This window comes from Enoplosus armatus, chromosome 8 (genome assembly GCF_043641665.1).
Source record: "Enoplosus armatus isolate fEnoArm2 chromosome 8, fEnoArm2.hap1, whole genome shotgun sequence".
In the NCBI taxonomy this organism is placed as follows: domain Eukaryota; kingdom Metazoa; phylum Chordata; class Actinopteri; order Centrarchiformes; family Enoplosidae; genus Enoplosus; species Enoplosus armatus.
In genome coordinates this window covers 18,473,084-18,530,764 of record NC_092187.1, presented here as the reverse complement: position 1 = coordinate 18,530,764, position 57,681 = coordinate 18,473,084, and the positions used below count along the sequence as shown (strand labels likewise).

At 42.5% G+C, this 57,681-nt stretch overlaps 5 protein-coding genes across 5 annotated transcripts in view; 3 read left to right on the top strand and 2 right to left on the bottom strand.

Moving 5' to 3' along the window:
* The first annotated feature begins 1,298 nt into the window (after positions 1-1,298).
* On the top strand, positions 1,299-17,377 carry baz2a (bromodomain adjacent to zinc finger domain, 2A). Its single transcript, XM_070910221.1, has 31 exons — positions 1,299-1,346; positions 2,601-2,724; positions 2,924-3,814; positions 4,815-5,721; positions 5,797-6,926; positions 7,211-7,486; positions 7,575-7,940; positions 8,059-8,119; positions 8,358-8,466; positions 8,601-8,702; positions 8,812-9,034; positions 9,209-9,270; positions 9,356-9,421; positions 9,522-9,899; positions 9,997-10,251; positions 10,360-10,574; positions 10,682-10,756; positions 10,875-11,049; positions 11,136-11,198; positions 11,284-11,428; positions 11,530-12,140; positions 12,247-12,562; positions 12,678-12,833; positions 12,961-13,121; positions 13,382-13,447; positions 13,585-13,868; positions 13,959-14,094; positions 14,233-14,379; positions 14,548-14,786; positions 14,927-15,070; positions 15,474-17,377. The coding sequence occupies exons 2-31, from the start codon at positions 2,601-2,603 to the stop codon at positions 15,631-15,633; spliced, it is 8,043 nt and encodes a 2,680-aa protein (XP_070766322.1). The 5' UTR covers positions 1,299-1,346; the 3' UTR covers positions 15,634-17,377.
* A 4,079-nt stretch (positions 17,378-21,456) lies between these two features.
* On the top strand, positions 21,457-25,741 carry LOC139289472 (aquaporin AQPAe.a). Its single transcript, XM_070911083.1, has 6 exons — positions 21,457-21,471; positions 22,377-22,571; positions 23,357-23,518; positions 23,622-23,786; positions 24,591-24,671; positions 25,526-25,741. Exons 1-6 carry the CDS (start codon positions 21,457-21,459, stop codon positions 25,739-25,741), a joined length of 834 nt encoding a protein of 277 aa, XP_070767184.1.
* Positions 25,742-29,828: 4,087 nt separating this feature from the next.
* mipb (major intrinsic protein of lens fiber b) lies at positions 29,829-31,124 on the top strand. Its single transcript, XM_070909666.1, has 4 exons — positions 29,829-30,188; positions 30,511-30,675; positions 30,758-30,838; positions 30,939-31,124. The coding sequence occupies exons 1-4, from the start codon at positions 29,829-29,831 to the stop codon at positions 31,122-31,124; spliced, it is 792 nt and encodes a 263-aa protein (XP_070765767.1).
* Positions 31,125-35,104: 3,980 nt separating this feature from the next.
* rbm38 (RNA binding motif protein 38) lies at positions 35,105-52,074 on the bottom strand. Its single transcript, XM_070910331.1, has 4 exons — positions 51,843-52,074; positions 50,292-50,415; positions 48,413-48,467; positions 35,105-35,589 (listed from the first exon to the last, which is right to left on the bottom strand). Exons 1-4 carry the CDS (start codon positions 52,062-52,064, stop codon positions 35,238-35,240), a joined length of 753 nt encoding a protein of 250 aa, XP_070766432.1. The 5' UTR covers positions 52,065-52,074; the 3' UTR covers positions 35,105-35,237.
* Positions 52,075-56,889: 4,815 nt separating this feature from the next.
* LOC139288782 (nuclear receptor coactivator 3-like) overlaps positions 56,890-57,681 on the bottom strand; it is a 16,201-nt gene continuing 15,409 nt past the window's right edge. Inside the window, exons 20-21 of the mRNA XM_070910189.1 lie at positions 57,668-57,681; positions 56,890-56,989 (exon numbers count right to left, since the gene is read on the bottom strand). The exon at positions 57,668-57,681 is cut by the window's right edge and continues 191 nt beyond it. Coding sequence (XP_070766290.1) covers positions 56,978-56,989; positions 57,668-57,681 — 26 coding nt within the window. The 3' untranslated portion in view covers positions 56,890-56,977. The remainder of the gene's footprint in view (positions 56,990-57,667) is intronic.

Genomic DNA, 57,681 nt, shown 5'->3' with positions numbered 1-57,681 from the left:
GCAGCCTACACTCGTGTTGTAATGTCACTTAATTTTCAACCTTGTCTTGTAATGTTTCACCGTTTAAGGAGAATCACTGGGATAGATTTGGCGTATTCATAATGAAATTGTTTTTAAGATTCTGCCGCTTTTATGTTAAACTCATGTATTTAATAGATGTGATCTTATTTATATTACAGTATTTCTACTTGAGTACGATTTTGTGGTACAGTCTACGCTCACGCCTAATTCGGCGCTAGGACCCGGACACTTCAGGCTCCTCGGCCCAGAAAATTAGCATACTTCCTCTTCAGGCCTGATTTCCTCGCTGTCATTTCCGACAAGGTGACTGTAATATGCGATACTAGTTTCCTGTTTTCACCCTGAAGCACATTAAAATAAAGGCGCAGATTTGACAGATACTTCTATACCTGTAAGATGGCTCTGGCTTGCATTATCACTAGATACTTTACGGTAGCAGTCTGATAGCTTGTAATAAAACCTACTTCCTTAACGACAATCAAAAGTTTGAAAAACATATCCCTCACACATGTGACTAACCGTTCATTTAAAATATATAGAGACTTGAACTTCGTTGACTAGCTATGAACTCACATCAGTATTCAAATAGACCATTAACCACTTTATTTTGGTTATTGTTTAACTGGTGAAAAGTAACTATCAGTACATTTACTCAAGTACTTAAGTACAGTTTTGAGGTATTGTACTTGAGTATTTCTATTTTATGCTACTAAAGTTATTTGACAGTAGTTACTTATGTTGCATATTAAGATAAAAAAAAAAATCATAACATAAGACGATGCATTAGTATAAAGTAAGTTAAACTACCCAATGTAGTTACTTGTTAAACTATATATATATATATATATAGTTTAACAAGTACCCCATTAAAGTGCTGCTTACATATTAATGCTTCAGTAATAAAAATGTAATAGTAGTAATAAAAACTGCCTCTTGCATGAGCCCTTTACTTTAGATATTTTAAGAATATTTTGCTGAGGATACTTTTACTACTAATAGCAAATAGCAATGTAGGGGAATTATTGTTTCTAATAATACAAATACAATAATAGACTACCAAATATTATTGGGGGTTTTCTTGTGAAGTTTCATGAAGACTTTTGACCGGATGTGTACGTTGTTGTCGTCGGGAAGTTTACATTGCTACTGTTCGCTCTGTTCTGTGATCATGGCTGCACTGGACCACACCAGCCATGTTTGCTAATTTAAAACCCAAAGGTTAGGGAATAGTTGTTTATTATTTACCGCTGTGCCATCTTCACCCTAATATCCGTTTACACGAAGGTTTAGAGGCGTCTGCGCCTTCGAAATCCAAGGACTGAAAGGTTGGATAGCTTTAACTGAAATATCAGCGAAACTTTTGATGGTGGTAGTGTGGGAGGAAGATGCTCTGCAAAAAAAATTGTCTGTGTGCGTGCAGCGTAAACAATGTAACTTCATCTGGCTGCTAGCTAACGTTAGCTCGTGAACAAAAGGGAGCACGCCTCCATCTGTTAACAAGCTAGTCTTAGTGAGTTAACGCTGGTTATTATCAACAAGACCGGTTGATATTTATTTTCATCCGCGGCGCTCTCTATTGCTGATGGACACCATGGATCCAAACCAGCGTGGTTGCGGTACCTGCTACCTGGCTATCAGCTAACATCGCAGCTTAAGAATCGTGCTTACTCTGGGTAAACGTTAAGGATGCTATCAGTTAGCTATCTCGCTAGCGTGTGTTAGCTAGGTTCTATTGTGATGATTTAGCTTAATAACCTTGGAACTGGAGCGGGGAATATTTTTGTCCGATGTTTCACGCTAAAGTAAAGTCTGTCCAACCTCTTAACGAGTTGAACTCATATCTTACGTGAAAGGTATCAGTTGTTAGCACAGCTGACTAGCAGCGCTTTAAAGTGAATTGTTCGTTTCAGAACGCAGCTAGCGCGACTTAGCTAACGCTTTCGCAACGGCCTTGTTGAATTAGGAAATCAAGTATCCATAGAGGGCTACTTTTGTATTACGAGTGTATGGAACTGCTAAACAGCGAGTGGTGTGGTAACAGCCTTTCAGGCCTTGGAGTGACTGTAAAATATTCTCGCTAATCCCTCCATTGTTAGTTGGCCGAGGCCGCCGGGTCTTGAGTACTGTTTGTGTGGCTATGTCTGTCTGGGCCGTACATTTATCATGGTAGGTTGAGGAGGATGTGCTCATGTTAGCGGCGCCTCATCAGCGGTAATGATGAGCTTCTATCGTAATATCCCGATTGTCCATTACGGCTCGCTCGGGCCTGGCATCTGCTGTTGTTGGCTGCGACATTTTGACGGTTGTTGTTGGAACGAAATGGTGCTGTCACAAGCTGCAGATGCCAAAAGCATTTCAAATAGGCATTTTCACGAAGGAAATTGTACACATTACATAGCGTCTCTTTAACTGCATAATACAAATGAATGGAAATTAAATAAATAATGAATTTGTGATTCATGTGGTGATTCATATCACGCACATGCATCCTTGCCCCGTTTAATTTTATAGGAGGGGAACGTTTAATATTAGAGTGTACATTTTGTGTATTTATTTTTTCTGTTCTTTTTGTTTTTCAGATGGAGTCAAATAATCATTTCAACTATGGCACCCACTCCTCAGCAAACTCAGGACTGAAACTCTCCTCAGGGGATTCTCTTTATACTAACGGGTCCTCCATGAGTTTTCCTCAGCAGGGGAAGAGTGGGTATTTTCAGCTTTAAGCACTGAAAGTTGATGTCAGTTTATGTACTTTATAGAGCCATACTTTCTCCCTCCATCAGACTGCTTAATTCTTCGATTTGATCGTCTAAACTATCTGTGTTAAAGTCAACAAACACAATGTTTTACTAATGCAAACTGTAAACTTTTTTAACGTGATTAATGTTCTTGTGTCTAACAGATATGAATGGCGAAATGAATGTGAATGGCATCACTACTGTACTCGGGTCCGGTGTGCCTGGTTCCCACCCGCCAACAGCTCCTTACCCACACATGAGCAACCACCACCAGAGCAGCATGGGCTATGACTACTTGTGGGGAGGACACCCTCAGTATGGTCCAGCCATGGGCACCTCTCCTGGGCACGGGATGCACCAGAAACAGCCTACGCCTGGGATGGTGCAGCCTCAGTCACAGCACCACTTCCAGGGGCACGGACAGTACCAACTGAATGGGGGTATTGAAAGCTCCCACCAGCCCCCTGTGGCAGGCCCACCAAATATGCCTCTTACTGGGAGTCAGTACTGGAACAGGAGTAACCCTGGCCCACAGCAGATAAGTTATAATTCCCACAATATGTATGGGACCTATCAGAGTCAGGCACATCCTGGAATTACACCGTCACAGCATCACCAGCAGCAGTCCTTACAACCGCCCCTACATCAACCGTCACAGCAGCACCTCCACTCCCATCGTCACCCACAACAGCACCACCACCAGCAGCACCAGCAACCACAGCATTATGGCATGATGCCTAATGGGATGCCCTACTACCAGCATCAAACCCAGCACCCGTCCCTGCCATCTGCCCAGCAGCAGCCACCACAACAGTCTCAGCCCCAAGGCCAGGCTCAGATGATGCCCCCAGCTGCCCAGAATTATACTCCTCCTCGTGGCAGCCCACAGCACCACAGTTTAGGCAGAGGGGGCACTGGCAGCCCTCTCCCTGTGGGGATGTCCTCTGCACCAGTGATGTCACCGTCAACAGTGCAGGATAGTGGGTCACCCAAGGGCCACAACAGGGAACGGAGCCCCCATGCTAGCAATGTGGGAATATCTACTGCCGTGCAAGGTGACCACTTTACACTTTTTACACTCATTTTATCCTTTCAGTTCTTTTGTGTTTCTCCAGTTTTCATAAAAAGTAGTTACTATTACACTTGTGCCTTGAATTGGTTATTTCTACATTGTGACACTAATGTATTTCTGGTAGTTCTATTTCCTCATAAATTAAATTGTTCTCCTCTACTTAACATTTCCTCCTTTTAATACCACCAGTTGAGTGATACTCAGTCATATGGTCTTCTTCCTCTTCGGCCATACTTGGCATAGTCATCCCAGCTGCTGAACATATTAAAACATGGCACTCCCTGGCTGCATTACAGTTTTACACCATCTGTATAAAATAGTATTGTTGAATACAGTTAGAAATTGTTTAGCTTAAAACAGCTGATTAATAACAATTTTGATAATTAATCATTTTAATAATTTTTCAATTTCAAGTTCCAGATTTTCAAACGGGAAGATTTGCTGGCTTTTAATCAATTCATTAATTTATTTTTTATTTTGTCATTATATTATTTTTTAATTTATTTATTTAGTCTTGCATGATGACTAAACTGAATATCTCATATCTAATAGATATCGCTCTCAGCTCTGGGAAATTGTGATGACAATTTTTCACTGTTTATAGACAATATGATTAATTTTGAAAATAATCTGCAAATTAATTGATAATGAAAGTAATGTTAAGTTGCAGCCGTACTGGTTATTTCTTGCATATGAATGTCTGGTTATAGTTCAGTCTCACTGCCAGTGCTCAGTGGTGGGATTGTGCCAAGATTCAACCAGCAGGTGCCACTGTTTGACTACGTAAAACTGTGTAAACTGTCACTGAGGAGGCTTGTTATAGATAGTTTATGCCTGTTGAACATTCGTATCTGTCCTCATGTCATTTTCCTACACAATTATACTATCAAAATTCAGATGCTTCGATGTATAATATTTTTTTCTACAAATTAGAGGGTTATTTTTTATTGACTATTTTGTTTGTTGATTCTCTTCCCTTTTAGGGAATACAAGAGAAGCTGTCAAGGAGGTAGACTCAAGCTTTAATGGCATGGAAAGAGCCCAGAGGCAACCCAAACCTGTGGGACCCACAAGTGATTATCGTCAGCATTCTGAACAGCCAGCAGCTCAGCGTCCAGAAATGGCTTCCCCTGTCAGAGAGCCAGCCATGAGTACACCTCCCCAGTCTGTGTCATCTCAGCTCTCTGCATCTACATCTCCTGCAGCTATGTCAACATCTCTAACCAAGGCCACAACACCACCTCGGGTCTCTGCAGCTCCTGCTGTCTCTGAGTCTCCAACATCTGCCCCTGGGCCCCCTATAGTATCATCCCCTGACGTAGAATCTACTCCACCACAGATCTCAACACCTCCCAATGTGTCCTCTGTTTCATCTCCAGCTGCTCCTCCCAGACTTTCCTCACCTCCTCTAATGATGCAAGGCCTCAGGCCTCCCACTTCTGCTGCGACTGAGGTATCCCCTGCTGGATCCAAGCATCTTCCAGGGGGGTCCTCTTCCTCCTCCCTGCCTGCATCACCTCCAATGTTGTCTGCACCTCTTGCTTCGGCTGACAGTTTGTCTAGACCTGCAGGAGTTTCTTCAGCCTCTTCTCCTTCGTCAGAGTCTGTGGCTCATCAAACTAAGTCCTCATTGCCTCCTACAGCTTCTGGACCTTGTTCAACTGTCCCCCCTCCTGCCACAGTGTCCATGTCTTCTTACTCAGTGTCTGCACCCATCTCATCTCTTCAACAGATGGTTCAAGGGTCCAAGTCGCCTCTGATGACCTCTTGCTTTCCCGATACATCCGGAGTTCTGCATGAAAAGCGCGGCCCCCCAAAACTAATATCTGCCACTTCATCAGTGGGTGCAAAATCCTCATCTGCTGGTGGTCCTCCACCTCTGATGTCAGAATCAGGACCTTCAACCTCAACACCACCTGGCTCTTGTTTATCAACATCTGTATCACCCATGTCTGTGTCAAAAACATTAGTAGTAGGCAGTAAGCCTTGTGACCCCGCGCCCTCAGCGCAGCGTCAGACATACACTCCTCCGGCTGCTGACTCTGATTTACCTTCCCTAGCAGCCCATGAAAGTCCTACAGTCCGACCTCCGTCTACCCTACCTCTTCTAACCACTCAAGCCTCCAGGACTGCACCTGTGTCCGCCCCTCCTGCCTTGGTGTCTGTGCCTCCTGCAATGGGTACGTCTTCTGGAGTGGTCCAAAGTTCTGACTCTGAGCAGCATCCTCCTAACACCACCCCTCCTCGTGCGTTAAAGCAGTCATCTCCCAAGCCAGAGCACCATGGTCATAGTGAGGATAGGAACTTGTTGGCTAATAAAAGAAACGGAAAACCAGAGGAACACCTCCCTCAGCTTGATTTAGGCATGAATAGGACATCACAGAAGATGGAAGCTACTGAGACTCATAAATCTGAAATTCACTCACCCAAATCCCTCGTTGATCTTCCTGGGAAACCCTTGCAGACCACAGTTGCTCCTGATCAAAAGCCCAAGAATAAACAGACAGAGTCTGAAAGGCACCAGTGTCTGCAAAGCAGTGTCATCTGTGAGGAAGAGGACTCCATGGTGGAGCAGACTCCACTCAGAAAATCCTCACATCTCCACAGCTCGAGGGTAGAACACCTGACCAGTGAAGACAGTTTTGATAACTCTTCACGTGCAGCTTCTCTATTTGATGGCAATTCAACATTTGACACCCCCTCAAGAATAGATGTCAGCTCTGTCTTGGAAAAGACCTCTCTTATAGACGGCTCATGCGGAGATGACTCCACTCACTTTGACAACAGCTTTCACCTGAGAAAGGACACTTCTCGGTTTGACAACACTTCCCATGCTGAAGAGGAGCCATCTACCGTGTTTGACACCACTAGAGATAGCAGCTCGTCTGTGGAAGACTCCAGAAATGACACATTGGACTCCACCAGGGAAGGGGAAACGTCTGAGGCAGAGGAGACCAAGGACAGCTTCCAAATCACAAGGGAATCCATGCTGGAGTCTTCTCTTAACAACACTTCTCAGATGGAAGAGCCCTTTGTTGACTCAAGTGATATGTCGGACTCACGCTCATTTGTGCCATCTCAGCCAGGTCGTCAAGGTACATTATTAAAGTTCATGATCATGGAAACTAATATTTCATGGGATGACAAGCGCTGGTTATTATTATAAATATGTAGAATGCATTAATCTAGTTGGATTTTATATTTCCCACCTTTTAAAAAAAGTAATTTTATGTGGACATTCCTTTCATTGTCACCTAATAGAGATTTTTTAATTTGTATAAAAAATGTATTTCCAATACAGATAACTTGTCTTTCAGTTTTGTGTGTCATTATCCTACAGTTCTGAATTCTGCTAACACTATTTCATGTTTCATCTCAGGGCCTGAAGCAGAGCGGGAGCCCAGAGGACAAGATACACCAGACTCAGCTGGACGGATTAGCATTAAGACCACTGTTAATGAGACAATGACTCCCCCGAGCTTCAAGATGAGAGATGAGAACTTCATCGCCTTCAGTACCCCAGTAGAGGGCCCTGCTGTACACCCCCTCCAACCAGTAACTGATCAGGTTGTGCCAGCTGCTGGAGGACATCTGAAAACCCCAGGGAAACCACGCAAACCTCGAACTCCAAAGGCAATATGGATTAAAACTCCAGGTATTCAACATTCTGATTTCAACTAAATGTTACTAAATTATTATATTTTATTAAAACATTTTTTGTCTTTTTCCTTTTTGATTTTAAGCTCCTGAGGAGGCCCAGCGGAAGCCTCGGGTTCGAACCCCTAAAGTGGAGAAGGCAAAGACTGACGAAGAGGGAGGCAATAAAGAGGAGGTGCCCAAGGGCAGGAAGAGGAAGAAGTCCGTCAAGGTGGATGTTAAAGAAACATCGGATGTATGTGGAGAGGCTGGGCCGCCCACAGATGAGGTCGATCCAATCACAGCCACAATTGAAGCTGTTCTGGCCAACGTTTCAGCTATCAACACTGCAGTCGAGAAACCCAAGAAGGCGAAAAGGGTCAAGAAACAAGACCAAGAAGGAAACGTAGCAAAAACACCTAAACAAGATGCCGAAAATGATGATGAAAATGATGACGACAGCTCCACTGCAGGTAATGAAGAAGACTTTTATGAGAGGCTTTCACATCAAGTTGAGGCATTTTACTGAGACATGATATTACAGTGTAACAGTCTAATGCTAAGCCTGGTTGTGTGCATTTTCTTGAACAGGTGAATCTAACAGACGGAGGGTCGCAACCGAGGAGCAGGTTCAGTTTCCACTGCAGCATGGGTAATGTTCCTCATTTTGTTCATCTTATTATTATTCCATCGTTTGTTTACCTAAAAGCCTCCTCTTTAGATTAAGATCACTATTGGCTAAAGATGCAAAAACCGTTCATCAGTCAGTGTTTTTCTTTAGTTTTGAAAAGTTTTCTGGTGTGTGCAGTGTTTATATATGTTGCTATGCTGCTGTGTCTAAAACGGCTGCTGTACGACAGGAGTGTAATAATGAACTCTCTTCGCTGTAGTTGGAGGAGGGAGATTCGTGTGAAGAAAATGGAGAACCGCATGAAGGGCGAAACCTGGTATTACACACCTTGTGGAAGGAGGATGAAGCAGTTCCCGGAAATAATCAAGGTGAATTTCCCTGCCTAGAAAACAAAACCATAAAGATCTTTTCAGGTATACAACAGATGATGTATTCATAACGTCAAAAACTCTGACCATTATTTTCTTTCTCTCTTGCCTGTTCTTGTAATTGCTTTGCCCAGTACTTGAAGAGACACACAGACAGTGTGGTCACCAGAGAACACTTCAGCTTCAGCCCACGCATGCCTATTGGAGATTTTTATGAAGAAAGAGAAAGTCCTGAGGTCTGTATGTTTGCAGAGTACTGCACAGTTAAACACATGATGTTGTAAACATGTCAGAAATGTGTAAAAGACATTTTGGGGACTCATCCTTCTCTACAATATGTAACAGGGTATGAAGTGGGTCCTCTTGGCTAATGAGGAGGTTCCCTCTATGATCATGGCCATCACTGGCCGCCGAGGTCGACCTCCAAACCCCGATAAAGAGAAACCCCGCAGGGTTCGTGCCCTGAAGGGAGGGCAGGCTCGCCGCCCTGGTCGACCTCCCAAACCCAAGATGATTGACCTCCTTAGCAAAGTTGATGCCAAGCTTTTGAAGCGACTTGAGGCTAAGGGTAAGTGTACGTAGACAGGAGGAAGTGTGAGTGTACAGGGTGTGTACAGCTATGTGTTTATAGCTAGAAATTCAGACTTGGCATACAAGAGTCTTAAGACCAAGTGTCTTGCTTATCAAATAACCTCAAGAAGTTTATACTGTAGCTAACTGTTTGTATTCCCTTTTTATATAGAAGCTCTCACGGAGGAGGAAAAGGAGAAACTTGCAAAAATCAAAAAGAAAATGAAGAGAAAGGTATGTAGTTCAGACTGTTTGTAATGTTGAGCTGTTATGCTGTTGACATCTTGTCCTGATTTTGTTGCTGCTGTTTATTGTTTAGGCAAGAATGAAGAGAAGGGAGGATGCAAAGATTAAGAAGATAAAAGAGGCAAAAAAGAAAGCCAAGGTACAGACAAACACGCAACACAAGATGATATATCAGCATTTTCCTCAGCACCACCTCTTCCTCACCTCCACCTGTCCTTTTTTTCCTTTTGTGGGTTCAGCTTGAGCCAGAGGCCAAGGACCAAGAGGCAAGGGCTGAACCAACCGACCCGACAGCCCCACAGGTCACACAGTCAGCAGAGCCCAAGAAGCCTGGCCGCAGGAGGTCCGTCAAGGTCGAGGCTCCCCCACCAATACAGCAGACAGATGAGGAGAGGATAGCTCAGGGTAAGAGGGTGCTGGGTGCTCGGAGTAAAGCCAAGGCTCTGGCTAAAGCCCAGGCGGAGGCAGAGGCGGCAGCTCAGGCTGCTCTGGCAGCTAAGAGGGCGGCAGAGAGGAGAGCGCAGACCCAGAGACGTCTGGAAGAGCGGAAGAGACAGCAGCTGATCGCAGAAGAACTGAAAAAGCCCACAGAGGACATGTGTCTCACCGACCATAAAGTAAGTTTCTTCTTTCTTTTAGTCTGCTGTATTACTGCTGTGATTGCAGAAGATTTATAAAAGGTGACCATGACCTTTTGCACTTTGTCTCCATCAGCTCCTGCCAGAGCTGTCGCGCATCCCTGGTGTGGTTCTATCTGGCACAGCTTTTGCACACTGCCTAGCTGTAGTTGAGTTTCTACATGGCTATGGAAAGGTGATTGGTCTCAATGTACCCAAGGATATCCCCAGCCTCGCTACCCTGCAGGAGGGCCTGTTAGGCCTGGGTGACAGCCAAGGAGAGGTCCAGGACCTACTGATGAAACTGGTGGAGGCTGCACTCCATGATCCAGGCCTGCCGTCATATTATCAGGTGTGTGATACAGTTTGAGCATTTCTTCCATTAACGCAATTCCTGATAACGAATGATAAACATTTTAATCTACATTTTTCCTCCCCTTCTCCCCATCCCATCCTTCAGTCTATAAAGATCCTCGGGGAAAAGCTGGTTGAGTTAGAGCTGACCCGCAGCACAGTCTCAGAAGTACTTCGCATCTTTTTGGAATCTCATGGTTATGATACAGAAGTGTGCAACACAATGAGGACCAAAACGTTTCATGCCCTGCCTCCTGACACCAAGGCAGCCATCTTGGGCTTTCTGGTGGAAGAGCTCAACAGCAGCAACATTGTGACAAGGTTAGAACGAGCACTCATTATTTATTCTGTAGGTTACTCTTGAATCTAAAAGTTTCTTACTACTACATTTATTTTTACTTCAATAATGTATGCATTTTATATTTCAGTGACATTGACAACACATTAGAAAACATGGCAACTTACAGGAAGAACAAGTGGATCATTGAGGGGAAGTTGCGCAAGTAAGATAATGATTTTCTCTTCAAATACAGAAAATTTCACAGATTGCATAGATCTTTTTTTGTAACTGAAGCACGGAGCCACACGACATGTTGATCCTGATTGTTTTCTCCCTTGCAGACTGAAGGCGGCACTAGCGCGTCGTACAGGACGCTCAGAGGAAGAGCTGTGTTTTGAGGAGAGGAGGCGCAGTGCCAGAGTGGCCGAGGAAGAGAACCTCAGTATGGAGGAGAGTGGCCTAGCCGTGGAGAGAGGCAACCGTCGTGCACGCAAAGAAGAGCCCAAACTCAGTGATGTCCGTATCTGCTGTGGTGTTTTTTTCAGTATTGGAAATGGTTAATTCCTACATTTTATTTTCATCTTTTCTGTTTTCTGTTACAGAGTGAGAGCCCCACCACTGCTAGCATTCCAGAGCTGGAAAGGCAGATAGATAAGCTAACCAAGGTAAGCCTGATGCTACACAGACGCAGCGCTTTATACATTTATGTTGCTTTATATTAAATATTCCTCTGTTTTTGGATCTCGACAGCGCCAAGCATTTTTCCGTAAAAAGCTGCTACAGTCATCTCATTCCATGCGGGCCACATTGCTGGGCCAGGACCGCTACCGGCGCAGATACTTGGCTCTACCTCACCTCGGAGGAATTCTGGTGGAGGGACCAGGAGAGCTGTTGAGTGAGTCTGAGAATACATTTTAAGTGTCCCCCCCATTTTTAGACAAACTTAACAAATTTGTCTATCTTCGTCTAAACTTTCTTTACATTTCTATTGTGCAGCTTCTGGAGATGTCCTTGTAGCTGAGGTTCCTGTCACCTTCCTCAAAATGGAGCCCAAAGTTGAGGAGACCCCCATGCCTACCACTCCCCCTCCTACTCTACCTTCCTCTCCTCCGTCTGCTACCCCCGCCCAGGCCCAGACCTCGTCTCCAGAGGACGACCCCCTCCCTGGCACTGCATCCCTAATGAGCAGGCCAAGAGGACGAGGACGCCCTCGAAAAATCAAACCAGAAGTGGAGCTTCACCTCCGCACGGCAAAGATTCGCCGCCGGCGTCGAAGTAGCGTCAGGTCTGGGGGCGAAGAAGGGCCGGGATCACCGAACAGTGGCACACAAGACCTCACACAGGCTGCTTTCCAGAGCTGGCTCAGCCAATCACAGGAAGGAGTGACCAACGGCGCATGCTCAGCAGCAGGTGACGCTCCAGAGGGTAACCGACCAGAGGAGACTGTGAAGGAGATGGCAGAGAAACAGGGACAGTGGTTTAACCTGCTCCCCAAGCAACCATGTGATGACAACTCTCTAACTGAGCCCCAGATACCCACCTCACCCCCTAAACTCCTCCCTCAGATCCCGAGTGCTCTGCCCCCACTCGCTGCTCCACTCATGCAGGTTTGCCACCACAATCATAACTACGAATACATTTACTTATTCTATAATAACGCTCTTTGAGTCTTCTGTATGGTGTATAAATAAACAATCTCTTCCCGCCCCTCAGCCGGACCCACTCTTGCCTGGCTTGGGTCCTCCTGTTCCCGTGACCCCAGCAACCCCACAGGATATTCCCCCTACTGTTGACGCTACACCAGCACCCCCGCAGCTTCTTCCAGCTCCCATTCCTGCTGCCACTCCTGCCCCGACTACCCCCGCCAGGCCAGGTCGCAGGCGGAGGAGAGGTAGCAGAGGCAGTAGTCCTGCCCGCAGAGGGCCACGAGGAGCTGCAGCCAAACGCCGTGGCCGACCTCCCAACTCTGTGTTCCAAGAGCTCGAACAGCAGTACTTCACACAACTGGTGGTGAAGCCCATACCAGCATGTAAGTAGTATAACAACAACATATATATCACAATCATTTATTGTGGTGTTCTCGATGAAAAATACAAGTAGAGTCATTTTGAATGTGTCGTATAATGCATATGTTTCTTTTCCAGCAATGGTACGTGGCTGGTGGTGGATCAAGAGTCCAGAGGAACTGTATAGCACCTTACAGGCCCTCCATCCAAGGGGCATCAGGGAGAAGGTGCTCCATAAGCATTTGGCCAAACATATGGAGAGCTTAGCTGAGATTTGCACCAAACCTATCGATGGTGAGTGTTGTTGATAAATCTCATGTGTGCAATGGAATTTGACTCTGAGCATTTTAACTCTTTCCATTTACTGTTTTGACTTGACGTCATCGTGCTTCATCCTTTTTTCTTACTCCTTTCCTGCTAGACCCCATGTTTGAGTTGAAGGTAGAGGAGAAGGATGTGCTACTGGAGGCTCTGCAGCAGCCCTGGCAAGTGCAGGAGAGGGCAATGGAGACTGACATCAGCGCCCTACAGTGGGTGGAGGACCTGGAGCAGCGGGTCATTGCCGCTGACCTCCATCTCAAGGTGAGTCACTTCTTATCTGCCAAGTTGAGTTAACAACATGTGATGATTTTTTAAATCTACAATAACAAGATAAATGATGATCTTTTTAATGTGATTCTAAGAGACGAGAGCAGCACAGAAAATATTTAGACTTGCATGTAGCACTTGTCATTGAAACAAGTAGGAAATGGTGAGGTCTGTGTGTCCCATTCACAACAATATGAAATGTAGCTAAAAACAGCTAGGAAGTACTAAAAATGAATTATTTGTGTTTCTGAAAGGCACTTCCTCAGATCGCAATGAATGATGCTGAATCTAACACAGAGACACCAATGGCAGAATTTCAGGTAACCATTAAAACACTTGATAAAACAGTTCCTCACAATTCTTTAGTCTTGTAAAAATTCCTGCGTAACTTCTGTTTAGTCATCTCCTTCTCCGATACTTAAACTCTCCCTGTCTCGACTCTGTCCCCTTTTTTAAGCCCTACACAATCCCGGATCCGGACTCCACACGTGATGACCTCCAATACTACGAACATGACGCTGACCCACAAGATGACTGGATTGTGCGAACTAAGAAGGAGTGGTCTGGCCTGCCACGTATCGCCACGCACCCGGTGGACTTGGCTGTGCTGCGGTTGGCCAATCTTGAGCGAAACATTGAGAGACGCTACCTGAAGGAGCCGCTCTGGAACCCAGCCGAAGTGATGCGCCTCGCTCCTCTCACCCCCTCCCCAGGAGAAGAGCATCCCATGGATGTCATCAGGTGAGAAGAACGGGCTTTCTTTGGAGTGCAGAGGATGAGTTTTGTTTTTATATTTTGTCCTAATTTTCTTATAATTTTCTTCTGTTCCAGTCTGGAAAGTGAGATCACGTCTCGACTACGAACATGGCGACAGGCTCTGGATCGCTGTCGCAGCGCTCCCCAGGTCTGTCTGTGTTTACTTCAGCTGGAGAAGGCCATTGCTTGGGAGAGATCTGTGACTAAAGTGGTAAGTAACTTTATCTCGCAAGATTGTTCTTGGACACTGGTGTCCCTAACTTTTTGGGACCATGCTGCCACACACACAAAAAATAAGGGATTCAATAAGGACAATAAGGATTTCTTCTCTGTGATTGCTTTTTGTTAGACTTGCCAGGTTTGCAGGAAGGGAGACAATGATGATTGCCTGTTGCTGTGTGATGGATGTGATCGTGGTTGCCACATGTACTGCCTGAGGCCCAAAATCACCCAGGTGCCAGAGGGAGACTGGTTTTGTCCTACCTGTGTTGCCCAGGTCAGAACCCGTCCTGTGATTTTTGACTAACTTCAAACTGAACAAAAATTAGAGCCATTTTAAATCTAAGAGCGTTTTGCAGCAATTCTTTCCTTCCAAGTAATTAGTTCTCCGCTACATTCATTCCTCATCAGCACAATCTGCTTCCTTATTCGCTCTGTCTCTCAGGAGGAAAGTGAGTCACCGCGTTCGTGCAAAAAGAGGACCAGGGTGAAAAAGAGAAGATATGAAGACGACAGCTCTGAAGATGAGATGACGACAACGCGACGTAGTGGCGGCATGGCAACGCGGTTCAAGGAGACCGTGGCACCGTCCTCATCTTCCCGTAACTCTGGAGAAGGAGGTGCCGCTGCCGCTAAGCGACGTCGCATGACCACCCGCAACCAGCCTGACCTCACCTTCTGCGAGTGAGTCCTGCCTTCATCGCTGTTGAGCTATTTACATACAGAATCATTTCATCAATGTTACAGGAAGTCAACAGGGTGACATTTGCTTTTGTTATGTTGTGATGGATTTGTGTTAATTATTTCATTTTATTTCCTACCAGGATCATTCTAATGGAGATGGAAGCGCATGCTGATGCCTGGCCGTTCCTTGAACCCGTCAACCCCCGACTGGTGCCAGGCTACCGCCGCATCATCAAGAACCCCATGGACTTCCTCACCATGAGAGAAAGACTGCTACAGGGAGGGTAAGGGCGGGTCGTGCTATATGTTTCATTACTTCTTTATTTATTAGCTCTCATGCACAATAGTTCAAGGGTCACTGCGTTACATGTTACTTGATCTTCCTCTCTTTTTTTTTTTAATTTATATTTGTTTTGAAATATAGCATCAGTAACTTTCCCCGGCCCCAGGTGTTTTTGCTCATGGTTTTGTTGCCTGATTGTTCTGTACTTACACATTCATAAAACAAATACACATGAGGGAATATTCGTCTGTCCTGGTGCATCCTATATGACATTCGTTGATATGCAGCAACTTTTCCTAACTCTTATCATCCAGTCCTGAAGAGGAGGCTCTTCAGGCGTTGATATGTCCTTCTCTGGTACTTGTTAATATCAGTCTTTTCTCTCTGCTGTTTCCTTGTTTCAGGTACTGCAGCTGTGAGGAGTTTGCGGCAGACGCTCAGCTCGTCTTCAACAACTGTGTTCTGTTCAATGAGGACACATCGGAGGTGGGAATGGCCGGACACTCCATGAGGCGTTTCTTTGAGAGCCGCTGGGCGGAGTTCTACTCAAATAAGGACAAATAGGAGCCTACGACATTCCCCCTGATGGTGGGGCTGTATACTGTTGGTGCTTTCACCGTCCCAGTCACACTCTCTCCATTACCGCTAAGACTGTCTGGGGGTTCTTCCAGCTATGTGTATTCTCTCATGTATAGGTATATATGTATAGATTTTGGCTATTTGTCTGTTATTGTTTCCTCTACCGGCCTAATCTTTTCCAGGCCCACAGCTGAACTGGCTTCAACTTGTACCCATTCCCCGTCTCAGAGAGCGAGAACATGTCTCTCTTCACTTTTCCTTCCTCCTGTTCGTGTCTCCTCATCTTCACCTCAGCACCTCATCTCCCGTTTGCGTTCTCCTGTCACGTCCTTTCACAAGCCCCATGTCGTAGCGAGGCCATTGTTCAAGCCCTGCTGTGGGGGCGATAACACGGTCTCAGTCCCCAAGTGTTTTGGCTCTCACATTCGTACTGAAGGTCAGGGACTGATCACACTGTTGTAGCCTAACTGCTGCACTCTGGACCTGCTTAGCAACGACAAAATGGATCAAAACTCTTCACAGAGCTTGGGCCGTTTCTTACCTGTTCAATGGAAACGTAATGTAACGTGGTCTTATGCCTAGAAGTAATTTTTTTGCTCAATATATTTTTATTATATATTCTATATATAAATATATATAAAGATTACAATAGCTGGGATTATTTAATAGCAATAGCTTGTAGTGAATGTGTACAGATTACCTTATAGAGATGTCTAGACGATTTATGAAAAGGCCAGTTAAACTAAAAGGAATCTGTTCTTGGACTGTCACGAGTAGACGTTGTATAACCTCCACTTAAAGTCTTGCACGCATACATACACACTTCTCACCAACACACACACAAACATGCACACAATTTCACACACATACCCACCTTCTGCTGCTGTGTGAAAGACACTGGTTTCTGAAACTGGAGGATTATTTTCAGTCAGTCTGGGCTTAGACTCTTAAGATTTCACTGTCCCACTTGTTGAGAGTAAATAATCAACTAGTTACACCTGATCTGTGTCACTGACTGTACACACCTGAAAGGATGCTACTACAACACACAGCTCGCACTGAAATATTGCTCTTGATATACTATAAAATTGCCCCAAGACAAGATGGTGTTTGCAGCTTCAAAACTGCAAAAGAGCAATGACTTGTGCTGAAAATGACACTCATACTTCTGCTTGTCTGTAGCTCGTCTAACCAGGCGAAAACATCTAAAGGTGGTTATGTTCAAGGCGAAAATCCATTTTAAAGACTACAATTGCAAATGAGCTCTGATAATGAGGTACTGGGCACATTCCTGCCCGGTTTTCTGTCTTACATTCCTTTTTATTGATTTTTGTGCTGTACGAGGGCTAATGTACGATGTTTCGCGCTGCATGGTTGGCGTGCTCTGAAGGCGACGGGATGACTCCACACTCTTGGGTTTTATTTAAACATGTTTCTTACACTGAACTCAAATCCGTTGGTAGGAAATAAACTTTGATGTTCCTTATTACACTTAAAGGGACAGACGTTTTTTCAAAAAAGAAAAAAAAAACACATGAAAACCAAACGTGGTGTCAAGTGAATTTTTAATAATGTACAGTTTTGGTGACTTTAAATTTGTTCCTTTATATTTTTAGGACCAATTCATCATTTTTAAGAGGAGGTATTACAAGACTCTGTTGTATTAAGGTGATGTAACACGTGTGCATCTGTAGAATGTACTGTGAGTTGAATAAAAACCACATCTAGTAGAGAGTATTATTTCTCTTTCTCTTATATCTGAGTGTGTTCCCCATGTTTATCTTAAATCTGGGGTTGTTTTGTGTATCTGTGTATGTGTTAGACCTGTGATAGACTGGCGACCTTTTTGGGGTTAACCCAGCCTACTTGCCCAGTGCATTCTGGGATAGACTTCAGAGCCTCCTGACTCTGAACAGGATTAGAGAAATAGATATACTGCACATGCTGATAAACTTTCATCACAAACTGATCTAGTGCCACTAGGAGTTTTGTTACAAATCAATTGTATGAATGAGGTTATTAAAAAAAGAGTACAGTCGTTAAATCAGCAAATTAATACAACTATTGCACTTTCACCATATATTGTACAGATAGAGCTGCAACAATTAGTTGACTAAAAAACTTGAAATCAGCAACTATTTTGATGATCGATTAATTGTTTCAGTCGTTTTAACAAAATTGCTGAACATTAAACGCAGCATCTTTTGGTTTTTGGATTTTTGGTCAGACAAAACAAGCCATTTAAAGACATCACCGTGGGCTCTGAGAAATTGTTTTGAGCATTTTACAGACTAAACAATAAATCAGGAAAACAGGTATGTTCCTCAATAATAACAATAATCCGTAGTTGCAGCCCTAGATATGGATGAGAACTTAAAGCATTATGCACGAATAGATAGACTGACTTGTGGATTCATTGACACCAGACAGTCAACCACATGCCAACATACCATCTAAACAACCTGACTGACCCTCTATATTATACTTCATAGGAATGAATGGTGGAATTTGTGATGTGGATTCCAGTATAATTAAGTAGTTAAAACATCTCTCTCTCCCACATTTCAGTACCATTTACTGATATGATACGAGAGTGCTACATTTACAGTGTGCTGAAGGTTTCTTTAATATTCCTGCTAAGTGTCATGGCCATAAATACAACTACAGCATACCTGAAAAGAAGGTGATGCTTTTAAATCACTTTAGGATTTATTGGCAGATGAACATTTTCCAAATAATCTCACGCGCCCTTTACACGTCGCCTGCTCACCTCATACCTCCACTAAAACTCACTGTGTATCACAAGACAAGCCCACTGCAATGTGTCACATTTAAGAGCGGAAAAAGAGCCCTTAATTATGATGGAAATATGCTGAAGTATTTGGGCGGGGCTCTGCAGCTCCCTGGAGAGTCCTGTCTGAGGCACATGCTGCTGGGAACGTCCTACCATCACTCCCAGCTGCTCTACAGTGGTAGAGACTCAAGTACAACACACTCACACACACTTATATTCTACACTTAAATCTACAAAGCATCTAAAAACTAAAAAATATGGATATAGTCAGAATTAAAACAATAAAAAAAGTGTGTATTGTCTTTTAGTGCATCTCTCCCTTTGCCCTCTACCGCTCCCTCAAATCCCTTAGCTGGCACTTTGTGTGAATGTGTATATATTAGTGTGTGTGTGTGAAATTGTGTCAGTGTCAGCAATCTGAGCGGAGGGGGCTGAAAACTCCCCACGCCAGCGGGTTCCAGTGTGCCCCCCGCCCGTCCCGATCCACACAGTTGGGCTTAGCCCCACAAAAGGGGGGATAACAGTTTAACAGTTGCCGTGGAGAGGAGGGGGTAATCCACGGCATAATAGTGCGCACAACCCCCCCCCCCCTACCCCCTACCCCCCAACCCCTCAAACCAACCAACCAGTTCATTCTGGACTCAGCCTGCCAGATTGAGGGCCCCTGACGCCTGGAGGGTCAGGAGAATCAGTTGGGACTCCAAACATCACCACAGACATCATGTCAGCTGCCTCTACTCTGCTGCTAAAACACACATAAATACATAAATGGAGAAATAACACAATTTTAAAACATCAATATCGAGATGTTGCACAGCTGACATGACGTACTTGTTGCATCGCCAAGGTGAATATTCTCTGTTTTCAGTCAAACAGAGGAATTCTTCACAAGGTGTGCGTTTGTTTGATATCAAAGAGTGAAAATGAAAAGCGTGCACAGATGCAGCATCACAATAGGCTCTATGGCAACAGCATCATGAAAGAGTTTGTCCCCATGGTGATCAGAGCTGCACCTCACAACTAGTTTGTGGAAGGAAAAAAAAAAAGGAGAGTGGGAGGACATCATGTGTTCATCATGTTTGTACCTTTGCCATTGCTTTTATTCAATACTTACTGTATTTCTTCTTCTGTTTAACACGGAAAGCCTGTCCATTTCACTTCAAATCTGGACCTTTTGAAAACCTCATTTCCCTCCAGAAGATAAAGCATCAGCGGACAGAAAGAAGAGTCATATTTATCTCATATCATCTGATGTTGAAATGCAGTGTATGACCCAGCAGATCATTTCAAAGCAGAGGATGTGGTCTGTTCTCGTTGCTCTGGTCCTCTCTGCTCACTAATGGTCCCTTTCTCCTATAATTGATATGAAAATCAGGCTGAGCAGCAGTAATGGGTGCCAGGTGCTCAGGACACGCCAACGCAGTTCAGCCCGACTGGAGGAGACGACAGGACAAGCCAGAAACACCTTAATGTTAATGTGCATATACAGTATTTGTCACATTATCAAAGGAAAGACTGGTGATGAGTTTATGTTTTTGTTGTTGTCATCAAATTCCATGAAGAGACCAAAACCAACTATACTCATTTTAGCGCCTTGTCTATGACCTAAGACTATAAGAGTCTACAGCCACGCTAACAGCTCTGCGAGGTCGTATGTAGGCACAAAACTGTTGAGCTAAATGCTAATGTTAGTATGCTAACATACTCACAATAACAATGTTAACATGTGGACTTTTAGCAGGTATAATGTTTACAATGTTCACCATCTTACTTTAACATCTTAGCATGCTAACGTTTGATAATTAGCACTAACCAGTAGTACAGCACAGTTGCGGCTGATTGGAATGTCAGTTGTAAACAAAAGTAATGGACAAACAAAAATTTTGACCAATAGGAAAAGTCGGGGATCACTTTTCATTATGAATGTGTGAACCCAGTCTGGACCAAAGCGGTGGACCGACCAACTGACAAAACAACGTTGCCATCCAGAGAGCCACGTGGCTAACTTAGCGTAGCAAATAAATCGTTTCATTTAAAAAAAGGCTCAGTAATTTCCTTAAACAGCTGTACAACATATGTGTGTGCTATATTCCCAGCTGTGGATTTATACACATTTGGTGTTCTAGTGAGTATTTACAGCAGCAGGACAGTGTACCAGGGATTAAGTTTTACAGTGCAGAGGAACAAGATATATCAGGCTTTGGCTGCACAGACAATACTTATTAGAGGATCAATTCATTGTTTGGTTTTGGTCTTTTCAAGAAATAAAGAGAATATCACTAGACTTAAGGCCATTCATACTTTGGGGTGTATATCTGGCAGCATTTGGGGAAAATATAGGTAAACTAGTTTAGAGACGAGACGATTCCATTTGATATATTTCTGTAAATACATTTTCTGAAACAAAAAAAAGTATTAATTTACTTACTGACAGACAACCTTTGAAGCTGGCAAATGCCACTAACTGGCGTTCAACTTCAACTTTAAATGACCCACTTTTGTAGCAGCGCTTATGATTATGATCACGTTATTTCAGTCCTTTTCCGTAAGTGGTTAGATCATTTTGTGTCCTCACTGCAATGTTTCAACCAGCTGTGTATTTGATTCATCCAGACTCTGAAGTGGCCACAATCACTTCAGTTTGACGATAAGTGAAAGGCTCCAGGTAGTTTTCTGAAGATGCATTAAATTGCTCAAGGTCGGTAGAATGTGTTGGAGGGAAATTGGTTGAGTGTTATACATACAACCTTGTAGAGACATATTTCAAGGTTCTTGCACTGACTAACGTTTGTGCACAGGAAGCCTCGATAGGGCCTGAGGTGTGGGCTAAGGAGAGAGAGAGAGACTGAGAGGGGGGAGGCTGCTCTCATCAAAGGACCTCTCAGACTCTACAAGTTAATGAGGGATGTAGCAAAGACCCTGAAGCCCTCAGACCCCGACAGCTACACACAGACGGACGAACAGACGGACCCACAGAGCAAACAAAAAAACCTGAGGACAACATTGAGTTGGAAATGACGTGGCGTGAGGTAAGCATCTTATTTTATTGCCTTAGTGTTTAAATCCCTCATGGTTTCCTCTTGTAGGGTCCAGAATCAAAAGAGTAACTCATTTAACTAACATGGCTTTCACCATGGAGATGAATTTTATGGCAGCACTTTGCTAAAGGACAGATGGTTATGAAGTGTTTAATTGGCATTGGGACAATTGATGCATTTTTTATCCATTTCTATCAAAAGTGTTGAAATACAACTTACTGACATGGAGTCATGGACTTGTTTGTGTTAGATATAGTGATAGAATAAACTTTTCTATGTCTCTTTTGGTGTTTTTAAGACCACTCGTGTCATCTTCGACATTTTACAGCAGTAGAAGGTCCTTCTTGAGAATAGTGCTGGGCGATATGGCCAAAAATGTTATCACGATAAATGTTAAGTCATTATTTATTTTGTTTAAAGGCTGATTTATTTTGCTCATTCCGCTCCAACTACAAGCGCCTCAGCCACTGTGTCTGTACTCATATCTCTAAACAACAACAACATGATTGGCTGGTTGTCTTCTTCTTCTGTTTGATGGTGGGTGGCAACTAGCATTTAAGGTGCATTAGCCCCCCCCCAGTGTATGGGTGGTTTGATTATATCGAACATTTAGCGAACATTTGTTATGTTTCTATCGAGGGAAATTATGTCTAGATAATTATCGTATCGCCCAGCTATACTAAGGAAGTAGATTGATAAACATAACTGTCAGCATAAACAGCCTTTGTCAGGCTTTGTGATTATATCAATAAGTTCAATGTTTTTGATCATGGATCCTAGAGCTTATATGGTTTGAGCTAAGATTCCAGTTTTTATTTACCCCCAAAACCAAAAAAAAAGAAGATGTTTGGTGATCTAAATATAGACCGTCTTTGTTTATGTCCCCGTTCTCTGAGGAGCTACGTAGTCGGCAGTTCTGGCGCGCCATGCTGGCAGAGCTGCTCGGCACCCTGGTATTAGTGAGCGCCGTGCTGGGTGCCTCTGTGCCAGGCCCTGGAGAGGCCCCCGGCGGACCCCTGTACCCAGCAGTGGCAGTGGGTGCGGTGATTGTTGCACTGGGACACTGTTTTGGAGAAATAAGTGGGGCACAGGTGAATGTCTCATAGTCACACATTCATTTCAAAATGTTATTTTTTCTTTCTCTGATTTACTTGTTCTTGATGGAGACTCTTTGCTGATGGTAACACAGCAGCTGTCAGTGGTGGAAGAACTACTCCAAGTTCCAAGTACCAATATCACAATGTCAAAATACTCTATTACAAGTAAAAGTCCTGCATTTAAGATCCTACTTCAGTAAAAGTACAGAAGTATTATTAGTTTAATGTCCTTTAAGTATCAAAAATAAACCTATTCATTATGGCCCCTGTGAGTGATATTATCATACATGACATTATTAGGTTGTAAATACTGATGCACCATTGTGTATGTAGCATACTGTTGGTTTTAACTACTTTATATACAGGTATGTAGTTTAGGCCAGTGGTTCCCAACCTAGGGCTCAGACCTCTTCAAAGGGTCACAAGATGAATCTGAGGGGTCGTAAGATGATTAATGGAACCAATCGAACTGTTGTTTAATGAATCTGAGAAGTTTAGAGGGGGAATAACCATTTGCTGGAACTGCTAACAACATCTGCAACATGACAAGGGGCCACGACTAGACACTACTTTTTTAGAAGGAGTCACAAACCAAAACGTTTGGGAACTATTGGTTTGATCTGAATGAAAATAGCTGTTTTAGCTGTTTTTTAAATGTTTAAATTATCTTTAATACACTATATAAATAAACCTACTTACTACTTTTTATGTTATTTAATTGTCTTTCAATATTTGTAACATTTTCTATATGTAAGCATGTGTTTGTGCTCTCTGATCAGGTGAACCCTGCAGTGACTCTGTCTCTGTTGGCCACTCGGAGGCTGGATGTTCTCAGAGCCCTCGTTTATATTGCTGCACAGTGTTTGGGGGCCTCTTTAGGAGCCGGGGCCCTCTACCTGGCCCTGCCGCTGAAAACCACTGCAGAATATTTTGTCAACAGGGTCAGTTCTCAGATTGTTAGTGGGCTACCTTTTAAAGTTTGAGAGACTTAACATATTTTCTGAATATTCCTGTCTTTTCCTGCTCCTCTTTTACCTGACTCAGGTTCCTATAGAGTTGAACGCAGCTCAGGCTCTGGGCGCAGAGGTTCTGTGCACCTTCCAGATGGTCTTCACTGTGTTCTCAGTGGAGGATCAGCGACGGAAGGAAAGCCCAGAACCAGGAAACCTGGCCATTGGATTAGCACACACTGCTGGAGTACTAATAGGGGTAGGAGGAGCTTTCACACAGAATGATGTATTTTTCTGTCAGAAATAATCAACTCAGTGTTAATTTATCAGCTGCTCAGTTTTGTTGTCACAAGTTGATTAACTTGATTTCCAGCTGTATTCATTTTTTACTACTAAAGCTACTACACTGCCCCTGTTTTAACTGTCTTTATGGTTTGCATTGTTTGACTTTTGTGACTCACCTGAGACATGTAACAAACATCCATCATGACAGAGAGCGTTTTAACCCAAATACAAAGCATGTGCCATTAAATGAACAATGTTTCTAAAAAACATTTAGTCAACTCATACTTCGTACACCACTAACTAAGTTAACAGAACTTTCTCACTTTGCAATGAATCATATTTATGCCAAAGAATATAAGTTGGCATTTTTACAGTGTACAATAACATGATTACTAAGTGGTTAACGATTTTGTCTCGCAGAAAGTAGGTCCTTTTTGCAAAAGCTTCTCAAGTCTCTAATGCTTTTCTGTGGAATTAGCATTTACTTTTCATGGGTTTCATCTCAAAATCCATAGACACGCAGGTCAGGTAAATTGTACCATACCAAGTGTGAGACACTGTTTGTAAAGAAGAAACCTTCTGGGTCTAAATAGGAATAAGGAGGCTGCTGTACATTCAGGAAATGTATTCAGTGTCAACCTACCAGCTGAGCGTTAAAGGAAATATTTTTATTTATAGGAAAAGTGGATCATTTACATGAAACAAGACGCTGAACAAATAAACTGTTTAAATATGAAATGGAAAAGCAATGTATACATATGAAATGTGTTTCTGTCAGGCGCGGTTTTCTGGTGCAAGTATGAACCCAGCACGATCTCTTGGTCCAGCCATCATCACTGGCTTCTGGGAAAATCACTGGGTGAGAGAGAGAGCCTCAAAATCCACATGTCTCCATGGAAACTGTACAACTGATTTTTCCAATTTAGTCAACGTTCATATGATAAGAATAATACAAGCAGTAACATTTATTGAATAATCAAATTCAGTGAATATTTGATTTTGATTGAATTAAGTATAATGGTGGAAAGTAACTAAGTACATTTACTCCAGTACTGTAATTAAGTACAATTTGATGTACTTCAGGTATTTTACATTTTGTGTACTTTATACTTCTACTCCACTTCAGTCCCAAAAATGTATAAACATTTGCGTCACAGAAATTGTTTTTTTCGTCTTTCCTACCCCATTAATCATCTCAAGACTCCCCAGATTTATTGTGTGACCCTTTGGAGGGGGACTCATCGTTGGACTTAACTACCAAACATATACAAACACAAGAAATAGTTTAAACTTGCTCCACCTCAACCGGCTACAACAGTAAAATGCTGCTCACACACAAATGCATCAGTGTTTAGTAACTTATAATGTCTTATATAATGATATGCACACAGGTGCAGTTGTTCTGCAGAACGAGTACTTTTGCTTTTGATACTTTAAGTACACGTAGCTGCCAATACTTCTGCACTTTTACTTAAGTAACATTTTGAATGCAAGACTTTCACTTATAATAGAGTACATTTACATTATTGTGTTGGTACTGTAGTGTCCCAAGTGTAAACATTGCCTCAGTTGTAAAACCCAGTTGATATTCAGGTGAATCTAAGTTGTCTATTCGTCTCGGACCATCCAGATAAAGTATTAATAAAGCATTCCTCTGTCTAAACACAGCTCTTAAATATCAGTATAACCAGTTTTTCTGTTGCCCGCCTATAGGTTTATTGGATCGGACCAGTGCTCGGTGCTATACTGGCCGGAGTGTCCCACGAGTTCTTCTTTGCACGCAGTGCCTCTCGCCAGAAGCTGGTGGCGTGTCTGACCTGTAAGGATATCGAGATTGTGGAGACGGCCAGCATGACTGGATCATCGCTGTCCACAGTCACACAGAATGCCATGAGAGCCAAGCAGGCCAACAAACAAGAAAACAACTGAGGACACGTGCATGAAAAGAACACATAGAGACACATACAGTTTGCAATATCACAGTGACTTTTATGAGGATGTACAGTTCATCAGTCGTGTAGATCAGGCTTGACAGTGGTGGGGACCAAAGCAAATGGTAGTAACTGTGCATTAGGTAAACTTCTCACATATGAGCCCTTTTAATATTAATAACATGAGGTGTAAAAAACTAAATGATACAGTAGCTGCCAATGATCCTAGCGAGGAAAAAATGGTTTATTCTATATTCAATATTATTGTTTCGAGTTTTAAAGCTGAAGAAATGAAGAAATACTAAAATGTGAAAGTAGTAACACCTTAAGAGAAAATTCGAGGGTGGCTTAATTAATTGTAAGATTGATTGTTTGATCATCCTGTTGAAGTGTCCTTGAGCAAGCCACTGAACCCCAAAATGCATCCCAACGTGATTAATCTGGGGTTTATTTCTTCAACCAATCGCTTTTTTCTATAAAATGTTTCCCAGAGCCAAAGATGAAGTATTCAAATTTTCTTGTTTTGTCTGACCAACAGTCTAAAACTAAAAGATAATCAGTTAATGATGATAGAAAACAGAAACAAATGAGCAAATCCTCACATTTTAGAACCGGTGAACATTTGGCATATTTGCTTGACAAATGACTCACATGATTTGTCGATTATCAAAATAGCTAAAATGTAGTGTCATGGTAGCATGCGAGTAATAAAGTCTGCAAACTAACTCAGTAATGTCAGTTTCATCAGCAATATCTATCTAATGTATCTACATTAGCTAACATTAGCCACTGTAAGCTCCTGGTCTTACCAGACAAAGAGAGGCTGCAGCAGCAAGACCCCTCAGTGTATTTAGATGAGCGAGGGTGTATTTTATTGCTCATGAATTCAACTTTTTGTTTCAAAGTTACACAATCTAGCTTTTAAATGTTAATGATGTGGCGTGATTCGATTTTCATCATGTGTCTGCAGGTGTCCAACAGTGTTATTCCTTTTAAGAGAACACAGTAAATGTAAAACTCGGGTGACAATAAAAAAGGCTGTGTTCACCCATCACCAGCTCATTCTGGAGGCTCATGATGATCTACTAATTCTGGCTAAAATGCCTGTTGCTTTTTGTTGCACATGTGGAGAGAAATTAAAGTGGAAGCTGCGTTTTAAAGGGGCTGAATGTGACCTTTGAGGTCCTAGTTGCCCTTTCATTAGTGTACGTGAAAGTGTAGCCAATATTGTGAGATTCAGCATTGTTACTTTCACATTTGCACATCATTAGAATATATAATGGAGACTCATTGAAATCCTGCTGAAAAACACCCTCATGTTCGCCATTTTCAGTTGCATCCCGTGTCTGTAGATGCTTTGAAATGCTAAAGAGGTCCTTGCCCTGCTTTGTGGGTTCAATGATGCTCTCAATCAGTCCGACATCTCTCTCATGTCTGTGCCTGTTAGTGTCCATCTCTTCTCCAAGGCCTCCTATTCACAATCAAATGGACCTTCATACCTCTGTAATGGCTCTACAGAAAGAACACCTTCAGTGGAAATAAGCTTTGTAATTTAAAATGGATACAATGAGCGTATATGTGTGTGTGTGTGTGTGTGTGTGTGTATGTGTGTGTGTGTGCGTGTGTGTGTTTACATGCATGTTTGGGTGTGTGAGATACATTTTGCTTTCATGAAACCTTTATTCATATTTGTGTGTTTTTGTACTTAAGTTGTCATGTTCGTCTTGTCTTAAAATATGTTTTGCATGTAATCTAAAGGCTTAATTCACCCAAATTTATACAAACACCCATTATAATAGTATAGTAATAGTATTTAGCCTTGCAGATAGATTTGCTGATTTAATGTAAGTACACTCCATACAATTAATAGTGAGAAAAATCTGTTTTTTATTTGTAATTTGGATGAACTGTCCCTTTAAAATCAATATAATATATACAAAAAACGATATATTCATGATGTAATAATACTGATAATTGAGGTAAAACATGTTCATTGTACACTGTGTTATCTGGAGTCTAAAATAAAACCATGTTAGCAATCAGTATCACTATAGTGGTGTAATTTGAGTACACACATGCACAGTGCACACATACTCAAACATAAACTATTTACACACACACACACACACACACACAACGTGCACAATAGCTATAACTGCCACAGTGCCGCCAGCATTTTGCATTGTGTGTGTTCTTTCTAACATGTATAAAAGGGGGTTAAAACGGCAAGCTCAGCGTTCTGCATTCATCATCACCCCTCCTCCTCCTCCTCCTCTCTCTCCCCCTCACTCTCTCACCCCCCTCACCCCCTCCAACAGTGACGGCTCTCGACTGGTCAGCGAGATGCCCCGGTGCTGCTCAGTAACCCCACCGTCCCCCCCCACATCCCTGCTGCCCTGCTGCACCTCTCCCATTCCCCAGCTCCACACGCACGCAGAACTTTCAGGGCTTTGGTCGTACGTCCTCCTGCAAACACACACTGTCACATAATGCCGACCTCTGCCGAGCACCTCCTGGAAGGCCCTGTCACAACAGAAGACACAATCCGCTGCGTTATGTGAATTATTGTTGGTTCGTTGCTTGTGGATCTGTGTTTTCATTTTCCCTGTTTTTCCCCCCTCTCCCTTGTTGTTTTTCCTCCTTGCACATGTTAGTAAGATGTCTCCACGGCATGGCGTCGGCTGTGGAGCAGTGCCAGTGACGGCTCTGAGCTCTGAGGCAATGTCAAGTTCAGGTTCTAGTGTTCATAATCACAGGCCTCTGCAATGACCGCTGCCACTAGAAAGAGGCTTTTCACCTCCTCAGGACTGCTGATTATCATCGGCTTGGTGGTGCAATTGTCTCCAGTTATATTTCATTACAATTGTCTCCAATAAACAGAAGCAACAATTGTAGCTTTAGCATTTAGCATTGCACATTTGAGACAATGCTTTGTTAGCTGTTACCTCTGTGCTTTAGTTTGATATGTATTTTTGTCTTGTCTCCCTCCATACGTAGCCCACATGCTTGTTACAGACAATGGTTTCACAGGGTCAGGCATTTCAGTGTATGGGTCAGTTCAGCGCTGTTAGCTTTGGGCACTTCCGTCCGGGGCCCCAACTGTATTATCTGCATGTGTGTATATACGTGTATGTGTATGTGTATGTGCGCACGTGCGTGTCTTTGTGCATGCGTGTGTGTCTTCTGTCCTTGTCCATCAGCATTTGCGTCCCCTGATTATGACAGTTATGATATGTCAACAGATGACATACGCCCCCAAGAAAACTTTCTCCTCTCGGCTCCAGCTGCTCTTCGCCGTGGCTGTTCCTCCTAGTCCCCCCCCCCGCATATAAGATACAATGCTTCCTGTTGTCTCTTTATCCAAAATCTTTCTACCTCCCACTAAATGTCTTGTCTCATGGATTTCCACTCATTCTCGCTTTATCTGTTTCTCTTCTTGGATACGATGCCTCTCTTTTGGCCTCGGTCTGTTATTGGGGGGGGCAACAGAGGGGTTAAGTTTGTTTGATTTAGGATGTCCAGCACTGCCGCCCCCCGCCCTTGGCCCTACAGGGGGATTATGGCGTCACCTGGGGCCCCTGGGGGGGTATTATAAAGCCCCTGTCTGGCCCTCTCCCCTCCGTCAGAGAGGCTAAAAGGTCCACCGGACACTCTGTCTATCCCCGTCTCTACTTTAGAAACACCCCTTTAGCATTGATGCCCACCTCCTCTTGACAACTGATCCCACCTGAGATCTCCACCCACACTCCTACGTTATCTCACACCTATGTCTTTGCGACAGGTGGACAGAGGTGGCAAGCGAACGCAGCTGAGTTGACTTTACCGACCCAGTTCACGGCTTGGTAAAGATCCGTTGAGTGGATTCGTCTGTTGACGTTCTGAAATCCTGTTTTGTCTTTGAACTGACTCTTTGAGGGTTTCTGGTCAGCCGAGTTAGCTGACTGCAAAAGGGAGATCCTTTTTTTGTTATTTTTGGCGTTTTGAAGAGGACCGAAAAGGTACACATTTACCTTTTCTAGACTCACCCTGATTTATTTTTAAAGAATCTTCTTCATCTGGTGGAGAGCCTCAAGTGAACAGTCACCATGTGGGAGTTCCGATCCATGAATTTTTGGCGAGCGGTCTTCGCAGAGTTCTTCGGGACCATGTTCTTTGTGTTCTTTGGCATGGGTGCTGCCCTGCGCTGGACCACTGGGCCTCATCATGTCCTTCATGTGGCCCTGTGCTTTGGGCTAGCAGCTGCCACCCTCATCCAGTCCATTGGCCACATCAGCGGCGGCCACATCAACCCTGCCGTCACATTTGCCTACCTTGTTGGCTCTCAAATGTCTCTTTTCCGCGCCATTTTCTACATGGCCGCCCAGTGCCTGGGTGCTGTGGCTGGGGCTGCTGTGTTGTACGGGGTCACACCCGGCAACATGAGAGGCAACATGGCGATGAACACGGTAAGGACCCAATATGGACGTTTCAAGTATCATCACAATGTTGGGAGAGGTGAGGTAGAATATGGGATACATGGCATACATTTCAGAGTTTAGGAATTTGGTAAAGGAGGATTCCACTACTGGTATCAATTCAGGTTCAGCTCAGTAAAGTATGTTTAAGTCCATCCAGGACTATTGAAACCATGGTTTAAAAGACCCGAAGAACCAAATGCCAGTATTTCCAGTAACACATACACTCATTATATATATATATATATATGGTCAATACAGCTCTGATACCACAATTTCTTAAATATTTTTTTGTCCATCTGTGTATCTCCAGCTGCAGCCTGGCATCAGTCTGGGAATGGCCACCACCGTGGAGGTTTTCCTCACCATGCAGCTTGTGGTGTGCATCTTCGCCGTGACCGATGAGAGGAGAAACGGACGCCTGGGATCTGCTGCCCTATCCATCGGCTTCTCCGTCACCATTGGACATCTCATGGGGGTGAGACACATGGAAACATAGATGTTTAAAAACAATTAAATATTTTACAACACAATACAGCAACAAGTGTCTTGTGTTTTAGATGTACTACACCGGTGCTGGAATGAACCCTGCCAGGTCCTTTGCCCCTGCTGTGCTCTTCAGGAACTTCATCAACCACTGGGTAAGACCTGCAGTCACACTGCAGATTTCAACCTCAGCATTAATCATCAATGACTGAACACTGTGTTAACAGATAAATAACTGACGTTTGCTGCATGCAGGTGTACTGGGTCGGGCCTATGATAGGAGGTGCCATGGGCGCCCTCCTGTACGATTTCATGCTGTTCCCACGCATGAGAGGTCTGTCCGAGCGCCTGGCCACACTGAAGGGCAGTCGGCCCCCCGAGAGCGAGACCCAGCAGGACACCCGCGGGGAACCCATCGAGCTCAAGACGCAAGCCCTATAAACCTGCCTCTGCCCCCTTTCACCGACTGGGGCCGAGGGATGAGGGACAAGGCCCTGAGCTACGTCAACCCCACCTCCACTGCCCCCCCCCCCCATGCCTTCACACAAGATCGCACAAGACTAACCCAAATACTCACATCTAGACTAACACATGATAAGATTTATTCCAGTTCCACTGTAAAAACCGACACATAAACAGGTTCACAACCATCAACCTCAACACACAACAAGACTCCTCTACCCCCCGGTCCTCACTCTGTATTCTGAACTGGACATTGTGTTTTTGATAAATGGTGACCAGAGCCTGAACCAGCAGCTGCCTCGTCTCCCTCCGTCTGCCTGCTTCCTCCTCCCAGCCAGGCCTTCATCTGCGACTCCCAAGGAGCGTAAAAACCCCGAAATTGAGCAGAGAGGTTTGGGGAGGCGGGTGTTGGAAAGGTGTGGGGGGGGGCCGAGGGCAGGATGAGGGTGAGGCGGGGATGTGGGTATGATATGAGAAGGGTAAGAGGGCATGGGGCAAGTGAGGGTGGAGTAGAGGGGTAGGGGTTGGGGTTTGGGTAGGTTAGAGAGGGCAACACTCTGGGTTTGTGGTCGTTTCAAGTTGGGTTAGACCAGTGAAGATGGGCATGCTTTTCATTATTCATCTGAATTTATCTCCATTTTAGTTTTTTTTTTAAGGTTCATTTTGTTTTCTGCACTTCAGACACAAGACGTGGATGTATGATACCATTAGATTTTACCAGGGTTTCACTATTTTCAATCACTACATTTTATCTGTGGGTTTGTGTTTGTGTGTGTGTGTGGATACTTCTGCAGTATATGTGTGTGCAAGTGTGTGTGTGAGAGTGAGCGTGTGCATGTGTGTGCGCCTGCCTGTGCGTATGAGTGTGTTTGCAAGTGTGTATATGTGTGTACGTGTGTGATCAAGATTGCAGATACAGTACTTTTTATTTTGTTTTATTTTCATTACCGCTCTCCTGTTTCGTACCATTAACTGTGTTCATTTTGTCATCAATTTTTAAGACATGATCATTTCTCCTCCCCTCACTGTGGTATTTGCTATGATATTCATTTTTACATAAACCATCTGCTTTTTTTGTTCTGAACCAGCGCAATCCAAAGGAAATGTTGTATCCCAGCCTTTGATAGTAGGTCTGTTCACTGCAGATCGGCTGCAAGCTTTACATTGAGTCTCCTTTTATTATTTGATCCTTACTGGGAGCACAAGGCGTTTCAATAAACATTTCAATGATATAAAAACTTGATACAAGCTTTTGGGTCATTTTTGTTCCTTTACATTTTGCATTCTGTGGAGTTGCTGGGCCTGGAAGAAAATATGAGCTGCAATAAATAATTTTGGCCAGAAGAGGGTGAAAAGAGCACACGTCAGACCCTCACATTTAAAATTTGAATTAGTTGAGGGAACCTGAATGATTTTTGGACAAAACTGAATCATAAAAGACAACACAGTTCAGAGTGATGAGTGTGCTTTAAGAGAAACAATGCTGTTATAGGCTACATTAGTTTGAGATGTAGTTAAGGGAGGGGTTGTTTGAATAAGACAGGGTTCACCCAAAGGCGAACTATTGCTGCTGTTTGATAAGAAGATAAGTTTAAAACTGACACACTCATTTATCTTTCACTGTCTTCTGCTCTTGTGCATCACAGCTGATAAGTTGTGACTCCACCTCCAGAGTCCTGACAAAACAAAGACAGTTTAAAAGGATAAGTCTGGTGATATTCTACATTTTTGTTATGGTGAACAAATCCCGCAAAAAGATCAAAACAAGAATGAATTGATTCTGCGATCAAGTCTGTGTGGCCAAAACCTGACAGCTTATTCTTCTGTGCCATAAACCTCCAGTGTTGTATAACTAAAACACATCAATGAGCCACACTGTTGCACTGGGTGACCCTTCATTATTATGAACTAGAAATTAGGAACTGTATTTTATTTTAAGTAGATCCCACTTACACCATCCTGCTACTGGAAATCACAAGATCACCATATGTGTATCCATCCGCAGCTGAAAATAGTCCCAAACAAACACAATATTTACTCCTGTATGAGAATAGTTTTCTAAAAACTACAGCGTCCAGCTGTTTTAGTATATTATTTAAGTTTCATGACAGGTGTGAAAGAGGTATAGCCTACAGTGAGCGACTACAAGCCATAATGTGCAGTATATAAAGCCAAAAACAAAACAAAAAAACATCAGCTTTGTACAAAGTGAATGTCGATTGGACACTGAAAAGAATAGTTTTGGGAAGTACACGTTTTCAGTTTCTTGCTGTTAGTAAATTAAAATGACTAAAATTAGTAAATATAAAGCTACAGTGAGACAGTTAGCTTAGCTTAGCATAAAGACCGGAAACAGGTGGAAACAGTTAGCCTGCCTCTGTACAAATGTAACAAAATCCACCTACCAGCATCTCTGAAGCTCACTGATTAACACATTACTGTATATCTAGTTTGTTTAATCCGTAAAAAAGTGTAAAAATGACAATTTGCTGTTTCACTGTGGCAGACTAATGTTTGGCCAGGAGCACTTGCCAGGTAACCACCTGGCCAAGAAATAGTCTGGCAAATAACCCCTCGCAAAACCCCAACTGGTTTTTCAACTTAACTAATTCTCAGCAAGAAAGAGAATAAGTGTCAAAATGTTGAACCATTCCTTTAACCAATATGGCCTTCACCTCAACTCAACAGTTCACCAGTGTGAAGTATCTCAATGACACAAGAAAATGTCTTATATGACTCATGTGTGACTCTCCAGACTCCCGGTAGCTCCCATGCAGCAGCTGTTTCCCACAGATTTTAACCACAATTACTGTAATTAGACTACACTCAGTCTTATTTAGAAATGTTCATTTTATTTTGCATATTTGTTTTAAATGTGACATATGGCTTGGTTTATGACTACTAAGGTGGTGCCACAGCACCGTGAAACTCCAGTATAATCGCGTCTGTCTGTATTCTGCAGCTGGATGGAAGAAAAAACAAACAAAGAAACAACTCTGAGCAGTACAATGGGCTGGAGAAGGAGCTCGGTCCTGACACTGGCATATACTGCATCGCTCTATTTCTCTCTCACTCACACACACAGAAACAAACACCAAACACACTCACACATATTCAGTAACAACATACATCTTGACACCTACAACACATTTACTTGATATGTATTGACAACTTTGTAATTTCAGTATCATAAAACCAAATCCAGAAAAGTCACAGGTCAAAAATAGTCTAATAAGCGGCTGCAGGAATTTCATGTGATCTCTATTGTGTTTTAAGTGTTAACAAAGTCTCTCTCTGAGGAATGTTCTAGCAGTAGCAATATAAAAACAAAATACCAGTGTTGTCTACCTTATTCATGCTCTTCCTTTATCATCATAATTGCATATTCTGTTAAACTGTGATTATCACCGTGTAATGACTTGCCAGCGGCAGATAAATGGAACAAAAGGGGAGTACAATAAACATTTTGTTCATTTCAGATGAGAGACTAATAAAAATGACAAACATAAACTGAACCAGGTACAGAGAGAGTGAGAGAGAGATCTCTAAGGCCATAGACAGAAAGGTAACCTTGAAGAGGAGGTAATTGGACCTGCGTTTCTGAAAGAGGAACTGGCTCTCAGCTTGGCTTATATCCAGCATTCAGCTCAGTACCTTTGGAGAAACTGCAGCCGCAGCATCATGTCACACAGACGTATTTATCATTGTCTTTACCTATTGTCTCTCCAGCAGTCAGCCTGCGTCCAACCTCAGCGCTGAGGGGTCAGGGGTCAGAGAGAAACATCCAGAAGATTACCAGTCGTCTCATTCCAGTCCCTGATTTCTTCCACTTATGAAAAACATTCAGATCGTATGCTGATGACCGTAGCAACAGAACATTTTCATTAACTATTACAACAATAATATATATATATATATATATATATACATATATGTATATATATAAAAAAACAGGAATGAGAGTGCTTTCTGAAAGCCCTTTTGATTACATCACACTCTCTTCCTGGTTATCCAGTCTCATCTTGATGATGTCACAGGTCAACAGTCACGCTGCTTTGAAATCATCAGCTCGGCAGCTCCACTCAGAGCGGCTCACTGCATGCGGTCGGGCTGGTGCAGAGGGTAGTGGAGGAAGGCCTGCGGGGCAGCAGACATGGTGGTGAGAGCAGCCAGAGGAGGATGGATGGCAGCTGGAGGGGTCGGGGGTGCGGTGAGGGCAGGCGCCGGAGTGCCGGGGGAGAAGCTGTAGCTGAGGTAGCCAGCGGAGGGCGACTGCGAAGGGGTGTAGGGGTACTGCTCCAGTCCTGTGGGGGCATAGTGGCTGTAGGCGGAGCTGTAGTCCAGGTAAGGGGAGGCGAGGGCTGTTGCTGTGGGGCTGAGCTGGGACTGCAGCACCAGGCTGGGCTGGAGGAACGCCTGGGGGTAGACGTACTGCTGGGCGAGCCTGGACGAACAGAGGAACAAGGACTAGATATTAAATAATCAGTCAATTCACTGATTAGTTGAGCAACAGATAATTCATCAACAACAATTCTGACAATAGATTAATAATTTACTGTGTTTTATCATTTTTTCAGCAAAAACACCAAAAATTGTCTTGTTGCGGCTTCTCAAATGTGAATATTTGCTGTTTTACTATGAAGGTAAACTGAACATCTTTCTGGGTTTTGGACTGTTGGTCGGACAAAACAAGCCATTTGTATATTCCAGCTTGGACCATATTTCATTACTTAACGATTAATCGCTTAATCAAGAAAACAGTCATTACCTGCAGCCCTAGTTTTGACTACATGTACACTCATAGATACACAACTCCACATATAAGAGGACAAACCTGGGAAGCAGCATTCTTTGTGTGTTTATATATAAATATATGTTGCTACCACATCATAAAACCAGACTGGATGACAAACTTCAACTTCTTTTTTGTGAAACCAGACCTACCCCTAAGATATCATGGCGCACAGATAAGGGAAGCTGAACGACATGTCATTAAGAGCTCACTATCTTTTCAACATTTTAAAAAGAAATTGTCATTACATTTAAGGAAAGACATATATTTGGTTTTTTTATGTTGTTATTAGACCGTATATTTTAGAATGTATATTTTTGTTATTTCTTAATATTGTTATTTTTATATCTCTAAATGACCTGATTTCATTGCTGAGAGAATGACAATCAAGCTCTCTTGAATATGTATGCATGATCAACATCATTGATGCCTCATATTTTCCTTTTTTAGTTTGTATATATGACGTTTTTTGTAATTTATGTTCTTTGTATTGTATTTTTAGCTGGTAGGCCACAATGTAAGCCTATTGTTTCTTGACTTTTTCTGTCAAATGTATTTTGGAGGATCATTTTGTTTTTGTCTGTTTTTAAGCTTTTTGTACAGTTATATGTGCAAAAAAACCGACAACAGAAGAACATATGGTTAGGAAAGGCAGATAATAGATGTAGCTGATATTCTAATTGAGCCCCAAGAATAAAAGAAGTGTGATACAGGAGAGTTTTTCATAAAAATAGAAAAAGATTACACACACACACACAGGCCTGACCACATTCGTGTCTGTGTCTAAGTATCCGATGACAACTTCAGCAAAATCTGATTAATGTGTGTTCAGAGCTGTCACTCGGTGTACCTCTGTGAGATCTGATCTGATTATTAAGTGTCATATAAACAACAACAGTAACCAGAGACAGACACACACACACACACAGTCAAGAGCCGCATGTTTAACACAAAACAAACGGCCAGCAGTTTCTTCAGCAACTACTCCTTTTCTTTATATCCCAATTTTAAAAAACCTAAAAGTCCTATAAATGCATCCTCCTCCTCCTCCTCCTTTAAGAGCAATTATCAGCACTGTTGCTGTGTCCTTAAAATAGACCGTCTCCCTTGTGTTTAAGTTTAATTAGCACACTGCCTGAGAAATGTTCAAAAAGAAACGCTTTGTTCCAAATGAAATATCACCCAAATTGCTTTTAATCACAATTGCTTGCATTTCGGAAATGAATAATGGATGTATTTTTTTTTTGTTGTTGCTCTGAATTGAATGCCTGTGCACTCACACACACACACAGACACACACACACACACACACACACACACACACACACACACACACACACACACACACACACACACACACACACACACACACACACACACACCTGCCACAACAGATGCTGTGTATGAGACTGTTGATACTCCAAGCCACAGCAATAATGAGAGAGGAAAAAGTGCTCCACTGTCCTCCTGTATTCAGTCATGCCCTTGCCTGAGGCTGCCCACTTAACCTGAACTGCCTCAGTTACATCTGGCAACAGCAACAGCGATCATATCAGAGGAACTAGGTTATGCCGCGCTTCACTAAAAACAACAGAACATGACAGTATTTAACACTTACACTCCCGTGACCAGCGCCTACAGTCAAAGCCATTAACCTGACAGTAACCTTGTCACTGAGTCCGAACAGGTGATCCAGGAGCAGCGAGAGGTGGCCTGCTGCTGCTGCTTACCCCTAAACAGAGCGAGAGCAGGGATCAGGTGTACTTACACAACAAACAAACAGTGGGACTGGGCCTGTTCACACCCACTCTGCTGTATACACAACACACACAGACACACACTAGTATGTACAGTATGTCTGACAATATACTCCAATGGCCACATGTAGATTTTAAACTTATTTAACATTACTTAACTCTTCTGTAGGCTTATTTAACCCTACGGCGTCTGAAAAGTCCCCACAACTCCTGTTAAAGTTCTCCTCGACTAACTCGAAAGTTGGATAAAACATTTTGCCTGAAAACTGCTGCTTGTTTTCATTTAAGCCAAACTAAATCGTACTTAATTTGAGTGAAATGTTCTGTATTTTAACATAAAATGGATGACAGCAGATGTCTTGTGCATCATGTTTTACACATTTCACTGTAATTCTGCCTGACGCAGTCAGTATTTTTGGAAACCTTAGGCTCTTGACTAGAATTTAAAATAAAGGTCTCTTCATCTCACTTAAAGGAACAGTTCATTTTGTTCATTTTGGGAAATGTGTTTCTTCACTTTCTTGCTAAAAGTTAGATGAGAAGACTGATGCCACTCTCATGTCTGTACGCTAAATATGGAGCTACAGACATTTAGCTTTGCTGAAGTGATTAACACGTATCTGGTCTGTTAACTGAAGTGTAAAAAAAGCAATTTGAGGTTTTTTTTGTGTACATACATATTCAACAAGCCAGATGTGTTCATTTGTGAGCTTTTGTGGTGCCGAGGTACAGAGCCAGGCTCGCAGTTTCCCTGCTTCCTGTCTTTATGCTAAGCTAAGCTAACCGGCTGCAGTTATATTTTCTATACAGACACAAGAGTAGTGTCAATCTTCTCATCTAACTCTTGGCAAGAAAGTGAATATGTGTATTTCCCAAAATGTCAAACTATTCTGATAAATCTCTGTAATTCTGTCACATTTGGTATCTTTTGGCAACCTTGAGATCTGGACTAACATTTCCTATAAAGTTCTCAGGGTTCAAACAATACAACATGAGTCTGTAAAGATTGTCTCTTCAGCTCCAACTTTAAACAAAAGTTGGACATTTTGGGAAATATTTGCTTTCTTGCCAAGAGTCAGATGAGAAGATCGATACCACACTCATATGTGAGGTTACAGACAGCAGCCTGTTAGCTTAGCTTAGCAAAAAAAAAAAAAAACGGGGAAACAGCTAGCCTGGCTCTGTCCAAATGTAAAAAAAACAATTCTACCTACCAGTACCTCTAAAACTCACTAATTAACACTTTTACATAAACCAAAGTGTAAAAACAACAACATTTTTTGTCTGGATTAAACAAACGAGACACGGCGTGTTCATTAGTGAGCTTTACAGGTGACGCTGGCTGTAGCTTCATATTTCACAAACAGACATGAGAATTTAATCAATCTTCTCAACTAACTCGCGGCAAAAAAAGCATATAAATGTTTTTCCCAGTGTCATTATTCTTTTCTGGAGGAAAGCAGCTAGATTTGTTGTTTTCTTGTATGCAGTGAGAAAATAACTACTCTGCTGCAGCTTCTCGCTGAGCTTCAACAGTCCAATGGTGAAATTGTTAAGCCTGTCAAAAAGCCCTGATAGATTCTCTTTTTTAAAAACAGGAAGCTCTCTGTGAATTGAGACATGTCTGTATGGTCTACTGGTTCCACATCATCCAGACTTCATCTGTGCCAGAAGCAGAAGTTATGCAAAATGAAGTCAGTTAAAGTAGAAGCAGCGTTTGTGACCCTTTTTATTGGCAGAACAGTATGAGCTTCCCGTTTTTGAAGACAAGATTAATCATGATACTTTGCCGCCTTATTGGACTTCAAAACCAGAGAAATACTGAAGCTGTGTCATGCTCGGTAATGCACACTGGATGTTAGTACGGCCTATAAGCTGAAAACGCAATCTGTTTCCCAATTCCAAAGTTCATACTAATTGTACACAGTATGTTTTATATACTAATCTTTACAGTATAGTGTTTTTGCAGTTAGTAAATTGCTGCATTATTAATGCACTAACCTAATAATCATGTTTGGTTTCATTGATAGAAAACACTTCATGATAAATAATGTTGTATTTCCATTTTTACTACAAAGAGCACTGCCCTTCACTGCATTTTGATTGATGCTCGATACTACATCTTTTTAGGAGACTATTAACTGTACATAAAAACAAATATTAAATACTTTTTTATTTTCACCCAAAAAACCTGCAGAGAAGGTGAAGTACTTTCAGCCCTGAGTCGTGTCTGCAGTCTTCCTCTCAGGCTGAGTACGGCCCCAACAACCTTGAAGAAGGTGGGGCTGACTGTAGCAGCCTGAGAGGTGAAATTCAGGATGGAAAAGCACACAAAGCGCTTATACTGCAAGGGGACTCATTTTTATCATCTCCTCTTTTTTCACATCTCGATTTTGGTAGCTGGATAATCAGAGGACACGGTTCAGAGAGATTTTAGTGAGCAAGTCAAACCAAAAACTATAAAAGTGGGGGGCAATAATAGGATTTTGAAAAATGAGAGGGACAATTTTGACTCAAAATTTGCTTAAAATTGGTATGTAGTCTGAAATAAATGCTTTAAAGCCCCTGAAAACTATGTATTTTTAACTATAAGTATCAGTATTTGCCTATAAAACATTTTCTAAATTTTAAATGTTTATTTGCTTTTTTAGATCATTGTGAGTGTGGTTCAATCAGATTTGATTGACAGTGGCCTGAAAACATGAGCAAACAACCCCACAACTGTCATAACATTTTGATTTAAATGTTGTTAAACTCATAAATATGTTAACATCATCAACATTTTTCCAACTGGGCCTTGTCCCATGTTAAACCAATGACACAAACCGTAACAAAAACAGAAATTCACAAATCTCTGTAGTGAAATAACCAAAGCGGTTTTTACTTTGGCAGAAAACTGCGTGCTCATGTAGGACCCAATCAGTCAGAGTAAGAAGCTGATTGAGAAAATGGGTTTTCAGGGCCTTTAGGGATGTCTGGCTAAGAAAGCAGCACGATGACAAAGATAAAAAAAACTGCAGACTAATGACGTACAACAACTCATAAAGTCAAAACACAGCTGAAGCTAGCATTGACCCCCTCTCCGACCCCCCTGTATCCCATCTCTCCTTGCTTGCGCTCCGTCAGTCTCTCCCAGAGCAGAAGTGCAGTGTCATTCCCACGGCTGTGTGCCGCTGCCTGCCAGCCTGCCTGCCTGTGCACCGGCCTGACTGATCCAATGTGACAGCGGCATCGTACGAGAGGGAGCTGCGCCTCGCCTTTCTCCTCCCAGTGCTTGGCATCATTGCTGGCTGTCAAACACACACTTATATATATATACACACACACACACACACAGGGGGTATGGACACAGACATGCATGCAAACACTCACACACAAACTTAAATTACAAATCGCACATGCAGAAAAAGTGAACACGCAAGTCTGAAGGAAAAACAGTCTAATACACACGTACTTGTGTGTAGTCAGTTAAGCAGCTTAGAAGAAGATGTGTATAAGTGTGTGTGTGTGTGTGTGTGTGTGTGGTGATTGGGGGGATGGGGGGTTCAGGCATAGCAGGGCTAATTGGCGCAGCTGCATGGGTGTACACTCACTAACAGACCCACGAGAGCAGAATAACCTCCACCGACTCCCCTCTCCCTCCCCTCTCTGGGTTTACTCCCTCACAGCCAGCTTCCTCCGCACTCCCCCTCACTGTCCTTCCTCAAAACCAGGCAGCGGGATAAAAAGAGATGTGATGAATAAAATGGGGGAAAAAAAGCCCAAAACATCCGCAGTTTTTCTTTTCCGAGGGTCGAGGTTGGGACTCCTTGGGCGAGGAGTGAGCGGGAGGCAGAGATGCTGAGAGGTGAAGGATCAGCCATCATATCCCTCATGCCTTAGGACAGCCACGCTTTTAATAGTTCAGATCAGGGATGTGAGGAGGGTGAGTCAGTCAAAGAGAACAAACGCACACTCATGGAGACGCACACACATGACCCTCTGTCCTCTCTCTTGATACACACACACACACACACACACACACACACACACACACACACACACACACACACACACACACACACACACACACACACACACACACACACACACACACACACACACACACACACACACACACACACACACACACAGCTTGAGGGAGGGTGAGAGACAGAAAGGCCAACATCAGCGCTGGACACTCAGCTCTAATGTCAGCAAGCAAGAAAGACATTTAAATGAATATATTAATACGAGTAGAGCTGCGTGATGTGGAGGAAATGTGCATTAAGTGATATGTTTGCTGAATATTATCATGGCAGCTAGGTCCTGATATTCTCATTGTGTCTCAGATTGTACGTGCTGAAAATGTAAACCCTCCAAATAAAGAACAACTTAATCGAAATAATTTCCATCGCACTTTCACTTGTTGCACATCGAACAAGCATTTAAAAGACACATCCACTTCTGATCCATCAACAAGAAACTAACCATAAAAAAAAGAGAGCAGATCTTAGATTTAGATCACCTTTTATCAAGTTATGAGTAAGCAGCTGTTTGTTAAACATCATGTGTCTGCAGCTGCTTCACAGTTAATTAAGTTAAGAATAATGTGACTTTAAGAATTTACACTCAGTGTGCACAAGCTTAATAAATGGTTTATAACGCATTATAATGTGGTTGTAAACGGTTACCCGGACATTTATTAATGTTATTATAACAGTATCTGTAACAGTATTTGACAATATAATGTAATGCATTATGTTATATTAATAAATATAATAAATAGATAGGATTGAACATTTATTTATTTATAAATACCCTCCATGACAACAGAGCAAACTCTTTCCACTATCAAAGGCCATGAGATTTGGCTGAAATATCTTGAACACATCTAGTAAGTGCACCTTGAGTTATTTCTGAATGAACCCTGAAGCTCAACATGTCGTCATGAGTTTTGAACACATTTATAAACAGTTTTAATTAACTGTTCATGCACAAGATATAGTTGTTGACAAGTGTGTGTTTATATACTCCATTTAAATGCTAACTTGTGGGGGTTATGGTATCTCCTTGCTCTTGTCACTTTCCTGACAGTTGAAAGGTTTTTACTGTGAAGGACTCGCAGGCTCACAATGTGTACAGAAGTGTTGAGTTAGCCTTAAATGCAAAGTCACTGCTCGTTAAAAGTCGGCCTCAAACTAGATTTGTGTATTTTTATGCACTTTTATTTCATATCAACATCAGTTTATGGCTTCAACAAAGCACTAAAATCGAAGAGCAGGAGCTGACTTTTGTGTTGAAATGCACACCACAAAACAACAGAAGCTAAAAAAAAAAAACTGCACTGAAAAGAAAAAATGCAAATGCAGATCAAAATGTGTCATCTTTTAACAGACAACGGAACAAAAACGGGAGCTTTCTGTGCTATGAAAAGCTTCCAACACGACCTTTTTTTAAAAATGTTTTATTGTTTTTCAAATTAGGTTTTTCATCCGACAGAAGTGCCTCTCCTAATTGGGTCCCCGGGTAAGAGGAATATACACCTGAGGGTTCTCCGTCTACCTAAACCCCTCGACAGACGTGATAGTGATAGCTGAGACAGAGACGGAGAGATCATGGGGGGGGGGGCAGCTAAAGAGGAAACAGAGTAAGAGTGAAAAGAATCAGAGAGAAAACAGTCGAGGATGTGAACCTATTAAAGGAATCGACATGTCGGTGCCCACACAGGCTGTTTCAAGATTCACTGAAGTTTCATTCGACCCTGAATGCATCTCGTACACAAAAACGAGCTCCAGCGTCACGTCTACCACCGGCCCAAAAGCTTCACTGAACCCAGCCACAACTACACCCGGCCACAGGTGTGCTGTTAGTCTGTGTCATCCCCCTCCCCCCATTCTCTGTTCCACTGCTTCAACAGGAAGTACCCACCACCACCCCTCTACCTTTAACAGCCTCACCACACATCCATCTCCTGTCTTTCTCTCAAAAAACAAACACCAGAACGTTTTTGTTTTTTTTAAATTTGAATTTCACTTTCACCAACGTTGGGTGCTAAAGGCAGACACCAGGCAGCCATGGGCGACAGATGTCCCCCCCTCCTCGAATGAGAACATCCCTCTTCTCCTCCCACCCGCCCCCCCATGCCCGACTCAGCTGTACCTCAAAGCCACATTTGGCATCAGCCCGTCCTCTGTCCTCTTAAAACTTAAAGCAAATACACCGAAGATGCAGACAGAGCTGTGCTTTGTTTGAGTTCATCTTTGTTATTTGCTGTTTACTGTCTGACAGGCAGAAGCAGTGCCATGTGTGAGCGTCACACCCTGAAGCCCCCCGGGACCCCCGCAACGGTGCAGATGGAGGGGAAACAGGGGCAACAGAAGACGTGCAGACATACTGTATTTAGGCAGGTTTTATATTTAAAGGAAAAGGTTGACATTTGGGTAAATATTCTTATTAGTTAGAAGAAAAGATTGATGCCACGAATGTGAAGCTACAGCCAGGAGACGGTTAGCTTAGCTTACAAAACAACTGGAGAGCCTGGCTCTGTCAAAAGGAAACAAAATCCACCTACATGAGTGATACCGATTTTCTCATTTAACTCTCAGTAAGTATTTCCCAAAATGTTGAACTATCCCTTTAAGGTTTATATACTACTGGGATCTAACCAGTGATTCTCCACCAGCACTGGTTAGATTATATGAGTGCTAAATAGCATCTGATTTTTCAACCCATAAAACACACTTGACTTTGTGCTATAAATTTTAGTTCAACAGACTCGTATCTGCCATCAGAATCAGAATCAGTTTATATCACAATTAAAACCAACAACTGTTTTAATATATATAGCACATATCTTATGTGAATGCCTTGTATGTATATATAAGTGTGTATCTGATCACAATGTCATGTCACCTTGCATAAAAATGATCCCAATGAGTTCAAAGTAGTATAAAGACTTTAAAGTAGGAAAAAGAAAAGAGAGCGCTGGTGTCAGATAAGTAATCTGTATCGTGAGAGAAGAAATGTGATCAGTACATCCCTAGTAATTTTGTGGATGGATGAACTGAAAAGGCTCCTGTTCTTTATCAGCTGCACAGGCCTGTTTAAAACCTAAGCTATATCTTGAAGTCCTTCCTAAAATGAAAGTCCTTCATTTTGCCAAGAAATGTTTGAAACTGACTGCAGTCATACTGATCACGTCAAACACACATTTGGCCTCAGAGCAGAGAGATGTGCCCTTTGCATGCACTAAAGCTGAAAAATGACTGAAGATTTGACTTCATATTTGGTTTATTTACCCCTTATTTAAACATGTAATTTGTATTTAATTTGTAATCTAGAGGATTTAAACCACTGACGCTTGCCAATTAATTTAAAGAGTCAGTAATACCTCACGTCTCCTTTAGACAAAGAAGACATCTTTATTAGTTAGCTGTTGAATTTCCATGTCGGTGGAGATACAAATAACAATGGTGACAGGGATAGTAATTTAACATAGAGAGAGTTTCCTGTTGATAAAAAAGTGAATCTTGCCATTCCCTCAAAGCAACAACACATCTGGCAGCTGCGCAGCACTGAGATCTCCTGAGGTTAACACTTGGTATCGCTTCTTCTTCTACAACAGATTTTTCCCTAAATGCACCATCAAACGATGAAACTGAGACAGGTTCACAAGACGGATCATAAACAGGCTGTTTGGTTCGATCTCTCCCTCAGAGTGTGTTGTGTTGAGAAGGAGAGCGAACAAAACGATATGTTGATTAAAAGGTCTGCAGCCATTTAGCTTTGCTCCTGCACAAAGAAAGGAAATCAGAGCAGCAGACTTTTAGTTCCCTAGTTTAGGTCAAAATCTAAAAACACTGGATCCAACAGCACACTGGATCTGTTTTCTTTTCTCTCTCTTATATCATTGTAAATTGAATATCTTTGTGTTTTGGACTGTTGTCCGGACAAAACAAGAAGTTATGATGGGTATTTGTTTTACTTTGTTCTGTAAATGATTCTGTAATATCTATCAATCAAAATAGGATTGACAGTTTGATTGATAATAAGACATAATTCTATCTATTCTTATGGTACATCCTCAAAATAAAAGCTTTATAACAATGTCACTGACTTAAAAGGAAATTAAAGACTTTCTAACATTTTAACTGTAAACACTTTATCAATGAAGATCTCTCCACTTTAAAAAAATACAGACATTTGTTTTATTTATGCTTTATAACAGCTTACTCCTGGTCTGTAAAGTACTACATTAATTTTTAAGCACGATAAAATTATTAAGAATTTGTAGCTTTTGGAGAATTGGTGAGAAATGTGAAGTTCAGGTCTTCTGTATCTTTATCAGATTATCACAAAGTCTTGTATTGTCCAACCAACAGTCCAAACCCCAAAGATATCCAGTTTATAACAACGCAGAACAGAGAAAAAGCAGCAGACAGATGGACAAACGTGTTAATGCTTGAATTTGCAGGTGTTTCTACACTGATAAACAAAGCGCCACCTCCTGTGTGTGTTTGCCTAACGGGTGTGTTAGTTAGTCAGCGTGCCAGGTGATGTTTTTGCCTCTTTTGTTTCAGTCTGTGAGGTGTCAAAGCTGCGACTCTCCCTGGAAGCACAGATTAAAAAGACCCAACTCCCTCTGCTTCGAAACATCCGCCGTTACTGTGGAAGACTTTCAATCAACCCATCATCACTCATTCATAGACTCATCTGGGTCAGCCTCAATTCCCTCATCACTCATTCAGAAATTGAGGACTGCAATATTAATAGCACTCAGAACAGTTGAGGTTTTTAATGGACTTTTCTGTAGCCGCAGGATCAGAACTTGTCGTCCTGCAGAAAGTCAGTGTGAAGAGCTCTTTTCCAAAACTCTACAGCCTGCATACTTAGAGTCATAATATATGTAAATATCTCTATCTCTAAAATATACAAGATCCAGTCTTTTTTCAAGCAAAACGTGATTTGCACTCTTTTCTCCAAATAACAGATATTTCATTTTGAAATGAAGCTCATAAAGGCAACAGCATGACCACATACACAGGCCATACTAGTTGTCAATATCCTCGTCTAAGACCACATAAACAGAATATCTGAGTCAAGCCTAAGTAAGTGTTCAGTGGACACAACAAGAAGGTGCCAGGTTCCTCCTGCAGTGTCGTCCTGCTGCACTGTGACTGCTCTGGGAATGAATCATCCATCCTCCACGCTTCACTCAGGAACTGAGTCATTAAGGTTTGCTTTTCTGTTCACACTGTAACTCAGGGAGACTGGATGATGAGGACGAACGTCCGTCACGTGGATTACAGCGAGTTTCCGAGCAGATCAAGTTCCTGAGAAACCACCAGCAGCTCCCATGATGCCACTGTTGACTCTCAGCTCTCCAGTACATTAGGAGTAGGCAATATGAAAAAGAACTAAGAACTTCTTTTATTCTGCGATGTTGATATATATTGTGAAATAGTGACTAAAACCCAAATATATTCAGTTTACTTTCATATGCAACAAAAAGAAAAGGCATCAAATCCTCTTATTCGTATTTTTTTTTTAAAAATCACTAAAACGATGAATCGATTATCAAAATAGTTGCCTGATTGATTGACTCATCGTTTCAGCTCTAATTACATTGCTGCAAAGCTCACATAAAAATCCAATATTGCCTTAAAGCAGTCCTGGTCATGGCCTATAATGGCCTAATACAGTGGTTCACAACCTTTTTTGCTTTTGAGCCCTCAACACAAAGTTACACATATTTACACTATTTCATACAGAAACAGAGATTAGATTAACATAAATAATTCTGTGCTACAGAAATATTTTCGTTCCTTTTTCCAGCCCCGGTTGCCACCTTGAGCCCATTTTTTTGAAGCAAGCTGTTAACAGTCCTGCTGTAGATACGATCGACTTTGAGAGCACCACCACAATGCTACAGACGCACCTATCGTATGTGATCAGGCCGTGTCGTACTTACATCGTTTCATTTATTATTAAGTGATATACTGTGAGAGAGAGGCGGTATTCTACGAATTTACTGACTGGAGCCACATCCAGGTAACTTCTCTCACTCGCAACTGCTGTGTTTAAGATGTTTCGTTCATTATGATAGAGAGTCGTGATCGCGGTGAACAGAAGGTTTACGGTGCGAAGATGTGTGTTACTAACGTCATCATCACAGGTTGTGGCCTTACACACCCAGAGATATGACACAAACATGAAGAACAAAAGAGACGATGGCAGCAGAGCATGTGTGTGTGTGTTTGAGTGAGTATGTATGTATGTGTGTGTGCTTGTGGAGAGGAAAGAGAGAAGGGATGCAGGGAAGTTTCACTAAATGGCTTGTTGCCTCAGCAAAGCCCAAGTCATGCGTGAGTGAAATTCAGAATTGAGCTTCTCATGTGTTTAATGGACCAGAGAGAGAGAGAGAGAGAGAGAGAGAGAGAGAGAGAGAGAGACAACAGAAGACAAATCAAACACAACGTATAGATATAGACGAAAGCGCGCGGCTGAATACGTCTTTGAGTTTAGCAAAGCATCATTTGTGCTGTGATGGCTTCCCCTCCTTTCTTTCACATTGCAGAGTGGCACTAACTACCACAAGCCAAGAGGAGAACAGGAGCGAGTGCTCACAAATGTCAAGGACGGAGGAGTGAAATGTATTGTGTTGAGGAGGAGGAGGCAGGTGAGAGAGAGAGAGAGAGAGAGGTGGAAATAGAGGTATTGATTCTTCTCCGTCTTACCCATATTGCCTCTGAGCCCACGTAGGATGGACTTGCTGAACTCCAACAGAGAGACCTGCAGACAAAGAGAAAGAGAGGCAGCGGTAAAGAGGGATATTTTAGCCACCGGCAGCAGAGAGAGAGAGAGACGGGCAGACAAGGACAGAGCCGACTCTCTCCCTCTCCGTCTCTGCTTGTTTGTCTCAGATGTTAGCATGTATACATATCAGGGTATCAGAGACCCACTGTTATTCCCTCAGCGCACACACACACACACACACACACACATGCTCGACACACTCCAAACACAAATAACGACGCACTCTGTAGTGCACAAACATCTGTGACCTCGCTGCCTCCAGAGTTCACCAGGAATCAGCTGAGGTTGAGTAAGAAAGGAGAAACTTCTCCTCCTCCTCTGACTTAATTTCAACATTCCTCCTTTTTTTCATTCCTCTGCTATTTCCCCTTCTACTGCATCAGCTCTCCTCTTTTGTTTAAACGTACACATATAAATGCACATTTTCTTTCTTCAGGACAAAGAGGAGACAGAAACACAGTTATTTTCTTGCTCTTAACAGTCCCATCCCCTCTTGCTCTTCTTCTCCTCCTCCTCCTCCTCCTCTCCCATTCTCCCTCACACACAATAACAAAATACCAAGCGCTGCCATCTCCCATCAGCTGCATGCTTGGGGAGTTGCGTCGCAGCGCTGGCCCCCGGAGTAAGGACACACAGTCAGTTGTTGTTGGCGCCACTGTTTGTCAATCACACCTACACTCGGCGGTACTTCAGCCAGCGAGCTTTAAATGAAGCAGCGAAGGGAGAGCTGCTGTCAAGGTCTGGTGTGCACCGAGACGTCGGAGAGGGGGAAACACGGAGCATGTGCGCTGGTAGTTAACACTGACAGAAGCCTGGCGGCATGATAGCTGTGCGTTAACTCATGTACACAAAGAGTGAATGTATGGTGGGAAGGGAGCAGAGACAGTCGGCTGAAAGGAGCATACCAGTGGTTTTGAATGTTTCATCCCACTAACCTCAGGTTTGGACATATATTTATTGATTTTTAAATTGATTTATCTTCCAGGCAGCTGTGGGTTTCTTTGGATTGCTGAAAACCAACATGCAGAGGCTTGAAACTTGCTCAAGATCCATCAACAGTGACCATTTAGCTGCCTTCATGGTTTTTATGAAAGTTAACATTATCATCATTTGATAATGTCGTGGCAAGATTTTTGAAGACTTCCTTGTGTTTTCCTGCACTTGTGGGATGCAGCGATATATCTTCTTCATGACATCCAAGCTGTTCTATCCAGGTTTAATCTCCCCAGAACATGCAGTAGTTTGTGAATACAAAGCCATTTGACAATAGCTGAGCTAAAAATACAGAAAACCTCATACTTACTGTGGTGGATTACACTAAGTTTCAAGTCTCTGCAAGCCATTGACTACCTGGATGTTAGGACATCAATTTACGAAACTATTTCTTGCTTGCCATCATGCTGCCTTAAATACTCACTAGCGCACCTACACTGCAGCTTAAAATAGTCCCAAACAAATGCACATTTTATTCCTGATTTAGTAACATTTGGTAAAAACTACAGCGGCCAGCAGTTTTAAGGAATTATTTAGCCTTTCTTAAAGGTAAAACTATACATCTGTGGCCTGTTTTTAAAGATTTACGTCTTCAGTTAGAACCAACAGGCCTCAGACAAGGCAGGGAAGTCAGAAAGTATTCAGAGACGGACTAACACATTGTTGGTTTTGGTCTTTTGATGGGATTTGTCCCAGCTTTACCCTTTAAATGAACTACATGAATTGTTGGTATTTGGTTAAAACATGGCAGAATAAACCTTCTGATAAGATCTTGTGTGTGGGGTCTTGTGCTGTGATCTGACATACTTGTCTGCGAGCTGCGAGGCTTCGCTCCCAGGTACGCCAGGTTCACGTTGGCCTTCCTGCCGTCGATGATGGGGTTGGCGTCTTTGCACGCCCGCTCTGCTGCCCCCCTGTCCACCATGGTCACCTGTTGACAGGGTCACATACACCACTACTGATTAACATCACTCTGGTTGACTCTAAGGCTGCATAATTGCATGTGAAAGCATCTCTGTGCAGTGTGGATGGAGTGATTCCAACATGAGTGCTTCAATGACCCAGAGCAGAGCGGCCCTGAGGTAGCTGCTGTCCTTGTCTCTCTTCGAATGATTCAATCTTTTTGCTAAATGCGTGAGGAGACATTGACTCCACTACATGAAGAGAGCGATCAGTGTGTTTTAGAGCTTCCAGTGGAGATTATGTAGGAGGCAGATTTGGTTTGGGTTTTTTCAGACTGGGCTGCCAAGAATGAGATACTGGCATCTTTGCACCTTGAGGGAGTGAGTTGAGGAGTGGGCAGATAGCAGTGGGAAGGGGTGTTGAAGGTTAAGACACACACACACACACACACACACACACACATATAGTGCAGCTACAACTATAATATCTGAGGTAAACTACAGCTGCAGACAACTCCATCACTAATAAATGGGATGCTGAAAGTAAATCTGCAACGTTTTGCTTTCGTTTCGCAGCATCAGACTCTGGACTCTTATGCAAACAGAAGGCAGCCGATGGTTTGAGATCGCCAGGTTCAAGAAGCTCCTGCAGGGAAGTCAGGGATGAAATGATCATGCCGTCCCAAAACAACTTAACGCGCACTGGTCGTCCTGGCTGATTGGCTCGCTGTCTACGCAGAGGCAGAGATCATTTAAACTGCTTCACGTTCAAAACACATGAATCCACCTCTTCTTATTTCTCTGTCTCTTTCTCTTTCACATTCAAACTCACACAAACAACCAAATCCATCCTGGCAGGGGGGGCTGTATGGGAGGAAGTAAAAATGAAACTACTGCAGCCTTATCTTGCAGTGCCAACTGACATGTCACACCTCTGTGACCAAAAAACCCACCCCCTCCTCCCCCTTTCTCTCTGTCACACACAGCAGAAAGAGAGACATCTGTCCACAGATACAGCAGCTTATTACCAACTCATTTGTATCCCAGTCTCTCTCAGTGTCTGTCTGTCTGTCTGTCTGTCTGCAGAGATAATTGATGACACACTTATAAGAAATAATCTGCTACTCATGCTTGAAGCATGTGACTGCCACCACCAGACACACTGCACATGGCTGCTGCTGCTGCTGCTGCTGCTGGAACAAAGTGGCAGTGTGCGCAGCCTCCAAGGCCCAGAAGAAATAAGCAGGAGATAAATACAATTAACCATAAAGATAAAGTCGTTTTAAAGTCATTACTGGCTGCAGCAGACATGATCTAGTGTGTTTTCAGCCTGGACTAGGCTATCCAATTAAAGTCAGAGCGGCTGATAAAACCTTCATTAAAGCCCATATTTCACCCCACATGTGTTCAACTCCTCATTTATTCTGCCAGAAAAGAGCAACTTGAATGAACTCACAAAGCCATATCCTCTGGACTTGCCCGTCTGTTTGTCTGTGATCACCACCGCCTCGTCGATGTCCCCGAAAGTCTCGAAATATTTCCGAAGTGAAGCGTCGTTGGTGTGATACGGCAACCCGCCGACAAAGATCTTGGTGTAAGTCGTGTCTTTCTCCATGGTGGGGTGCATTATTTCTAACGGAACCCCGACCAGCTGACCTAAAAACAGCGGTGAACTCATGCGGCTTGAAAAAAAAAATCCCCCAAGAAGAGGAATAACACAAAGAAAGCAGCAGAATAACTTTACGCCCCTCGGTCACCGGGAGGCTATAATAAAGACAACAGCGCGTCCATGGCCAAACACGCAGCCTCCGGTTGCCTCACATATAGCTTTTGGACGTATAGTCCTCCTGACAGGTGTCTTGGAACCTCATGTCTCCTGTCCCGGAAAAAAAAAAGCTTTAAGCTTCGGTAGGCGCGTCTTGCGTGCGCCCACTCCTCGTCTGGTCCAATAGACGGGCGGTGCGTCTTTTCTATTGGCGCATCCCGCCTCCTGCTCCACCCTACTCCTGCTGTGCACACACACACACACACACACACACAGGAAACCCCCACATAGCAGCTGAAATGCTTCTGCCAATAAAATGGAGAAACAGTTGAATGATTTTATACTGCAGGGAAGAGCAGGCACCACATGTCATAGTAAAGATTGCCAACATATGATTCACAAGGATTCATGATTTAAATATTTATTTGACATGGTTTTCATGCAGCTTGATGGAGAGGAAGCTGTGAAAGCACTGATCAGAACACCTGATGGAGAGTCAATAAAATCACAGTAGAAACCCACATTTGGACTCCATTTGGGCATGATCTGTGCCACAATCACTGGTTAAATTAAACACCAGATATTTCATTTTCAAATTTATGATTTTATGAAATCAACTGCTGTTTCTGGAACAGTAAAACCTCCATCTGAGAGGTTAGGGGCTGATCCTGGGTCTGGCAGGCCAACCAAAGAGCATATGACTCTTAATGTTATAAAACAGCAGTGCTTTGAGCTAAATGCTAACATCATCATGCTAACATACTGATGTTTAGCAGGTGTAATGTTTACCATCTTAGTTTAGCGTGTTAGCATGCAGGTACAGCTGAGGATGATGGGAATGTCATTAGTTTTGCTGGCATTTAGTCATGAACCAAAGTGTTGGTCAAATGTCAAATTGACATTTTGACCTGATGCTGGCGCTGAATGAAAAGTCAGAGGTCACCCAATTTATTTCAGTTCATCCAGAGCAGGATATGAATGTGCATATCATATTTCATGACAATGCACCCATCGCCTTATTTCAATCAAAACTGCAAATGTGAATCTGCTGGTGGCGCTAGAGGAAAAGGAGGCTCACCAGAGCCAGCAGGATTCATCCTCTGGGGACCATGAACATCTGTACAACATTTCATGGCAATCCACTCAGTAGTTGTTGCTGCTGACATGGCTAAAAAGAATAAAGATCAAATCGTTATTTCATACATTTTTCCACATAAAATCATCACAACATTAAAACAAAGTCAAACAGTAAATTGCCTCCTGTCTTGTGAACTCTACCTACAAAACTGCAGTTTGAAAGGTTGAGTGAGTCAGCCAACAGTAACCTGGCAGCCGATCTTGAACTGACAGACACTAATTTTATTATAAATGTCACTCAAGTCTAAAAGGTAGAAGTTATTTAAAGCTTTGAATGGGCTGATGGGGTTCTGTAGGTTTGGATACAGCAGCAGAAGCAGCCGGGTGGGGACGGCCTGGAGGTGTCAGATCTTTTCATGGGGCGCAAAATCATTAAGAGAAGAGAGGAAAGTGGGATGATTCATGACAAAAGCTCTCACGGGGGGGGGGGTGACCAGTTGCAGGAAACAAACGATAAAAGCGAGGCTGCAGCGTGATCCCTCAACGTCACCGACAGCAGCCAGTCTGAGAGGAAGCTCTCGTCTTTTTCAGTTCACTTCTGAGGACTTGGCATGCAGATGTCCTTCACACTCTAAATTCCCTCACCTCCCACTTCATGCAGACTGGCAGACTCCAGTCATCATAAATAATGAGAAGAAGCTTTACTTGTAACTTGTGGCCCTGTTACTGCAGTAAAACACATGGCCGGACACTGTATTTGCTTGCTGCACACTGACAGACTGAACCGTGGCTGCAGGATTGTTGAGTCATGTACAAAATGAACGTTTGCATTTGCAAAAAGACAACTGAGACATTGTAATGTTTAAATATAAATTTGTATTTACATCGATATTAACATCAAGAAACAAGGTAAGAAAAAAAAAATGCAATAGTATTTTACATCCTGTAATAATGACTGTATGTTTCCCAGATGTGTTTTCTCTTTTCTTTAGCTCCAACGATGCACGGAGAGGAGTTTCTTTCCTTTAAAGCAAAACACAGACTTTTTTTTTTTTTTTTTTATATTTGTAGATTAAACTTTCATATTCTTCATTGAGACTGGGGTTAAAAAAAAACAAAAACAACAACTCCAAGCTATTATTCTGAGACGTAATGACATCAACTATGAAATCTCCTTTCCAGCTTAGAAAATCTCGACATTCTCTTGTGAAATAACCGTTTGCAGCACCACAATTCAACTGGCCATAAGTTCTACAGAAAGGAAGAAACAATCACATACAAAAACTCAAAAACCACCTCAGCAGAACCAGACTTATCTCTACTCTATGTCATACGGATGGGGGATATAATATATGCAATTAAACATATTTAGTTCAATGTATATTATAGGTTATGTGCAACAGTAAAAAGCACACGAGTACTTGCACGATCTACGTCAGGAACTGTTTCTAAGCACTGCAGAATGACAAACAAAAAAATCTTTGGATTGAGCGTGTTCAAAGGTAGATTTCTCAAAAAAAGCTTCACAGGAAATACAACAAAAATAAAAGGCAAATTTGAATGTAAAGAGAAAGATGAGGGATTCAAACTACTTGTTGTGTTGCTTCCATCAGGATTAAACATCTGTGAACAAACGAGAAGGACTTATGGGCAGTTACACAGTGGGACTGATTTCCAAAGTCTCACATCAGAGGCTGAACGACCAAATCTGCAAAATTCAAAGCACAGAAATCTCAGGAGTGAAACTTAAAAGTGACACGCGGAAGCATGAGGTTCGGTTCAGAAAGTATCAACCCCACATACTGGTAAGACATCTGGGACACCTAGAAGTCTAACACAATCATGTGTCAACTCTTTTTGTATAGGCATATGTTGTGGTTTCTTTCTTTTTTTTTGTCAAAAGAAAAAATACTTTATTAAAAAACAACCAAACAAAAAAAAACAATTACACACTAGCACCTCTTGAGCTAAGATTATGTTCTCAGAAAACAAAGAGTGCTTTCTGAGAGAAAGAAAGTGGCAGTATGACAGAAAATCTACACGTACTGCTTACAAAAAGGAGGCCCTTCCTTTCAAACCCATGGTTAAAGTATTGAAAATAAAAGCTGACCTATGACGGATTAAGAAAATTACACTTTTAAATATCAAGCCTTACAATCTGTGCAAAAACAGTATGTGACCTACAAAAGCATATATATATTTATATATAGTACATTTGAAGCGTATTTACAATTCATATTCACAGACAAAAGGAGAAAAAAAAAAAGCTCCAAACAAGACATCATGTCTAATACTGCAGTGCCGTCGTTTTGAGTACATGATACTTCAGCTTTGTCCTCAGAGGAAAACCAGGAGGAAGGATTATTGCTAGAAATCTGCACGCCTACACTGAAATCTAACACACACGTTCTCTTACAGTGGGAGCTAATATAGACATAATCTTACAATTGGCAATCAATTTGATTTCTGCACTTGTAGTAACACTGTAAATTGGTGTGAGGTAACCAAAATATCTGCAACGTTTGGTTTTAAAAAGTACCTCTGGAATGATAAAACGACCACGTCATGAATCTGTATAAATATAAGTGGAGTTTTGAACATCAATAGAAGTCCGTTTGTGTCAAGAGTGACTTTAAAATGACTTAAAAACGGTTGATTTCTCTTGTAATAAATCAGTTCACTGTAGACGAGAGCGTTGGATAAAATCTGTGCTTGCTGCCTTTCTACTGGTTCCCACTTTAGAACAAAGATCATCAAGGTTACCCATTTCCAATCAACAGCCCCCATTACTCAGAGAGGAAAAGTTGGAGAACACACAAACACACACACAAAAATAAACAGTAAATGTCTGCTGCTATGCATTAATTCTTGGGTAAAGGCCTCTATATTGCCACAATCCTTTTGATGTTGGCCTTTCCTTAAAGTGCAATCAGCCAACAAGTAATTCAGTCGTACTTTAGCTCAGCAATGTGCTACTGCTTAATGACATTCATCTGAGTGTCACAATCTGATGGCTCGTCATCTAGAACCGTTCACGTCGCGTACGCAGAGATCCTTCAGGAGCAGCGGGGAAGCGGCGGATAAAAACCCCACGAAGTTCGGAGGCGAGAGGGAATCCCACGTTTTAAATCTGAACACAGCTTCATGGTACATTCGACAAAGGAGAGGATGTCTTAACACGTCCATGTTCAAGCCCGTGAGATCTGCTCAAATGTCTGTCCACCTTCACTGTTTGGTCCAGCGAGTGGTGTGTATCACTCACTCACACACACACACACACACACACACACACACACACACACACACACACACACACACACACACACACACACACACACACACACACACACACACACCCGCTCATAAAGAGAGGAATATTAAAACTACAGTCTAAGGGAGGAATCACAGAGCTGTCTATCTGACTGTCTCAGGATTTATGTGTGTAAGTGCGTCACAGTGTTTCTGATTTTAATGAACGCTGTGTGTTTTCATGTTATGTTTGTGACAGTCTGTCTGTTTTCTTCAGGTTGCCAGACTGCCATTACTGGCCGTGAGTCCGAAAGGAAGTTCACTCCCCCGTCTGGTGGGAGTGCAGCACTACACACACACACACACACACACACACACACACACACACACACACACACACACACACACACACCGCCGGGTCCTCCACACACTCCAGTGCTGCAGCCGTGTCCTCTCTCTGAATGGAGATCACAGTGAGACAAATGCTTCTGTCACGACGCTCAGCAGTATTTCTAGATTGAGGGGAAGAAAAGAGAAAAAGAAAATTGAAGTGCAATTGACCAAAGCTTTGTCTGTCCTCATCTTAAAACAATGCTAACATGTTCATACGTGCATTGAAAATTTTATTGGTTCTTGTAATTGTTCCTCTGTTCATACTGGATGCAAAGAAATCTCTTCTTCAAGCAATTTTAATTAAAGCAATGAGGAATAAATCCTCAGTCCTCCAGTTAATTTGACATTAAAGATAAAAATGGGTATCTTTCAAAGTTACAGTTGTTTTAGTACAAACAGACAGCAGCCAGGTTTCCATCCAAATGTAGCGTAAAATTTGAACAGAATCTCCAAAAAATCTGCAAAAGAAAATGCACATTATGCCACTACCGTTATGCGAATATCAGAGTTGGTTTATCAAGATAAACAGTTGGTGGCATTCTCCAGCTGGGTGCTATAAAAACACAGCAGAAGAAGACGACGCAATGAGATGATGTCATTAAAAAAGCGCCAGTCAAACCTCAGGCGGTTTGTCCCCCCTTTTCTTACACTGAAACTACTATAAGAAGAGATTTCTTTGCGCCCACTATGGAAGGGAGGGAGGATTACAGCAAGCCTTTCAGTGTACATAAGGGCATGTCAGTATTGTTTTAAGATAAAAATGTGAATCTGTCCTTTAAGCATTCAGACTCTCCTACCTGATCAGGCCCCA

Coding starts and splice junctions, on each gene's coding strand:
- baz2a (XM_070910221.1), top strand. CDS start 2,601: ATGGAGTCAAATAATCATTTCAACTATGGCACCCACTCCTCAGCAAAC. Junction 7,487..7,574: donor AATATGGATTAAAACTCCAG/GTATTCAACATT, acceptor TTTGATTTTAAG/CTCCTGAGGAGGCCCAGCGG. Junction 11,429..11,529: donor GGGACCAGGAGAGCTGTTGA/GTGAGTCTGAGA, acceptor TCTATTGTGCAG/CTTCTGGAGATGTCCTTGTA.
- LOC139289472 (XM_070911083.1), top strand. Junction 23,519..23,621: donor CAGAATATTTTGTCAACAGG/GTCAGTTCTCAG, acceptor TACCTGACTCAG/GTTCCTATAGAGTTGAACGC. Junction 23,787..24,590: donor CTGCTGGAGTACTAATAGGG/GTAGGAGGAGCT, acceptor TGTTTCTGTCAG/GCGCGGTTTTCTGGTGCAAG.
- mipb (XM_070909666.1), top strand. CDS start 29,829: ATGTGGGAGTTCCGATCCATGAATTTTTGGCGAGCGGTCTTCGCAGAG. Junction 30,676..30,757: donor CCATTGGACATCTCATGGGG/GTGAGACACATG, acceptor CTTGTGTTTTAG/ATGTACTACACCGGTGCTGG. Junction 30,839..30,938: donor GGAACTTCATCAACCACTGG/GTAAGACCTGCA, acceptor TGCTGCATGCAG/GTGTACTGGGTCGGGCCTAT.
- rbm38 (XM_070910331.1), bottom strand. CDS start 52,064: ATGAGTTCACCGCTGTTTTTAGGTCAGCTGGTCGGGGTTCCGTTAGAA. Junction 48,468..50,291: donor GCCTCGCAGCTCGCAGACAA/GTATGTCAGATC, acceptor CTTTGTCTGCAG/GTCTCTCTGTTGGAGTTCAG. Junction 35,590..48,412: donor TGGGCTCAGAGGCAATATGG/GTAAGACGGAGA, acceptor CTGTTCGTCCAG/GCTCGCCCAGCAGTACGTCT.